A 71,733-nucleotide genomic window follows, 5' to 3' on the forward strand; every position below is an offset into this window, starting at 1 on the left:
ACCAGCAATTCACAGTTGCTAATGCCCTAAACACAAGCGGGGACTTCCACCAGCAGGGACCACTCATAGAACTGATTTGCCTGGCATTCTTATTTCCAGAAGTGCTACACGTAACATACACTGGAGCTGATACTTTCAGCGCAGCAAGGAATAGTTCACTAGTTAACAGGGGTCTTAAAAAAAAAAAAAAGGAAAAGAGGCAGGGCATAGACAAGCCAAGTTTTGATAGGGACTGAGGAGCTGGGAAGGAAATCTGAAAAAACGCAGGCCACCAGCCACATAGGCGGAAGCTCAGGTAGCAGATTTTGACTCAGTACAAGTCAATGTTTAAAAAAATGAACTGAGTGAGCGTATAAGGTAGGAATACTGGAGGTATTCAAGTAGTGTTGGTTTGACCAACACTCAAGGATGTTGTAGAAAGGATTTCTACATAGGTTAGGAGGCTGGGCTAGATCCGGGGTTCTTAAACCTTCTATGGTCAGGTGCCCCCGAGAACCTGAAGAAAGGTAAAGACCTTTGTTTTCCTCTGAAAATTCACATGTCCGTTGAACTGATTATGTACAGCTGCATTATAAATCACTCCCAAGAACTTAGTGGCTTATTATCTCACAGTTTCTGTGGGTCAGGGATTCAGAAGCAGCTCAGCTGGGTGATTCTGGCTCATGAGGTTGAAGTCGAGAGGTCGACCAGAGCTGCAATCATCTAACACAGTAGCTCTCAACTGGGGGTGACTTTGCCCCCCGGGGACATTTGGCAATGCCTGGAGACATCTTTGATTATCATCAAGAGTATGTTGTGTGTGCTGTTGGCATCTAGTGAGTGGAGGTCAGAGATGTTGTTAAACCTCCCATAGCACACGAGAGAGCTCGCCACACAAAAATGATCCCCAAATGTCAATAGTGTTGAAGCTGGGAAGCCCTGGTCCACAGGCCTGACTGGCTTTCGAGGAGCCCCTTCTGAGGTTGCTTGCTCTTGTGGCTGGTGAGGGCTGCGGTGTCCTCACAACATGGCAGCTGGCTTCCCCCAGGCGAACAGAGAGATGTCAAGGAGGGCCGGTATAAAGCACCTCTACGACTGTTTTTCTGGAAGTCTCTGGATACAGCCCACAGGGAAGGGGAGAGTAGTTAACTTTCACTGTTTGAGGGGAGAATTATCAAAGAATTTGTGGGCATATGTTAAAACCAACACACCCACATACAACAAAATTTTACATGTCGAAGTTGACGTTTCACAGATTCCGCAGCCCCTCCATGGAATCCCTAAGTTAAAAACCCCTCAGATTCCTTCCAACTCCAACAGATATAATCTAACAACCGGTGATCAGGAAATCTGCAAGGACAGGTGAAACTGGCAAAACAACAAAACAAAACAACCCTCAGTATTCTACACCCAGCTACAGTTCAAGCTCCTGTTTTCACATTATGCCTTTTCTTACCTCCTTCTGGGTTTTCAGTCCAAAGTCCTTACAATTTACTGTGTTACATTGCATTTCATTCTAAATATACTGTCACTCGATTTCATTCTAAAGCAGAGCAGAGGTGCTGGGCCACTGACATTTACAGATAGGAGAGTTGAGACTCCATTTCAAGAGAAAGCTTGGCTGGGATTTCAAGACCTTCCTCCCATGAGACATAAAACAAGTGGGACTATTAATGTTGCAAGTAAAGGTAGCTCTCATTGTCTATCAGAGAAAATGAAGGACTGCGGGTTAAGTGATACACTCAGGTCCATTCACGGATTTCCTGACACCTTAATTCCAGTCCATTAATTTATTTGCTTTCCCTTAAATACGAGTAACTTCCAAGAGAGTGGTTCCAAGAGAATAAGAAAGATTCCTTCGAATAAGAAAGAACAGAATATATATATATATTTACTAGATGTTTAAAAGATTTTCTGCAAAATCATTTCTGGGTAACAATTTTCTGTTTTCAGAACAGAGAGGCTTACAGGCTTCTGGATATAAAATGGCATTTTCAACCCAGTGCTTTGATAGATCAAAGGGGGGAAAACTCTAATGTACTTGGTTGCCTGCCCTTGAAATACCTCAGCTGAGCCCCTTGGGGCAAAATATCAGTGGAGCAAAGGGGTTTTAACAACAGGGTCCAGGTGTTTTTCCTGGCCTGGAAATGCTGCCGATTTTGCTTCTTGCTGCCCCTTTGATCACCTTCGGAACAAGCAGGGGCTGTGACCAGAACAGTCAGGCTCAGGCACTGCGGTTTCCTCAGAGATCTGAGTTTTAATGGAAGGTGCTGGCAAAACCAGGTCTGTGGGAGGGGGCCTCCCTTTGTTGCAAGAAGGGGACCCCTTCCAGGGCCCGACAGTGGGCTCTTGTCTAACGCTTGGAGATGAATTGTCCAAGGAGACACTCGTGCTGACAAAGCGAGAGGCTTTATTGGGAAGGGGTGCCCGGGGAAGAGAGCAGCAGGGTGAGGGACCGCAGGAGAAGTGCTCTGCCACGTGGCTCGCAGCCTTGGGTTTCATGGTGATGGGATTAGTTTCGGGTTGTCTCTGGCCAATCTCTCTGACTCAGGGTCCTTTCTGGTGGTGTGCACAACGGCTCAGCCAAGATGGATTCCAGTGAGGAGGATTCTGGGAGGCTGGTAAGACATGTGGACAGGTGTCTCCTCTCTCCTTTTGACCTTTCCCGTAGTTTTCTGGTTGGCGGTGGCTTGTTAGTTCCGTGTTCCTAACCAGGACCTCGTGTTGTAAAATAACTCATGCAAATTGTTGCTGTCTTTGCCTGGCCCGGGCGAGCAGTTTCAGTCAGTGTTTCCCCTAACACCTTCACAGGCCCTCTTGGGATGGAAGTGGACAGCGTTTGTGGCATGAAGGCACCATGGAAAATGGACAAGGAGCCCACTCCTTGGGCACCAGATACCACCTGTTGATCTCTTGTACACGGGAAGTTAAGCCTCTGTGTGTCCTCACCACGGGGGCACCCGCTGCTCCCCAACTGAATTGCGGGCACAATTCATCACCAAGCCCTGCAGGGCCCGGCAGGTTAACCGGACACACAGCATGGTAAAGGGGGCGGTCCCCATTGTTTCGTATACTTCCTGAAATCTGTAGGATGATTGATAGATAAGTTGGCAGTGTTCCATGCATGCTGTAAAGAAATGACAACTACAAAGAGCCACTGTCAACCTAGTTGAAAGTACCTGTGGTCTTGAATTTTGTATAAAAGCCAATCAGAAAGAAATGTTTAGTTTTTTCTCTTAAAAATTACAAAAAAAATATGGAGTGAGATTTTTAAAAATTAATTCTTTTCCTCTATTTTTAAATGAAATATTGTTGTTTCAACGTGTTGATTTTTTCTTTGAAGCACTTAGAATAGAACCAGGCAAATAAAACATACTATATCGTGTTAGTTAAATAAATGAGTAAACAATGAAGGCAACATAGACAAACTTAAAAGATGACGTACTAGGAAGAAGTATCTTTGACCTCTAAAAATTCAACAAGTTACTGTCTGGGTTTTAAACCAGCCTTCCTGAGCTTCACTTAGGACGTGGGATTTATAATGTGAAGGGGAGTTTTTCTGGGGACTCCACTCTGGACTTGCCGCTGCGCAGGCCCAGAGTCCTCTGGGTCAGGACCATCTGCCCCCCACCTGGAAGTCTTCCCCCCTCTGCAGGAGGCCTTGACCCGGCTGCCCCCTTCTACCCCTTAGAGGGCTGAGGAGGGCCATCCAGACCTCCCTGCTTCCCTCTTTCTTGCTGCTATCAAAGGCAAGCATGCAGACCCGTTTCCATTTCAAGAGTTTTCCTGCTAATCATTATGGGAGCAGGCAACTGCTAACAGTCAGGGCCGATGTGGGGAAGTTCCCGAGGTTCCAGAACCTTACCAAGGGCTTACCTCCGCTCCACAGTTCCTCTCTCCCTTATCTTTTTTTTTTTTTTAATTTATTTATTTATTTTTGGCTGTGTTGGGTCTTCATTGCTGCGCGCGGGTTTTCTCTAGTTGCGGCGAGCTGGGGCTACTCTTCATTGCGGTGCGTGGACTTCTCATTGCGGTGGCTTCTCTTGTTGCGGATCATGGGCTCTAGATGCGTGGGCTTCAGTAGTTGTGGCACACGGGCTCAGTAGTTGTGGCACATGGGCTCCGTAGCTGTGGCTAACGGGCTCTAGAGCGCAGGCTCAATAGTTGTGGCACACGGGCTTAGTTGCTCCGCGGCACATGGGATCTTCCCGGACCAGGGCTCGAACCCGTGTCCCCTGCATTGGCAGGCGGATTCTTAACCACTGCGCCACCAGGGAAGTCCTCTCCCTTATCCTTAATCAGCCAGCAGACCTCACCAATCCCCTCCCCTTGGAGTCCACCTTTGACCACGTGGACCATTTCCTCTGTAAAACGCAACTTCCCAGTCAGGAAAGTGCAGAAAAAGGAGTGCCCCTTTGTCTCTCCCCAGTAGGCAGTTATAACCCACCCGGGGGGTGAGGCCTGGAAAACGTTTTCTTACCAAAAAAGGCCTGCCGCAGTCCTGTAGGCCTGTGCTCTGGGAGTGAAGGCCTGAGCATCTTGGAGGTGAACAGCCCTGGCTAAGGTGCCTGAGGAGCTGGCCTTGGAGGGGAGGCACCAGAAGGCCACCCACAGGTGCCCACACACCTTAGCCACAGTGCCTGCTGTCTCGGGCTGAGGGCACCCAGGGTCTGTCAAGGGGAAAACGTAGAAAAGACTTAGGGGACCCAGGACCAGTGCTTATCTGTGGTAAAGAGCAGGGATAATGAGAGTGTGACAGGAAGGTTGACTTCCCAACTATATTAAAAAGATTTATTGTTTTTATTACCTGATTATAAAGGCTTATTGTGGGAAAATGTGAAAACTTTTAGCAAAAGAAACTACTTTCAACAATGTTGCCTGAAGAAAATACCCCTTAACTTCCTAATGATTTCACATAAACACTATGCATCTTTTTCACAACAGCCTGTGATTTTTAGGCTAGTCTCCAGTTATAATACTCAGAATTCCTGAAATTATCTGTGGTAAAACTAGTTATAAAAATTATGTAATTCAAGGATAACATTGTTATCTTAACCTTACATAATATTGTAACTTGCTTACAGCCATCCCTGGATTTGGGTCAAAATACTCAATGAACTTGCCATAGAAATAAATGACAGTGGAGAAAAGTTTGTTAGTTGTATAGTGTCCAGTGAAGAACATTACTATCTTAATTTTGCAATATACTGTGTTTGCTGGTGCTATTTTTATACAGTGAAGCAACAGCCTTGCAGAAAAATAAGAAACAGTTTAATAATAAAATATTCAACTTCTTAAAAAAAAAAAGAATTGCATCATGTTGTAGAATATAGCTTTTAAAAATTTAATTTGTGAATTAAATTTTAAATCTAATTTCAATTTTAATGAGATGAATATATGTAGATAGTGTGATAAGCAAGTGAAATGTTTAAAGGCAAGTTTGTTTTAAAGTGAAATGTCTTTAAGCAAGTTGAAATGTTTAAAATTGACAGAGGTGGCTGAGAGGAGGGAGTGCTGGGGGCTGGGGGGATGGGAAGTGCTCAGTGTTGACGCTCAGGGAACTTTCCGAAGCCTTGTGGTCCCTGCTGCTGTGGCTACACAAGTCACAACTATATCAGGCACTGATGTAAGTATGCCACACCTCTAACTCATGGAAACTAAAGAGATAAAAATTACCCCAAGCCCTGAGAACAAGTCCATGAGTAGGTACTGTGATCCCAACCTACAGAGGAGGAATAGCCCAGAGAGGTTTAGTAACCTGTCCGAGGTCACTTCAAGCCCAGGCAGTGTGGCTGGAGAGCGTGCTCTCCTCCCACTGGCTGTGGGCTCACCACTCCAGTCCCCCTGCCCTTCAAGCTACGAGGGTTCAGAACAGTCACAGTAACCTCCTACGTTTGGGCAAATCCAGGGCTTGCTTCATCTCAGGCATCAGTGGCTCCATCCCTCTTGTCCCCTCATGCAGAGAGCAGGCTCAGATGCCCCCTTTGACTAACCTGCTTCATTAGTCTGTATGGCTTCTCTCTGTCTCATTTCTCCAAGCAGGAGCCACACCAGCAGGGAGCAGACTGTGTCTGGCCTCAAACAGTCATCATACATTTCACTGTTCATTGGCCCTCTTCCCAGAGAGGCCCTGGTGGCACTCTGTAGGGTTGTGAGGGTGAGCTTGTCAGATAACAGGGTACCTGGATGAGTACGCAAGCCCCAGAAGGAGAGGGCCAGCCCAGCAGAAACATGACAGTTGGGAACACAGGCAGGGAATTCGGGCCCAAGAGCCTGCACCTGGGTCCTCTTGCTGCACATGCTGGAGTGGGGAACAGTCATCCACCTGTCTGGCTCAAGAAAAGAGGAAGGCTTACGATAAAGTTACAGAGGCCTTGGGAGTCCAAAGGAAGGAAACAGAGGGGATCTGGATCTGTGGGAAACAGGAAGTGGGAAGTAGAAAGTCAGAAGCTGAGGTCTTCTCTTCCCTTTTAGGTGTGGGCCCTGTGACTCCTCTGGAACTCTGCTGGGCACCTCCCTTCCCTTTCATGACTTACTAGCTCTTCATGCAGAGTCCAAGATCGTTCCCAGATCCATGTCTGCATAATGACATCTCAGCTCTAGTTTTCACCACCGAGGGGCAAGAGGTTATTATTATTATTTAATCGACTACTATTTCAAAGTCAACTTCACTGAGGTGTAACTTAATAACAATAAGATACATCTGTTTAAAGTGTGCAACTCAGTGACTTTGACACCGCAGTCAAGATACATAACATTTCCATCACCTGAAAAGGGTTCCGTGGAGGAGCAAAATCATTTTTTCCTTTGTACAAATTACTCAACACATTGGTCATCAGTTGCTGGCCTTGGGTTAGGTGAAGGGGGTTGTCACTTGGTCCACCCATTCAGCAGGATTTGTGTAGGGGTCAGGCAATGAAAGGCATGTGTAGAATAGTCATCTACTAGCTGTATGACCTTGGACAAGTCACTTAGCCTCACTCTGCCTGTTTCCCATCTGTAGACCATGGATAATATCTACCTCACAGGGTTGGTATGAGGATAAAATTAAAGTGTGCAAGAGGATGTTAGGATTAAAGTTCAGGTGGAGATTCCAAAATACAATATGCAAAGGAAACAGTCTGAGAAGACTTTTATGATTCTTAGAACCTTCAGGCAGGTCGGAGATATAAAGGAAATCAGCGTGTGGAAGGGGAAGTCCATCTTAGAAGAAAGCTGTGCTGAGAGCCCATCCACCTCCCCAGGAAGGGGAAGTGGGGGGCTTGTCTCCTCGGAAGGTTTATCTGGAATCCCTCTGCTGCGGGCTTGATGGACTGGGGTCCGTCTCCCACTAGGTAAAGATAGGACAGATTGAGGGCTTTGCAGGAGAGGTTGGGGAGTGCCACTGCAGTGGGATTGGCCAAGCTCCTAGAGACGGTCAGGGCAGGGGATGGTGGGGGACCAGGGGGAGTGCAGCTGGGGGTCCTCTCCGGGGGCCTGTCCAGTGGGGCTGCCTGTGTGCGGGGAGGAGCCTGGCAACAGGAAGCTGGAGGTGAGCGTCTGATTGCTAAGCCCGCCCAGGCGACCACAATAGACACGCACCCGGGGACCCCCTGCAAAGACAAAGAACGCACCCTAAGAAAGAGCCAGGGTCACATACCTGCCAGAGCCAGGTTAAGCAGGTACCAGCGTAGGGGAGACCTTTCCCAGCCCTCAGCCTTTGCTCCCCGTCACCTCCCCGGGGTGCTGAAACTGGCCAGAAACTCAGACAGGAAGAGGAGAGGCCGACAAATAAGAGAACAACTGTGTCCCTTTCCCGCCACAGGCCTCCAGCCTGAAGTAGGCCCAACGGAGCCAAGGAAGGGAGAAATGGTAACGCTAAACCGAGTCCGGAGATTTGATAGTTATCTTGGACTCGGCATTCCAATTGCGGAGTTGAAACGGTTTGAATCTTGGAGTCACCGTGGGGTGTCAAAGACCATCTGTCTTCATAGAGGGAAGCGTCAGAGGGCCTGCCTGCAGAATTTTCTTCTGGTGGCAGCAGAAAGCTTCCTTCACTGAACAATTTTAAAAGGGCAGTGGGAGAAAAAGAAATGGTTCTGATCACAAGCTGTGCTTGTTCAGCGTAACGTAGATAAGGTGTGTTTTGTTTGACAGGGGCGTTAGGTGTGTTTTTGCAGTAGTTGCCACAAGCCAGGGCCTGCCAGGAGAAGGTCCCTGCACTGGGGATAATTTGGGGGTTAACCAAGGAGACCAGGCTGCAGTTCACCAGGTTCAATGCAGCTCTTGGTGCCTGTGACCCACAGGCCCTTGTCCCTAGGGAGTCACTAACCCTGCCCTGGGAGATCTCCTCAGATTGTCACAGCCAGTTGGAGCTGTTTCCAGTGGCTGCCCCACCCCAAGAAGGAATGGAATCACCACTAGTACAATTGAAATCCAGTACGCGCTCAGATGAAGGATTTCAGCTCCAGACAAGCAGGGCAGGACCATCCTCTGGGCAAGGGCACTGGGGTTCACAGCAAAAAAAAAAATAAAGCTAAGGAGGAAAAGAAAAACTTGGTGGTCCCCAGGGGTTTCTAACCGTGACCTCCACAGTGTCACCGAAGCCTGACTTTGTGAGATGGACACTAAGTACTGCCATTTAAACTATTCTGGGCAACTGTTTCTATCGTGATGGTCTGCATCTTTCTTCACGAAAATCACAGAATGTTAGAGCAGCTGAGTGAGCCTTAGTGACTCTCCACAGCTGCAGTTTTGGAAAAGCCTTGCATTCACAGACTGCTGAGGATCTGGTGGGTTCTATGGACCCACCGCCCAGAAAAAAGTGTGCCTGGGCCTCAGCTCCCTTCCCATATACTTCCCAGGGACTGACATGCACTCGGCCACCATTCTTGACCCCCTTGGTCCTTGCTGGTAGAGCCCACTTCCCTCTAAACAGGCTGAAAATACCAGATATTCCGTATCTAACCTCCCTTATAGCTGTGTCCCAACCCTTGCCAATGAGACTGGTCTACTAGGAGCAATGGAGAAAAGTCTGTCTTTCTGGCAAAAAGAGAAGGATAAGGGGGCAACCCTCTCCTTTGGATGTTGATGTTAGGAGTCCAGCTGCCATCCTGCAACCATGAAGGGAAAGCCAAGAGCAATACAGAGCTGAATTACCCAGTCCTGTCACCGACCACTTCTTGACAGAGATTACATATGCCCTTATAGTTGGAGCAGCTGTTACTTGGGCTTTCCTTGTCTTGTCGCTGAAAGCAGCCGTTGACACAGTGGAGTCCCTGATGACCATCCAGCAACTTCTAAGAATTCACAGACCCAGCTTAGGAAGCCATGAACTAGAGTCTGGTCTCATCATTCTAGCGATGTCTTCTCAGGTCCTCAACTTCCTCTCTGTGGGCTGATGACGAAGCATCAGCCCACAGAGAGGCAAAGGCAGGCCGGATCACAGATCTCCAAGCCACACTGGGCTGTCTCTTAATTTTCTGAGGGAATTTGTATGCAAGGCAGTCTTCGTACATGGGGGATGCTGCATAAGAAACATCCTGCCGGAAAATACAGGTTCTCAACCTGCTCGATTCCAACCTTTGTTGGGAACTTGGGACAGTCTCACCTCTCTGACACTGTTTCCACGTCTGCTACTTCATGCTACCTTGTCTTAAGGGACTGTATGTGAAATGGCCAAAGTCGGTTCTTGTTTGCATCTGTGGTTAATTTCTTCCTGATCACAGTCCTTCCATGGCATCAAAATGCAGCCCATCAACCAGAAGTGGTTCCAGAGATGAACCAGGAAGCTAAGGCTTTCTCCTTTCATTTTGACCAAGAGAGCAACCAGGGGTTAAGTGTGCCCAGGGCAGGAGCTGGTGTCATCACCTGCTTCTCACCGTCCTCCTGGCTTGTCCCCAGCACCTCGCAGGCCTGACTGCCTGCTGGCTCTACAGTTTGGGGTCTTGTTGGTTCAGAGAAACAAAATCCTTTAGAAATTACATTTCTGGAATGCCTGTAAAGCGCTAGGCAGACACACAGATCACAACAACTCAAAGCTCTGTTATTGGCTCCAAACCAGAGTTGCACACTAGCTTATTCAAATCTAAAAAGCCTAGCCTGGTCTCTGGGTGAGCACCACATGCCTAAAATTAGCCTGGCCATCTGCTGAGACAGCAGCTGGGCTATTCTGAGCCCCAGCAGGCCTGGCTGGAAGTGGGGCTGGGCCTGGGGGGAACACTGTTGGAGAGTCTGTCCCTTTACAGTTAAGGTGGGTGACGGGGAGGGACGGGAAGATGAAGTCACACTGAGGGGAGGCCAGTGTCACTGCGAGGTTTCACAGGAGATTGAAAATGTGGGCATAAGGTCACATTTATAGTCTTGGGCTCTTCCTCCTGACTGTCCAACGGCTCCCAATGAGCACAGGATTTGTTTTCTTTGTCCTAGTCCCTAGTTTCTCATTTTTTACCTGGAGCTTCCTGTTTTTTTTTTTTTTTTTTTGTGGTACGCAGGCCTCTCACTGTTGTGGCCTCTCCCGTTGCGGAGCACAGGCTCCGGACACGCAGGCTCAGCGGCCATGGCTCACGGGCCCAGCCTCTCTGCAGCATGTGGGATCTTCCCGGACCGGGGCACGAACCCGTGTCCCCTGCATCAGCAGGCGGACTCTCAACCACTGCGCCAGCAGGGAGCTTCCTGTTTTGACTCCTACCCCAGCAACGACATTCTCTAGAATTTCAGCAATAATGGCCAAGATTTACTGAGGGCATATCAAGGGCAGGAACCACGCTAAGTACTTTACAGGAATTAGCACACATTCTTAGAGCAACTCAGAGGTAGGTACCAAAAGATTTCAGGGATTCAGAATGGCTTGATTCATCTTTCTGCGGTGAAGAGAAAGGGCCCTGGCTGAAAGGGCTCAGATGACCCTGGGAATACAGGGGCTCTCTCCTTTGGGCTCTTCCCCCAAGCTGAGCCCATCATCGGTTCTCTAGAGGGGGCAACAGTAACCCTCAGAGTTCAGGATCCACTGAACTACGTACGAGGTGGGGAGCTTGGGGGTACAAATGTAACCTATACTGACATTTATAGCTACTTCATAAACAAGAGTTCAGTTTTATATTTATAGCCATTCTAACCCAACATCTCAAATCCTAGACTCAGGTCAGTTAGGCCAGTTGTCTCCAGCCCCCTATCTGGTTGCTTCAACCATTTCTATACTTGGCCATAAAGCCACAGTTGTTACCTGTAGCTTCCTTCTTCAACTGTCCATTGCCTATTTCTTCTGCCCTCAGCCAGAACTGTAGCTGATCAGTTTTTGACCTGGTGAAGTGCCCAAACCTTCGTTCCTGCGGGTCTGAGTCCTCAAAAGTCCCGCCACTGTCATGAGCTGCTGACTTCCACTGACCCCCCCCTGTGGACACGGTGATGCTGAGAAGCGACTGGGCTGCAGACACCGTCCTCCTGACTCTGCGGTCCAGCATCCCAATTTCCCACTTGATAATCAGTCACTCCAGCCAGTAGAGGAACCCCTTTCTCTGCTTGTGGGGACGGTGGCCTTTCAGGAGCCCCAAACAGCCAGGTAGCAGCCTTATCTTCCAATTCATTGGAACCACTATTGTGGCCCCTAGGGAAGCATGTCTCCCTCAGCACCTTGGACTTCCAAACCAGCAGAGCTCCAGGGGAAGTCTTATGTGCCAAGAACCAGGAGCTACTCCCACTCTACCCCTTGCTTCCCAGACCATAGACTGGTCTCTGATCTTAAGCATATACTGGGATTGGGATTGACACATACACACTACTATATAGAAAATAGGTAACTAAGGACCTACTGTATAGCGCAGGGAACTCTACTCAATATTCTGTAATGGCCTATATGGGAAAAGAATCTAAAAAGAGTGGATATATGTATAACAGAGTCACTGAGCTGTACACGTGAAACTAATAGAGCTTTGTAGATCAACTCTACCCCAATAAAAGTTATAAAGAAGAAAAAAAGCCTATTCTGGGGCCTAGAAGCTCGAGCCCCATCCCCTCAGGGTGCTGCCTCACAGCTGAACCGTCAGAAGCCATTCCGCCTTCAGTCAGGCCACTTCCGAGGGATGGCGACTGTGGCAAAACCCGTGGACTCACGGGCACGAGCCCACCGCTGCACACGCCACCTGTGCTGAGATGAGCCCCTCGCCCAGAAGCAAGGCTGCGCAGACAGCACGGGGGTGGAGCGGGGCTAACGTCCGGGTGTCCCCATCATCAGCACCGTCCACCAGTCGGCAACCTCTAACCTGAGGAAAAAGTTTGCAGGCCCTATTTGCTTTTTACTTTTCAAAACAAGTCTCCCCAAATCTACCTGCTTATAACCTAGATCCTGGCTTGGCTCTGCTCTCTTAAGCCAGAGAAATGGGCAAACTGAGGCTGCTGTCCCATCTTCCAGGCAGAGGTTCAAAACTGGCTATTAACCCCCAGTAAGTCACAATATAAAAGGCCTTGTTTGAAGTGGTAGAAACACTATTCCTTAAAAAAACAACTCCCGGGCTCCCCTGGTGGCGCAGTGGTTGAGAGTCCGCCTGCCGATGCAGGGGACGCGGGTTCGTGCCCCGGTCCGGGAAGATCCCACATGCCACGGAGCAGCTGGGCCCGTGAGCCATGGCCGCTGAGCCTGTGCATCCGGAGCCTGTGCTCCGCAACCGGAGAGGCCACAACAGTGACAGGCCCGTGTACCGCAAAAAACAAAAAAGCTCCCGATCTTTGGGGAGTTGAAACACAGAATTGAAGGGGAAGGAAGTGAGGTCCCTTTGGAAATGTGAACTCCTTAAAGTAGCCGGGTGACAAGGAGCCGCACAGGTTGGAGATAACCGCTCCTGATATTCAGATCTCCGTGGAGAGAAGACACGGTGTCTGCAGCACCTCACACGAGGTGGAAGAGCTTTCAGCGTGAACACTACACACACGGAGCACACACTCTGCACACGCCACGGGCTTCACTCAGGGGACTCCCTAAAAGCACAGTGCTTCGGGGTCCACCCCAGCGTGAAGTTCCAGTCATGTCAGTCAGTACAGCAGCTTCACAGGAGTCCTCTGGGCTGTCGGAGGAGCTGTTCTCCACGAGACAGCGGCAAGAGAGAAGAGCCAACGCCAAACCCATTGGTTAACACATCAGATCAATGGGGGGGGTGCTTCTGCTCAGAAAGTTTCAACCTCGGGCGTGGACTACACTGCGTGGAACGGTGTGGACTGAAACGGGAGCCAAGTGCTGCCTCGGGCAGACGCGGCTGTCACGCAAGGGCATTTCCAGGCAAAGGCAGGAGGGCTGGCAGCTCCCAGGAGAGGCCGAGGGCAGTACCACGTCTCCCCGAGCACCCTGTGCTTCTGTAGGATTTAAATTTTAAACTAACTGTGCACATTTTCGCTGCTACCTGGAATTTTTATAAAGTGAAGAAAGAAAACCAAAATATGAATACTGAATCCTAACATGGCAGGTTCCCTCTTTTACAAGAAAAATGCGGAATCAGAGATGTGAATCTCTCTTTAAGAAAGAGATCAGTTTTGATTACAGAGAACCTATTAAGCAATCACTCCAATCTAAAAATACTGTCTAATCAGGTGGGGGTGATTGCCTTTCTCTGTGCTGATAAAAAAGGCAAAGAATACAGAATATTCAGGATCTGTGGAGCCCGAGAGAATTACTGAATGGCTGGCTGATCAGGGGCCCTCAGGTCAATGGTGCTAAGGATTTTCATCAAAATTTAAAGACACTGAAAAAAACACAAAGACTCTGTTATCAAGTTGATTTGCCCGTATCTGAAATCCGACACCCTAACTTGGGTTTGTGTGGCCCTCAAAGTTTGCTGACTGCAGAAAGTCATGAACGTGCCTATGACGGGACACAGCCACAGCTCATAAACTGCACCTACCACCGTAATCACTAAAATGTAGCTCAGCCCAGAGAAAATGTTTTTCTTCTTTTCTGTCTGGAATGATGTCTGTCCTTTGTTTCCCTGACCAAAGATTCCGGTGCAACTTTGGGTCTGAGACAACAGCTCACTCTGCTGCCTTCTCTTGCCTGTGACTCTACCTTCTAGCCCACACTTCCTGTTCTCCTCTGTAAAAGGTCAAAAGTGTCATCAGATATCATCCTGGCTCTCAGGGAACTTAAATGTAAATATTTGATAAGCACCGCACTCAAATATACAGTGGTAGTATGAGGCGATATAGTATATGTAAAATGGTACTCCATAGACTAGAACGACATGCTGACACGTGTCTCACCACCACTAAGTATCTGACAGACGGAAGAAAAAGAAGAATGCCCTCCTGTGTTTGGTTTTCTGTCACTCAGACACGGCACTCCTACTGGGCACTGCCGTTTGTTGCCTGGCACATTCTGTGGTTTCATGGATACGGGTACAAACAATCCCCCTACAGTCTTTGTGGACCTTGCACTGTGAAGATGAAAAGATCTGCACTCAGAATGAGACCAGACACACAACACACAAGTACAGAAGCCATTTCAATTTTAATTCAGAATCACTATTAGCCCTTTGGTATTCTGGTGATATAGTTCTAAGTTAGAAGACAAAATTGTTGAGAGGAAAGTTGAGAATTTCAAATGCAACTTAAAATTACTACACTACATATTCTGCGAGCTGCCACGTTCCAGTGTCTCTAGAAAAGGAAAGCACTTTTCGTTTCTAAGTATGAGAAATTGTTCATGTTCCTCCCTTTGGTCTCCCCACACTCCTCACCAAACACCACCAACAAAAAGCTAAAAGGATGACAACAAATGCAAAATAAAAAAGGAAATTTAAATAGTATGAAATTAGTTTTTATTTTAACCTCAAAATAAATGCTTAACATTTTTCCAAAACTAAAGATGAACACTTAGAAATAAGGGCGGAAGATTATTTTTTCCTTCCCTGGGGAAACCAGTGAGGCAGACGTTCTAACGTGGCTTGCAAGGTTCTTTCATTGGACTAGTCTAGACACACAGAAATACCCTCCCCAACTTTTCCTCTATTGTTAGGTGTACCTACCAGGGTTATGGCTGGAAGGAGAAAAACCCAAAGCAACCCCCGGCCCCACCCCCGCCCCGCCCCAGCAACACAAACAAGGGATTTGAAAAGTTGGGAGAATCATTTAACATGTGACCTAGCGTTCATATAAAATCCCTTCTAAGGAGGTTTAGTGAAGGTGCTATCCCTCGGCAACTCAGCTGAAGTTTCTGCCTGGTCAGTCGGTACAAAGCACGTCAGGCGGGCGAATTCACACCGCAGTCACTGGGCTGCCACGCCTCACAGCTCACCACAGGGAGGTCTTGAAGTTGAACTTCAGCTTCAGCAGATACTTCAGATTGACCTGAGCAATATCATAGACAATGTACCTGGAGGGGAAGCATGTCAAGGTACAAACGGTTCCACGCGGAGTGCACTTGCTGCGGCTAAGCCAGCCTGCTGGCCACACACTGCAAACCCTCACTGCGGGGGGGGTGGGGGGGGTGGGGGGGTGGGGGTGGGGGAAGGGCGGGGGGCGTTCAGGTCTCTCACCCCGACCAGGGAGACCACTGCGGGGAACGACACACAACAGGATAGTCTCTAGCCAGCCCACCCCAGGTTAACTGGCTGCGTATCAGTGACTCCACAGCCCCAGAACATTCCTTTGGGCTCACACAGCACACTCGTAAAAGGATACTCGTTATACAGTAGACAGGTGTCGTTAACACCAGATGAAATCCCGGTCCCAAGAGGAACCTCTACACCATCCATAGTAATACTAGCTGAAGGGTCAGGGGTAGTTTTGCCTAAACCTGCAAAACAGAAGGCGGAAGTGATATGATTTGTGGCAACAGGTGTTGAAAATGCTCCAGAGAGATGAGATCTATGTGTTCATTTAAAAGACACACAAATCCCATCCCATACTGCATCCTTCTTCCAGACATAAAGCTGTAGGTATATTATCAAGTTCCAGGGTATCAGCCTTAAATGATTTTCATAAGCATAGTAGTGGCCCTGGCCCTCTTTCTGTTGAGCAGAATTCCAAAGCCCTCGCTTCAACTAGTCAGTAGGAGGTCCTAATCATCACGGGCTACAAACTGCATCAATTCAAGAAGCTCCAGGTGCCACCAGAGGTCCCTCAATGCTGAAGCTAAGAGTCAGGTTAACACCCAGAGCCGGTGCGCCTGGGTACTGGAGCTCCAATCAGGACTCTCCTATGGCATTTGCGATACTAGTGGCAGGCATAGAGAATCTTTTTTTTTTTTTTTTTTTTTTTAAAAATGAACCTGTAATAGCTAGCCATAGGAACTGCGGCTTTGGGGGAAAGAAAGCCCCCTCCCTGCGTCATCCAGGGTGCCTGGGGCTGCAGCAGCAAGTTTCTGAAACACATTACCTTTGACACTGTGCTTGCCCTTGGGCAACTTGCTGATATGCGAAGCATGCTTCAGTTCATACCTATTTAAGAGAAGACAGGTTCAGAAGGGCCTCCAAGGTCACTGGGCTCTCAAACCAACAGTATGACTAGCAGAGCAAGGCCGCGGGAGCTGCTGAGATAAACACTCAGAGAACCCAGTCCACCTTCCATGCTAGGAAGTCCCTCCTTCTCTGGTTCTAGAAACTGACGGCGCAGCCCCTTTCGAACAGTTTATGCCCATGATCACTGCCACGGGGCCGCTTTCAGGAAAGGGCCCGTTTAGAGCTGTGGGGTGGCTGGGCATTCTGGAGGTTTCTGTCCAGCTCACGAACCTGGGACCCCTCCTGGTCTGTTACATAACCCTGCTCTCTTTGGGTTACGGTTGATAGGACCAAGGTGGACAATCAATCCAAGCTGGGCCAATCAGACTTCCTCTGCAGGGAATCTGGAACTGGGATTGAGATTCCAGTTCAATCTGAGTTGGTCTCAGACAGAAAATGTACACATCAGCAGGGGGACAGGGGCCATGAGGTGACCATCCTTTGTGCAAGTCAACCTCTCTGTTTCGCAGCCCACAGAAAGAATGGACACTGCCAGTTCCCGAGGCCTGGCTGTATTCCTGTCCTTGGTCTCGTAAGGCGTTCCTGTATCTTGTTTGCTTAACATGCGCTGGCGTCTGATACCCACTGCCTAACTGGTGGGTCCTCTTAATCACGGTGGGGAATTCTCAGGATCAACCCCCAGCCAAGGGAAGCTCTCCTTCCTACAGCTCACCCCACCCACCCCCATCAACTGCCACCAGCCCCAAAGCCAGGGTTACTCACATGTTTCCAAGGGCAACTTCTCCCAACAGGATTAAGCCTATTGGGTCTCCCTGGGATGTGTGGCAGTAGTTGGCACTCTTAGAGACCATGTCGGCGAAATAGATCCCCTTACCAAACATGTAGCCCGTCTGGAGGGATGGAAAAGGGACAGCTGAAGACCTTCTCACGGCAAGTTAGCAGCACCACCTACTACTGACTGCGTGTCCCCACTTCCCACAGCGCCCCCGGCAGGCGGTAGAGGCCCATGCTCCGGAGCAGGCTGTTCAGATCCCAGCTCTGCCGGGTACCCAGGGGCTGGGAGAAGTTACCTAATCTCTCTGGACCCCACTTCCTTCTCCGAACTGGGGGAAAGCACCCCAGGGGGCTGCTGTGAAAATTAAATGAGTTAATAACAGCTTCTTAGACCAGGGCCTGGCATGTGTGAACACCCAGTAAACATGGCTATTATATTTATTCCTTTTGGTAAGTGAAAACGAGGTTCAGAGAGATTAGGGTGTTTGCTACCACGCAGCACTCATGAGTCTGGTCATTAAGCCTCTTTGCTCCCCTCTTTTTACAAGTACAAAACGAGGGGCTTGGAAGACGAGGGGCTTGGAAGACTATTCCTAAGTCCCTGCCTGGTGGGTCACGTCTATAACCCAGCAGGTGACACAGCAATCGCTCAGGTCTGGGTCAGGCTCTACTCATTTATCGGCACATTCCACCGAGGCATGTGCTGAAGCTCAAGGAGGTCCCCCGCTGGGAGGTGGGAGAGGCAGGTCTGAACTCAGCCTGGCCTGCGGCCAAAGTCTGCTCTCTGTCAGTCAACATACCCAATTAGCATTCAAAGCAGGGCCTGGACACTCACTTCCTTTGTTCCAGAAACTCTGCTTGATACGTGTGCAGCTACGCTCTCAATAGTGAGGGTCAGGAGAGGGACATCTGGCAACATTCACCTTATCAACCATGGCTACACCTACATCTTTAAACAAGGCCCCTTATTCACCGGGGCATGTGCACTTCTCACGCAAGTACCCACAAAGCTCTGGTGGAGACAGCAGCAGAAACAGGCACTGCCCCCCCCCGCCCCCACAGCTCCCGGGCCAGGCACGTACCACAGGTGCTTCAGGTGGGGCTATCCGGAGGCCCTGGGACAGGATCCCGGCGAAGTTGGTGGTCCTGGACCCGTGCCACAGCAACCTTCGGTTATGCAGCTGCTTGAACGGCTTGTAACGCTGGCTCTCTCCTTCACGCTCTATCTTAAAGATCTGGTCGGAGCATTGAATAAAGGAGAGAGGCAGGAGGAACCACTTGTCACTCTGGTTAACTGGAGATCTGACTAGACACAGGAGAACCGACCAGCTGTCTGTCCCCAGAGCTGGAACACTTTAAGGCCTTCTGCAGTATGCAAGGTGTTTCAATCAGGCTGGGACGGAGCAACGCTGCTACTCAAGGTCCCATTTAGCAGAGACTAGCTATTAAAATTAATGCTACGTGTAGGTGCACACTTGAGGCACTTTATTTTGGATCTCTGATAACAGTTCTGATTGCAAAACTAGGTTTCGGGGTAGGAAATGTCTTTTAAAAAAACAGAATAAAAAGCCAACCCCAAACCATAGGACTATGAACTTGTGTGTTCCACAAACAACCGAGTCACTTCCTCTGGTGATTTAAAGCAAAGTTAGCTGCTCCTTTCTACCCAGGCCCAGGTCGGAGGAATGAGCAGGGAAGAGCTGGCAGGACACAAAGGGGGCAGAGGGAGGAGAGAGCCTTACATCCACGACTTCCAAGTCATATGCGTTGTGTGTGGTCGCGTGAGTGTTCTTAACATACTTCCTAATGATCTCAGCCTCTTCAGAATCTTTGTCCACCACCTAGAAGGAAGGCGCCTGGAAATTAGAGCAAGGGAGACCCCAAGAGAGCCGCACAGAGGCAGGAAGAACAATCACAGGCTCAGCTGATGCACAGGTAATAAATGGCCCACGTGGAGCCCGGGCGGGACAGAGCCAGCCTGTGTTCCGAGCCCTATCACGCTCGCTCCGGGGCAGGTGCCAGGCCAGTGCCCCCACCTCCCCAGGCATCGGCTTCTTCATCACCTATCTGGATGAGCCCAGTGTGCCTTCTGCCCTAAAACCCTGTGCTTTGGGATATCAGGAAAGCTAGAAACACGGGGCTCACTGTCTGGGAAGAGGGAGCCTCTAGAACAAGGAGCTGGCTCTCAGGTAACACTCCAGCTCACCAAGAGTTAAAACACCGGGGCCAGGAGACACCCTGCAGCCAAGACTTGCAATGAAAAGCAGCAGGGAGCCCACGGACTACAGGGGTTTTGACAATGGGGATGAATGCTCCATCTCTGGATCCTCAGGGCCGCGCACATCACGGCTCAGAGCAAACACCCACCAAATAACCATCAAGTAACGGAATCTCTGCCTAAATAAATGGGTGTGTTATGGGAAATACGACGTGTGTTCTCTTACATTTTCATACTCTTATCCAAAGTTAAGAGAATTCAGGAATTCTGGTCTTCCTCGTTGCCTCTTAATTAAAGGGCTTCAGAATCATAGATGGAGAGAATAACAACCCCTTCACGAAGAACCAGGCCGTTTGGTGTCCTACCCTGCATACACCCACAGACCTGTACTTTGTCCTAAGCACGGAGCAAAGACTCTTTCAGTGACGTAAACACACAACACCAGGCTCAACAGATCCTGGTGCACTTGAACCTCCTAACACTGCAGGGAAGGACACGGGGGCTGAGGAAGAGAGATGTGAGACTGGGCTCAAGGCCAGGGCAAGCTCGGAGCTGAGGCAAAAACTTCTCCTCCGGGTGGCTTAGGCAGGGTGATTGCTGCCCAAGCCTCCAGCACACCCAAGTTCAACGACTATGTGCACCAGTCGAAGAGCCACTTCGACTCCAGAGGACATGAACCCAGGCACCACAGTTTTATTACAGCTGCCGTCAGGCACCTCTACGTCTCAAGTAGGATACCAGTAACAGATCCTGCAGAGTTCACACCTCAACAACCTCCAAAAACAGAGACCCTCTCTAGATGAAGGGGAAAAACAAAACTTTAAGGCCCCACAAAAACAGGTCTTTACACTCAGTTGAGGCCGCGAACTGGAAGTCTGCCTCACAAACAAGGTGCTTCTTTACCGGTGAAACGCTCTGAGGTTCTCAGAGTATCACAAGCAGCAACACCTGGGAACCTGTTAGGACAGTCAATCTTCGGACCCCAGCAATCTGTCCTAACAAGCTCTCCAGGAGATGCTGACGCACATTCAGGTTTGGGGACCACTGCTCTTGGGATGAAGGGTTTGGATGCTTCAGAAAGGGCAGGCCCTGTTACCATAATGTCAGTTCTGAGCTTCTCATAGTTGACATCAATGGGGTCCTTGCTGCTGTCATCAGAACCACCCCTGAGCAGACTGTAGGCCACCTCGATGTCCAGCAGGTTGTCGAGCATTTCCACCTTGGCCTGGAGGAACACAAGAAAAACCCTGAGCTAAGGACCAAGGTGAGGGAGAAAGACTCACCCAGGTAACGTCCAACACAGAGAGTGACGAGGTGCCTCCTAGCTGCTCAGGGACAGCCCGCCATCTGTTCGCAGATGAACACTCCTAAGGATTTCTGGAATGCTAAGGAGGCTGGGAGAAGAGGCAGAAGCCACACGGTGATGGTAAGAACGGTCTTTCCTCTTGCACGCACTGGTTGACAGGTGGGGACTGATCACTGGCTCCCTTATGAAGCAGGGAGGGAAAGCAGGGAGGAAGACGCTCCCTCTCTCCTAAGGCTCCTTTTCCCCAGACTGACGTGGTCCAGGAAGGGCAGGAAAAACCAACCGTTCTACCCTTGGGCAGGCTCCTAATAGGGGTAGAAACCCCACTTCAAAACGAGGGCCCAGTCGTGGGCCTCCAGCACTGGCCGCTGCCCCCAGGGATCGTGACATGGAGGGGCAGTGGCACGGGAGCGACACCCAGCCCTGCAAAGCCCGGGACCCGGGGCTCCCTGCTGGACCTCGGTGCTACCTGCACGCTGTCTGAGTTGCTCAGGAGCGGAGGCTTCTTCATCCCGAAGTCGTGGGGGATCAGGGTGTAGAAGCGATTTGAGAGGTCCAGGATCTGGGAGTCGCTGCTGCCCTGGGACAGTACCTTTAGGAGAGGGGACAGAGGGAACAGACTGAAGCAGCACTGAGTCCCCAGCACCTGGCCGGGCTTTCTCCTCTGGACGCTGGGTGCCGCAGCCGAGTCCTGAGGCAGCCTGCGGTGCACGCGGGCCAGGAAACCTCCTTCCTGGGGTGCCACTCAGCTGGGCGGTGGCAGGATCTCATCCTCAAACTGTGTGGCTTGGCACACACGGGGCTTCTCGTACACAACTTCACTTGTACAGAGAGCTGTGTAGTCACAGACACATAAACCTCCACCACTCCGCAAAACGTCACCTGCGGCATCTAGGTGGTGGGCTCGTAGCTTTCAACTTTTTGTATGTTTGTAAACATTTCATAATAAAATGTTGAAAGGGAGAAAAACCCCCACTGCTACCAAATTCAGTCAGGCCCCTTTGGCCACTGACCTTCATCTTTAAGGTGGGGAATTTGTCCTTGGTGCCCCCAGAGGGCCAGGGCCAGGCACAGAAAGGCGAGCCCCTCCCTATGCTACGATGCCAATTAGCGCTCTATGCAGAAGGTGCTCAGTAAACGCACAAAGAAATGGAGGAGCTGGACTAGTCACTGCAAACTTGGCAGACACCCTCGGGGCCTACAGGATGGCAGGGGGGCAATGACTCGGCACCCTGCGGGCACGAAGCTCCAAGTCTGCTTCTCACCGTGACACGGTCTTGTCCACACCCTAAACCTCTGCCTGTGCTGCAGTTTGCTCTGTGCTATGGGCAAAGGACACCACTCCAGCCCCTCCGCCTGAACATTCTGGAACAGGAAAGAGCCTGGGCTGAGGAAAGCCTTCCAGGTCTCAGGCAGTGGGTAACAAGGAAAGGGGTCACTGCTCAGGACTGGCTGTAACCAGATTTAATGGCTACATTTCAGGGCCTCCTCTCCAGCACCAGCCGGAGCCCACCTCCCTGGTCCTACGTGAGTTTCCTGTTTGCTTTTCTTCTTTCACACGCCACTCCCAAATACAAGTGGAGCCCTCCAGCCCCTTCAGGGCAGAGGCTTAAAACAGGCTCTGGGGACTGGGGGACGTTGGAAATGCTCAGCAAATTGATGTTGAATGAACATAAATGAGAGAAAGACAATATTTAACTTCCTATTTGATGATTTCTTAGTAACTGCAAAATAAACTCAGCTTCTCTTACGGACACACAAAATAAAAATCAGAACATTTCTATGAGGCAGGAGAACGAAATTCCTCATTAGGCGTATAGGGAGTTTACTGCATAGCTGATAACTGAAAACACCGCTAAATCATCAGTACTGTGACCATCTTTTCGCAAGTGGCAGGCACTTGTCATACTTGTTGAACTGAAAACATCTAAATCATCATGAATCAGTATGCCTGTTTCATGTAACCTTGAGTAAATGTACTGCTCTGTGCTCTCCACTGCCCCCCTGCCGTGACAGGGCAGCCAGGAGACCCCCTGGGCAGCTGGAGGAGAGGTCGGTCCCTCGCTTACCTGCTGGACCTCACTAAGGATGGAGTACGCAGCCTGGATCTGCCTTTTGCTCAGCTTCCCCAAGGGCATCTTCTGAAGGTCAATCTGAGGAGACAGGGGTATTTTTCCCTTTGAAAGCACTGTGCAGGGAGATGATGGGAGAGCTGGACCAAGCGGCACCCCAGGCCTCCTGGGCCCTTACAGAAGCAGTCACAAGTCTTTCTGGTCCTCCCGGGGACACCCGGTGACCCAGCTCCATGGGCTTTGCAGCCTCGCCCCCACTGCAGGGGACAGGAGTCTGGGAGGGAAGATTCTGGCTCACTGCCATTTGCGGCAGGGAAAAGCCAAGCAGGGCTCGCCCACCCCTGCACTCAGTCTGAAACAGCCCCACGCTTCTGGAAGAAGGTGACACAGCAGGACTCCCATCTAATTCCAAAGTGAGGACGAAGGTGCACCCTCCCTGGGGTCTCAGAGCCAAGGCCATTCCCACCCGGAAAATAAGAACCATAAAGCGGTGAAAATTATTTTTCAGAGGACACACCCCTGAACATACATGCTTACACCAAATCAACAGTGTGCCCTTCAAATCAGTCACCCCAAAGGTTAAACATCCGTCCCTACGACAGTGCTGCTCACAATACCTTGGGAACCAGCATCCAGGGAGGTGGCAAGCTGGCTGCAGCGGCAGAAGCGTGAACTCTGGGGGCCGAGGCCTGGTCGCCAGCTAGTGGGCGAGGCACCCGCTCCCCGTGGGAGCGACCTGCCCGAAAGCTGCCTCGGCCCCTCTCCCGCCTCAGTGCCGCACGGGGCCCCTCACCCTGAAACCGGAGCCACTGTCTCCAGGGCTGTTCCCAGTGGACCCTCTGAGCTCCCGGCCCCAGCACTGCACCTTGCCCGTCTTGACATCTCCAGCACCTGCAGGGCCTGGAACAAAGACTGGGCTGGATAAGCACTTGAGAGATGAGACCACCACGCCGATTAACTGAAACAGGATGTGAAAGTGCTCACAGCCCATGAGGAACCGATCAGGGGCCAGTGGTGACAGCGTCTAATGATGACAAGCTATGGCACGTCAGCGTCTCTGTACCCTCAGTACTGTCCATCCCCAGGAGAGAGCCGGTTTCTGGGAAGAGTTAAATAGTTGGTGCTCAGTCCGGGGAAGGAGGTGGGTAATGTATTCTGAGCCAAGACCACAGTAAAATAAAAGAACAGAGTGACCTTAGCATGGACTGAGTTGGCTCTAAAGCAATTCTAAAGAAGGAACTCCGGAAGATGCTCTGACCAAGGGCGGTGTGACCAGAGTGAGAGCACATGCTCTGAGGGGAGCGGCTTCCCTGAGCTGTCTCATTTCGGTGTTTATTTAAAAAAAGACCTGGTGTCTCTAACCGACACCCTCAACACACACACACACACAAAGGCCACAAGAACAGGAACAGGGCTCAACCAACACAAGCTGCCTCCCCTCCCGACTGTGGGCTGGGGGCAGGGGCTCCACAGCAGCTGCGTTTAGGGAGAAAGTGAAAAGTGGGGGAGATGCCTTGGGGTCAGGGCACTGAGAGCCACAGCTGCAGCCAGAGGGAGGCTTCGAGAGCTGTAGACAGGACTCTGGATACAGCACACACCCTCCCGACCTCAGCTGGGACTCTGCTCTGGGCTCAGGACGCACCCGCCTTACAGGGAGCGTAAGGGAGCGCTCAGTTCCCCTGGGCACCATGTTTACTCATCTACCTGGCCACCCAGTCCCACGTGGAGCCCATCAGGCTGGGAGCGGGCGCCCCCCTCTCCACATTCTCAACACAGGCTGCCTTCCAGCAGCAGGCCCCTGGCCCTCTGCCTCCTCTTATCAACTAGTTCCCTGCCTTGAGTGTAAAACAAGCTAAAAAAAAAAAAAAAAAAGTCATTTTCACAGAAAGAGACTGGGTCTGATCACAGTTGAGAAATTCTATGAATCACAGATAAGCCAGAGCACAGGAAGCCGGAAATGATACGTGGGACATTTCTTTTGAAACGTTAATGAAATGAAGTTGCCTCCTGCCCTCCTCCCCGCCTCCGCACATCTCGCTGCCAGCATTCCTGGGGAGCCCACCCACAAGCTGTTCAAACTAGTCAGACCTCCCAGACAGAAGTTGGGTTGTTTATCTGTTTGAACAAGACATCCGCACAAGCCCTGGCTATCTTCAAACCCATTAGGGGTTTCCTAGGAGGTGACCCAACACTCAGTTTTCTAACAACAGTGGAGCCTGAGCAGTCCTGCCAGGCTGAGCTCCAGACACGGAGATGCGGGGCTGAGGAAGAGAGGCTGCCAGTGGTTTATACCACTCAGATTCTTTCCGCCCCCCTCCAAGGCTGCCGGGAGCCTCTAGGAAGGCCCTGGGAAGAGGCAGGGAGGGAGCCAGCCGGCGAAGGGGCGTAATGGCCAAGGCCGATCTGCAATTCTTGCTCTCTCGGCTGGTCCCTGCTTGTTTTTCAGAGCAGCCTGAAGCTTCTGGGCTCGGTGGCTGGAGAAGAGGGGAGAGTCTGTTTGCCAGCCAGATACCAGCAGTGCCTGGACGACCTCTGTGGGAATGCCCCTTGGGTGAGCACTCAAGACCTCTGATGCCAGAGGCAGCAAGAAGAAGGGGCCCTTCTGCACTCATTTCCCAGGGAAACAAACTGAAAACGCCTGGCCTTGGCCAGCACCCCGCCACTTTCCCTGGACAAAAACAAATACCATCACCCCCATCCCACCCAGCCCAATTTCTCCTTAAAAACAGCTGGTATGAATTTTATCTGATGAAGCAAGTGTCAGAAGCGCTCTGCATTTCTGTCAATGCTGGTTACAGGAGTTCTTTTACCGTAAGTGGGCTATGTCTTGGACTTCCCATGACAGCCCCAGGTGGCCCGTTTGGTTGGGTCACGAAAGACCATGCCCACGCTCCATCATGGCAACGAGGGGAAAAGCGCAAGTGGGTCTAGGGACCCAGGGGACAACACACCATCTATTTCACAGCAGGCCAACGATCCTCTGCAAAAGAGCACGCACCCCAGGCCTCAGAGCTCCTGCATGTCTCAGGCTGAAGACCAGCCACCAAACTCGTTGCCAACTCGGCACTCAAATCATCAACCCCAGCAAACGCTCACAAATAAAACAGAAAGTGCAGTAACCTCATACTCCACCATGGCTTTCTTCATACTTTCCACATCAAAGATCATCTTAATGAGGTCCTGCACTGGCTTGGGGAGCTTGGACTTGGTGCCAGGGTTTACCGTCAGCTTCTTTACTGCCTCTTCATCCTTTAGGGAAAAAGAAAATCAGGAAGGGACACAATTAAACAACCTAAGCAAAGTGGTGGTGGTATTTGGCAGAGAAAGGACACAGGATGGAGCGTCACCAGCCAAAAAAAAATAGCTGAGTGTTAATCAAAAAGGCTTGGCGTTAGTTGCCAGGAGAAGCATGTATGCGTGTGTACAGGACCAGATACTTGCTGTGCACCCCTCCAGGTCCTCCTGGCTGCTCCAGATTCTCACTCCAGACGCCACTGAAGCATCCAGCTCTGTACAGGCAGACCCGCAGGCACCCACACTCCCCTCACGTCCTCACGTCCTCACCTCCTCCCTCACTGCCTCCCATGCCGGGGGTGCTGGTGCCCTGTGCCTGGGAACCTGCCCGGGGCCCATTCCTGCCCAACCTGGAAGTGCTGGGCAGCTATGAGGGTGATCCTTGGACCCAGGGGACACTGGACTGATGGACAAATCTTGTCTCCTTTCTTCTCTTGCCCTGCCTCCCCAAAGACTGAATCCACACAGCATTCTCTATAGTGCCAGAGGACCACGCTAACAGTCCGGCTTCCCGCCAGGCAGCTAAAGCGCATCCCAGCATCAACCCTCCCAAGTCTGCACCCCTCACCCCAGTTCCCTGGGACTGCTCTTCCCAATATTCTACTAGCACAGGACTTCACCCCTGCCATCCGGGGAATCCAGGCTGAGCCAAGACCCGGCTATGCTGAAAACGCCTTAATCCTTCTCACGTTTGAACCCACAAGGGCAGGGACTATGACCATCACGGTGTCCCCTAACAACTAACGGTGTTTGGTATTTGTTTTGAATGAAGGTAACTGGCATTGGGCCTTGAGCCTGGACTCTGCCTGGCTTAACAAAGCTGCAGAGGAACCTGTGTGCTAGTGTTCAGGGCTGCTGCTGTCAGGGGCACAATACATCTACTCTTGATGCGGAAACACAAGTCTTAGATGCATTCTTATCCTCTAGCTCAGCGGTCCCCAATCTTTTTGGCACCAGGGACCGGTTTTGTGGAAGACAATTTTTCCACGGACTGGGGGTGGGGGAATGGTTTCGGGATGATTCAGGTGCATTACGTTTATTGTGCACTTTATTTCTATTATTAGTACACTGTAATATATAATGAAATAATTATACAACTCACCATAATGCAGAATCAGTGGGAGCCCCGAGCTTGATTTCACTTGCCACTCACTGGTAGGGTTTTGATATGAGTCTGCAAGCAACTGATTTATTATGGTCTCTGTGCAGTCAAACCTCTCTGCTAATGATGATCTGTATTTGCAGCCACTCCCCAGAGCTGGCATCACCGCCTCAGCTCCACCTCGGATCATCGGGCATTAGATTCTCATAAGGAGCACGCAACCTGGATCCCTTGCGCACGCAGTTCACAGTAGGGTTCGCACTCCTATGAGAATCTAACGCCGTCGCTGATCTGACAGGGGCGGAGCTCAGGCGGTAACGGGAGCGCCTGTAAATACAGATGAAGCTTGGCTCGCTCGCCTGCCCCTCACATCCTGCTGTGCGGCCCGGTTCCTAGTAGGTACTGGTCCATGGCCCAGGGATTGGGGACCCCTGCTGTAGCTGTAACTTCACTGAAGGCAAACTATTAGTATGTTAAAAAGCCTTATTTAAACACGTATACTCTGTGACCCGGTAACTCGATCTCTAATGATAACAAGCACAGAGATAAGTATATCAACATCATTATAGCAAATACCTGGGAATAATCTAAGTATCTAATTGGGGCATGGGAGGGTGTTGTTTGGTAAATCACAAATAATGGCCACCCACAGGATGGAATTCTATACAGACTTAAGAAATGATGCTCTAGTTCAGTGCAGTTTAATACAGTAGTCACTGGTTTTGACATGTGGCCACTCTGAATTGAGCGGTGTTGTAAGAGCTAAAAATACACCAGCTCTCAAATATTCAGTTAAAAAAAAAGGTAAAAATATCTCAATGATATTAACATATCAAAATGATAATATTTTGGATATTCTGGGTTAAACACATAACTAGTATTAATTTCACTGTTTCAATTTGCTTTTTAAAATGTAGCTACTAGAATATTTAAAATTGCCTAAGTGGCTGCCTATCTCTCTCTGTTGGACAGCATTGCTCTAGAAGACATGGGGAAATGCTCCGAGAACAGTAAGGCCAAAAGCTGGTGGTGAAAATACAGTACGTAGGGAAAGACTCCAGCGTTACATTGGGGAAAAGTAGCTGTGAAGTAAAAGAAGTATATAAAGACATACACCATGATTTTAATTCTTTGTGCCTCTGTCGTTCTCAAAATTTTCTAAAACAAATACAGTTGACCCTTGAGCAACTCAGGAACTAAGGGCATTAACCTTCTGTGCAGTCGAAAATCCAAGAATAACAGAGTTGGTCCTCCATATTCCTGGTTTCTCCCTATCCTCAGTGCTGCATCCGTGGATTCAACCAACCACGGATTGTGTGGAACTGTAGTATTTACTAATGAAAAAAATTCCACATGTAAGTGGACCCATGCAGTTCAAACCTGTGTTGCTCAACTGTATATATTTTTGAAATGGGAAAAATAAACTCACTAGGGGGCACTGCTGAGTTAGACCAAGTCTGTGCAACTCTAAACTCCCAAGTTCTCCACCTCAACATTATACAAGAGCTAATTTCTATTTTTAATGGTAGAGCTCATGACACTCTCTATAAACTAGAGAATTCTCCCTTTAAGACATGTTAGGCCTCAAAAATTTGGAATTAAATCTGTACCATCTACAAATCTCTTTCTTTCTACAATATAAGCGTGCACCACTCCCCATTATAAAAGCAGTAAGTTTTCATATAAAAACAAGGTGGGACTTCCCTGGTGGCACAGTGGTTAAGAATCTGTCTGCCAATGCAGGGGACACGGGTTTGATCCCTGGTCCGGGAAGATCCCACGGGCTGCGGACCAACTAAGCCCGTGGACCACAACCACGGAGCCTGCGCTCTAGAGCCCGCGAGCCACAACTACCGAAGCCCACGTGCTGCAACTACTGAAGCCCGCCCACCACAACGAAGAGTAGCCCCTGCTCGCTGCAGCTAGAGAAAGCCCACATGCAGCAACGTAGACCCAACACAGCCAAAAATAAAAATAAAATAAAATAAAAACAAGGTAAGCATTTTGTGAAAACCAATGGCCACCAAAGTAGCAACAAATATAAATAATGGGAAATTATTAGGAAATAATTTGGGACTAAAAACTGGGACCTACTGGAGCATGTCAAGTCACTATAATTCTATCTTGATGGTAAAGCAAGTCGCGTGATCTATGATTCAACATAGCTTCAGATAAGAAACCTCACCTGGAATCTGTGAATTACTCCCTGTCATGTTTAGGGAGCAACTTCAAAGACCGTTCCTCCTTGACAGTCTTAAAAATGCTTACACTGCTTGTTCTCATCTAAGCGCCATCTCCTATTTCACGGGGTAGATTCTATTCATGAAAGGGTGCTGGATTTTATGAAATGCTTTTTCTATGTTTATCAGGATGACTATGTGGCTTCTGTCCTTTATTCTATTCACGTTACATTACATGGACTTGACTTCCATGTTGAACCAACCTTGCATTCCTGGGATAAATCCCACTCAGTCATGGTGCATAAATCCTCAAGTGCTGCTAGACTCGGTTTGTTAGTATTTTGTTGAGGATTTTGCATCTATATTTATAAGGATATTGGACTGGAGTTTTCTCGGGATGTCTTTGTTCGTCTTTGGTATCAGGATAATACTGGTCTCACATAATGAGTTGAAGAGTGTTTCCTCCTCTTCTCTCTCTTGGAAAAGTTTATGAAGGACCAGTATTAATTCTTTAACCATTTGATAAGATTCACCAATGATGCCATCTGTTCCATGGCATGTTTTTAAAAGAATAGTGTCCCTTCCTTTTATCAGAACTAGAAGGTGTAAGAGCATTAAGTGATTACCTGGCCATAGTCAATCTCCAGAGGGTAGAACTTTTTGGGGTGTTTTGTGAAGTTTTTGGAGTGCCAGGCATTCCCGGTTTTCTCTTCATATAATTTCGTAAAATGCTCAATGGCCTCCTCCTTGGATGGCATCTGCTCCAGTTTGTTACTACCAATTACCGTGCCCACGCGGCCCCAGGACCTGAATATCCAATACCTGTGGGAGGAGAGGAGGAACACCAGATACAAATTCAAGGGTCAGCCTGTTGTACTTCAGGATGAGTTTCCCTTCCCTGCCATTCCCCTTGAGGGAGAAACAACTGCAAACACCCCAAAATGATGGTGACTGACAAAGAGGAACAAAAGCAACTGGTATTACAATGAAGGACCTTAATTTTACTTTGATTAAACTGAGTGTTGTAAGTTTAGAGTAATTTAAAAATGCCCTTCCAAATCATATTGGCAAATGGGCTATAAAAAGTACCAAAGAACAGGTGTTAACCTTGTATCTGGCAGCCAAACTTGAGGAGTAAATCCTGAGGCCTACAGAACTTTACATAAGAGTATCCAATTCTTCTCCCCAAAGAAACACAGCAAGCAACACTTGGAAGTCATGCGTCCAAGGTGATGCAACCATCAACGACGTGTGTTAAAAATAATGAAGAACCTTTGGCTCAGATCAGAGGCTGAGATGTGATGAAATGGGAGGGGGCGGGCCACTGGCCTGCAGGGTCAGCCACCTACAGACCCAGGCTAGCGTCTTCAGTTTCTATCTCAATCTAGGGCCAAGTCTTGGGTACCCTGTGGGCTGTGCTGCCTAGCTTTGGGCGAGTTCATTTTTTTTAGTGGAAATCATGCATAAGTTAAATTTTACATCACAATAAACACAGATATATTGGAAATCCAGAAAGATGTGGATGCATTTTAAAAATAAAACCAGAGATTTCAAAGAAGATTTGGGGCTTCCTGCTGGCTTTCTGGGCTACTGCCCAGAGAAATACAAATTCATTCTCTGCTGGGTTATTTCCCTCTGGAAATGTTTGGAAGACACTACGCTGACCTATCCTGAAAAAAACCTTCTAGCAGCCCACACTGTCCTTTCCCTCTAAAAACCAATAAATCTAGGCCACCAGAATAACGCCCATGTCCAAAATCACCATTAGAATTTGCTTGCTGGAGGTGGACAGTTCTGTTCTCATTTGCTTGTTGTTTAACACACTCTGGCACTCAGCACATTTCCACAAAAACCCTATCCCTTCTCCTGCACTCCAGTACACATCTAGCTTTTGGAAGGTATGTTTTACAAGCAAGATACCCTACTTCGACCTTCTAATCTCCAGCAAGAGTAGGTAGTAAAGTAAATGACACAGGCTTTTATTTCTTCAGAAATTTTAAGTAGCCACACAGATATTGTGTGCTCTTTTAAGGGTCACTTCTGACATCCACATTTTCAATGAAAGGTTTGGTGAGATGTGAAGAGCCTGAGCCTGCCAGTGCCTACAACCTGCGGCTGGCCAAGATGCACCGGGCGCTGACTGTATCTCCCGGGGGCTGCCACTCTCACAGGGGTTTTGCCTTTCAACAAGGAAAGCTTTTTGGATCTCCTGGAGTTCCAATGTGTAAACTGTTTTCATTTGCTAAAAAGGAAAGGTCAGTTTAATATACGAAAGTGCTCCCCCCACCTTCCCCACTTACATGCAGCTCCTGTTCTGTGCTGGCTGCAATGAGGGCCCATCGACTTGGCAGACAACTGCCCGTACTAGTAAAGTGTGCGTGGCCAAGCCAGCCCAGTCACTCAGCACCCCAGAACTGGCTCTTACCTGCCTCCACTATGTTCAAAATAAAACAGATGCAAACCCAAACGCCTTTAGTAACGGGGGAGCCCGAGGTAACACTGATGAGTGAGGACAGAAAGGCTGTCTGGGGGCGAGGGCCTCTTCCCTCCCTCACTGCAGGTCTCACGACACACCCATGCTCTTCATGAGGCGGCTGGCTTCCCAGGAGCACTGAGAGCCTCTCAGGAGCACAGCTCTGCTGGACACTCCCGCCCTCGGCACACCTGCTCTCTTTGTCATCCTCCAGGAGCTGCAGCTTGTAATAGGAGTTGGTTCCCTTAACGATGTCCACCAGGCCAAGGGTGGCGCTGAAGACCTTCCCGCCTTTCTCCAGGACGTGTGCGCTGTGTTCCAGACCTGTCACGGACAGAGCTCCTGTGATGAGTCTCACAGGGAGAAGGGGGTCTGTGGGCTCCCCACAAGACGTGTGCGTTCTCAGGACCGGGGAGCCTTGAGGCCAGAGGGCGAGGCGCAGCCCTGTCCCACATGGTTTCCCTCATCAACGGGGTGCCCACAGCTCACTCTGCTCACTCCCGTTCCCTTACCAGAATCAGGGTCGACAGCTGCTCCTCCTTTAAGAGTTAATTTCATTCTCTTTTCAGATTTGTTGGTACCTTGGAAGGGGATAGAGAAGTGCAAACATTAAATTAAAAATAAATAAAAAGGAAGGGGAAGGTAGCAGGCAGGGCGAGTGGGTCACCTTCACCTGTGTCAGATGTCAACATGGCATCTGTGTGCTGCCTCGCACCATCCTGCGCCCAGGGAAAACGAATGAGAAAACTGGTGTGGGCAGCGTTCAAAAGACCATTTGGGCGCAAAGGGAGAGGCTGTGCACAGGCGGACCTGGCCAGCCTGGCAGAGGCCACGGCCCCCGGCAGGATGGGGCCACGGCAGGGCGGGGCAGCTCGGGGCCTCACCTTCCTCCTTGACGGGGCCCTTGCTCTTCTTGGAGAGCACAGCCCCCGACTTCCCCTTTGGGGCCACAGCTTCAACAGGCTCTGCCTTCACCTCAGCCCCCCAGGGGGACAAGAGGTGGGTTGAGAGCAACTCCTGAAGGCTCTTGGTCGAGGTGGAGATGTCCTGGAGGAAATCCTCAGACACGACGCGGACGTTAGCTTCTTTTACTTCCTCCATCTTTTTATTCATCTTGTCGACCTCCTCTGTTCAAATCGGAGGGAAAGAACTTTGAAATCTCAAATCACTACACAGTTATTACTTGCTGGGTACTTCCCAACCCTCGTCACCCACAGCTCTCCTCTCCTTCAAAATCTAGTGCTTGGGGCTTCCCTGGTGGCACAGTGGTTGGGAGTCCGCCTGTTGATGCAGGGGACACGGGTTCGTGCCCCGTCCGGGAAGATCCCACATGCCGCGGAGCGGCTGGGCCCGTGAGCCACGGCCGCTGAGCCTGTGCGTCCGGAGCCTGTGCTCCGCAACGCGAGAGGCCACAGCAGTGAGAGGCCCGCGTACCTCAAAAAAAAAAAAAAAAAAAAAAAAAAAAATCTAGTGCTTGGGGCCTTGGTTCATTTCCACAATCGTCTCTCACCAGCAACATCCCCCTTTTTCTAAGGTGCGATGAGTGAGAGCTGCTTTCTCCAAACCCTTCTACAGAACGAGATGTTAATAGGTATTACATACAGAAAGGAGGTCAGATTCCTATGGGAAGAGCGGTGTACTGTTTTCTGGTCTTGGAAACTCACAATGGTCGTCGGCATATTAAGCCTGCAAAGAAGCCTGTTCACCTTCGTTTAACTCTGCATTTTCCAAACTTGCTTAAGCTGTGAACTTTTTGCCTGGAGGCAAGCCAACCAACATCTTGTGAACAAGGTGAGAAGAGTGGGCTGTTACAGTCTTTACTTGGGAGTTTTCGGTACGTGAATATAGACCACAGCATGGAGCAGCAGTGCCAAGTACAAGTGCCCACACCCCTTTCCAGAGGACCTGAACAATGCCAGCCATGATAAGAGACACAGTTTTGGGGTCCCTCTGTGTGTCGGACCCTGCGCTCGGCACTTCACCTCGTTTAATTCTCAACACCACCATGAGAGACAAAGATCCCTCTGGTTCACAGGCAGACTGAACTCACTTTTGCTACTGATGCACAGGGAGGCCTTGTTGACGGTCCCTGTCAACTTCCCCCCGAGTTTCTCGATTGTGGCCTTCACTTCATCCTTGTTCCGGGAGAGTTTCCCAAGAGTCAGGATCTTCATGTTGGATAACGGCTTGTCTGGGATGGGAGAAAAGGATCACTAGGCAGGGCTGCTGCCCAGGGTGGAGGGTGGGAGCAGGAGACCAGGCAGCAGCTCCCAGGGGAAAGCCAGACCGGCTGCAAGGCCCCCGAACGGCCTCAGCACCCTCTCTGATCAGGGAGAAAGGGATCTCCTTGAGGAGAAGTCTACATAAACAGAAGAAAAGAGTAAGAGTAGCAGGAAAGCAGAGGACAGGATAGCAACCTGTACGCAGTCCTCAGCACAGAAAGGACCGGCCAGGGAGAAGCCGTGCACTGACACTGCTCCACAGTAGGCCTCGAGCAGAGGTGGCCGGGGGCGCCCTGGGTCTGCTCCACAGACAGACGAGGAAGACCAGGAGGCCGGCCAGCGGGTGGGACGCCGGGGTCACGTGAACTCCCGATTTCCTTCTGTTATTCTGTTCCCACCCCATGCCTAAAAGCAAACTACAGTTCTCACAGGATGCTTATTAATCAACCCCATTAAAAAAACAAGCCTTGGGGAATTCCCTGGCAGTCCAGTGGTTAGGGCTCCACGCTTCCACTGCAGGGAGCATGGGTTCGATCCCTGGTTGGAGAGCTAAGACTCTGCATGCCGTGCGGCGTGGCCAAAAAAAATTAGAAAAGTAGCCTTGTCCACGGCAGTCACTGAGAGCTTTGGTCAGCATGGCCACACTGAGCAGAGAGAACTGACTCAGGCACCAAGAACGCTGGCATTTTAGGTATTTGGCGCTGATCCCGCCAGAAAGACCTGGGTCAGGGGTGTGCCTTCTGTTTGTTGCAAACGGGAACATACAGAGCTGGTTACACATTTCCACAAGAGATGCTGTGGGGAGGAGTCCTTTAAGCTGTCCCTGTGAGGGAGAACAACTAGGGATACCCGTAGGGTTTAACTGAAAGTTGGCCGAGGTCTCTGCAGGGAACGGAATCACTTAGCTGTGAACTGCAAGTAAGGGGAAAGCAGAAGGGACCCTCAGGGCAGGGCCCGGACGTCGACCCCGCCTGGCCCACCACACCTGCTCTTGGACCCAGGCTGCAAGCAGCAGGTTGAACTCGGGATGACCACCCACACGCCCCCTCCCCAGAGGATGGAGGGAGGTCACTGCTGGGCTCGCGTTCACAGAAGAATCCTCATCCTCCACCCAGCACACGGTGGCCATGACCATTAGACTACGCCACACGTGTCCCTGAGTAAACAGACAGCAGTACCTTCTGCCACAAAAACACAAACTCATCTCACTGCCTTTGTTGGTGTGGAGTACTTCTCGCTGACACTGATCACAACAAGTACGGCAAGTCTCTGCAGGTGACAGAGACCTAGCAGCACATCAGGCTCAGGATGAACGGTGGGGGCAGGGCTGCCCGGAAGCACAAGGCTGAGCCCGGGAATGCTGCTCTGTGGCGCAGTGCAGTCAGGCAGGAGAGCCTGAATGCCCCTTGCAGGTAACTGTCTCCCTGGCCTTTCTCAGAAGCCCCCCTCCCCAACCTACCTCCTCCTGCTGGGGGTGGGATGGGGAGAACAAGGGCAGAGCTTCTCCCCAGGATCAGCCAGCGAAGAACCCAGACGGACGCCCTCTCCACCCTAAGCTCAGGGCCCCAGTCCCCCCACCCTCCCCCGAGGCTGGCCCGGAGCTGCACCTGGGGGAGCGGAGTTCACAGTGGTGGGCGCTGAGGCTGCAGAGGGCAGGGGTGCTGCCGCCAGTGGGGTGCTGGTCTCTGGGGGGAATATACGGTCCTGCTTTCGGATCTTCAATTTCTTGAGGTAAGAGATTTCTCGGAATTCCTAAAGAGTGTAAGTTTTAGTTAAGAAACCAGTTCTCCCTTGAAATAACCACCTGATAAAGAACTTAAGAATCTTTTTCTTCTTATGATAAAGAATAACACAAAATAGGAAAATTTGAGGCTTTTAGTATGAAATACAGTATTACTGCTGCTACGGTGCTTATCTGCAGTACTTCTACATTTATAATACAGCTGGTACCGTGACGCTTGAAGAGAAAAACTATTTTCCTTAAAAAAACAAAAACAAAACCAACAAAAAAACCCAGTTGATAATCTGGTCAGGGAACCACTGCTGGAACCTGATTACAACCCCCAGGTCTCATTCTGGAGTTGTTCCCCTCAAGAATGAAGAGGCCTCTTCCTGGGGTCGTATGTCCATTCCACGACCAAAAGCCCCCCCAGACTCCCCAGAGCATGGGAGAGAGATTATTACCCGAAAGGAAATCAGGGCAATTCCCTTCCCTTCCCAGAAGAAGGGACCGTGAATACAGGGAGCCCATCAACAGTCAGTGTTCAGTATTAACTCTGCCACCAGCACGGTCCACCGGCATTCCGGGCGATTCACAATGGGCTGTGCTCTAAGTGGTCACTCAATAAACATCACATACACCAGGCTCAGGGATCAGGTTCCTACCCTCCTAAGCCTTCTTCCCATCAAGAAACAGCCCTTCCCTGCTAGATCCACGGTCAACGACTGCCTGGTGGATAAAACGTATGCTGGGCATCTAACACAGTGCCACACAACACAGTGAGTTTAGAATGAGTTTCTGCCTTTGAGAAAGAAGCTCAGCCTTGACCGACAGTCAGATATACAAAGGCAACTTCTACATAGGAGCTAGCTTCTAAACCAGAGGCGTGCTGAAGTGATGCAATACTGGGAATGCTGGGAGGGCTCCCTGGAGGCAGTGACCTGCCAAGTCAGGGGCAGGGAGAGGGGGAGAGGGGGAGAGGGGGAGAGGGGGAGAGGGAGAGAGGGAGAGAGGGAGAGAGGGAGAGAGGGAGAGAGGGAGAGAGGGAGAGAGGGAGAGAGGGAGAGAGGGAGAAGGCGAGAGGGAGAGAGGGAGGGAGGGAGGGAGGGAGGGAGGGAGGGAGGGGGAGAGAGAGAGAGAGTGTGTGTGCGTGTAGGGGTGGTGTGAGTGTAATGTGAGGAGAACAAAGGTGGCAGAAAGAGGGGCTGCAGAAGGTAGCTGGAGCCAGATCATGGAGGGCTTTGGGGGAGGGGAGTTCAGGCTAAGGAGATGACTGTGATTCTGTGATCCAAGCCCCTGGGGGCAGCACACTCCCTACCCACGGTCTGTAAATCCATGAACATGCATGAGCAGCAAGCAGTGTCCACCAGACAAAATGTCTTGCACCTGTAGGTACCGTTTTAAAATAACCCTTTAAAAATACACACAGATGCAGTGCAACTGACATATAAAATCCTAAATAGTTCACATCACGATCTTTTTTCCTAACCTAAGATATTAAAAGGGATACAAACACCACAAACGGGCCTGTAACAGTGGCATTCTCAGCAACACTGGGAAAATATTTCTAGAAGAAATGGGGAATCACTGTAAGGTTTTAAGGGTGGGGAAAGGACAAGGTCAGACTTGTAGAGCAACCGAGCAAGCGCAAGTACAGAGACACGTATACAGTAATGATGGCAGTGAACAGAGAAGGCAGGAAAAGAACGAGCGGAAGAGGCAAGCGGGGAAGGGGAATTCAGCTCTGGATGCCGAGGTGCTGGAGCCCCCAGGGCCCACAGGCAACACTCCTGGAGCGCTTACTATGTGCCACTGGGGAGGAGGCACGGGCGGTGAGGGAACTTGATGGACATCAAATCCCAAGCCCAGGGAGCCCACGACAGCCCCAGGTGGTGGGGCGCCAGCTCGCAGCGAGTCCGAGGGCACGGGGGAGTCCACCCAGCAGCCAGCCCCCCAAGACACTGCTGGCTCCCCCAACAGCGCGGCTCCAAACAAGGTCCCCCAACTGAGGTTTTTTACATTCTGAGAATTCAAGGGAGAGAGAGACAGATCAACAGGAGACTTGAACTCTGGACACAACTCCCCGTCTAGCACCAAGGCAAGGAAATGTCTTGCTCTGAGAAACACTCTCCCATCACATAGGCAGGAATTACCATTTGTTCACCACCATGTCCCTTGTGCCCAGGACAGTGCCTGGCAGAGGGTAGGCACTTGATAAACAGAAATAACACTCACAGTCTTTGCAAGCAGGAAGATTTTACACCAGTTGGACAAACCTGTGCTCCAGCTGGAAGTGCTTTGGTACTACATCTGTGTAGTGTGCAAACGTACAGAACCAAGGGCATAGTTCTCTAATCTGATTATGAGGATGGCCCCGATGTAAAGAGGTCTGAGAAACTGCTCTGCAGTTGTGGTGACCTGGAGTGTGGACAAGCCCAGAAGATGGGACCAGGTTTTTCTGCAAATATATCCCAGGATCCACACCCCCACTTACCTTTGGGGTCACCCACTCCTTCCGGTTGGGCGTCTGTGTCTTGACCATACACTTGGTCCAGGCAGTGACATCCCCGGTACAGTAATAGGCATCGCTCTTGAAGACCAGCTGGCCTGAGCATTCCTCGCAGGGAAGGAGGGCACCGAACACCATGCCATCGGCCACTCGGTCCAAGATCTGAAGCCAGTGAAGAAGAGAAGCAAGTCAAGGAGGAAAGAAGCAGCTACAGGAGAGGACATTTACCAAGAATCTGCACGGACTCCACTCGCTAAAAAAGAAGGGAGGGACTGCCCTGAGGTTCCTAACATTCCCCGGAGAAGGTGGTTTACAGTTGGAGCTTGCATTTTTGTGCTTTATGAGACCTTACTTCCACGCATGAGGGGTTCCTGCAGCTCCCCTTTCTCTCAGTGACTTAGAAATAAAGGCAGAACCCAGAACATCCACTGTTTCTGCACCAGAGGGACGGCAGGGCAGGGCCTGCAGGGGAGACAGCCCTCACAGCCCTCGGGGAGTCTGTGAGAAGAAGGCAGCAGAGAGGGCTCCTCGGGCCAAAGTTTGTGGTGTGAACACACGAGGCAGATGTGCAGCCCACCTCGGTCCTTGAGCGCCTGCCCCTTCCTGCCCCCGCAAGCGGCGACCTCGATGGCGATGATCATGCAACACGACTATGGAATTTCACTCCCAATTAATACCAGCAGGTGTTCACCCGGAGGGCCTCCCACACTCCACCGGGGCAGTCACCGTGCACCCCGCATGGCCTGGCCGCTCGGCTCGTGGCGCCCGTAACACAAAGGCAGCTCACCGCAGACTCCCCGGAGGGCACTTGTTGCTTGTTGAATATGAGCAGCTCTTTCAGGTCATTCGTCGAACATGCTTTCTTTAGCTCGTCCTTGATGTTCCAGATCAGGTTGTTCTGGGCCTGTGCACGAGAGCCAGCAGCTGAGAGACCAGCTCCTCTCAAAGAAAGAAACCCAACTGGAGGAAGACTCCACCCTGGCTTGCTTCTGCCTCTAGTCACAGCCCCGCGCTCAGCTGAGCTGCCCCGGGGCTGCCGCATCCCCAGGACTGTGCTCCCAGCTCGCGGCCGCGGTGTCCGCCTGGGGCGCGGGTGCTCAGGGAGGGCCAAGGCAGGTGGGGAGGCTGCGGCCCAGGCGCCGGGGTCCCCGGAACCAGCCCCTCAGGGACAAGTCCCAGGACACACAGGAACACACCCGAAGCACCAGCTTCATCTGCCCCAACACCCGGCCCCTAAGGGAGGAAGGGGTGGCTCCTCAACAGCCTGAAAGCAAGCAGCAGGGGCGATCCCCAAACACCTCCCACCTCCTCAATACTCAGTGGCACGGAGGAACAGACTTAAGCTCTTCTGAAGATAGAACTTTAAACCTCGGTGGTAATACTCATGCAGCGCCTACTCTGCGTGGGACACTTTTCACGCCATCGCACGCACTCTCACGACCACCTTGGCCAGCAAGGCAGTAGTCTCCCGACATCAGAGGCGGGGCAGGGAAGAGCGTCCTCCCGTTTGAGGGTGGTGGGCGAGTTACTCACGTCTCAGCCTCAGACCCCACCACCTCTGCAAAACAGGAAAATGCCAGCCCTCTCTGCACCGAGTGAGGAGTTGTTTAACTCGCTTGTCACGCACACGCACACACGCACGCGCGCGCGCGCCCTTTCCCAGCCTCTGTAAGGGCCTCCCTCGATAACATCCTTGCCTGCAGCGCCACGTGCTGGGCCACTGGTGACGGAGATGAGGGAGCACGAGGCAAAAGTCTAAGGGTATAAGGTTAGATCAGAGAAGCAGAACTTTGTCATCTGCGTGACCAAGGATGGGAGGCCAGCATAAATGGGTGTGCCAGGGTGGGGACCATGCGCAGTGTTCCCAGCTTCTGATTTTCGTTTTACCTCTGACAACACTGGAGACGGGGAAGATGGGCATGAAGGGCAAATGCAGAAGAGCACCCCAGCTCCACTGCAGCTGGGGTTGGCACCAAACTGACACAGTTTTCATTGAAGGACAACAACACCGAATCTGTGATTCTTATCAAGCAGCTGGAACCACACCAGAACTTGCTTCTAATTTTTTACACCACCAGCAAAAACCGGAATAGTCACGGAAGAGTGCAGCAGAGGGCTCATGGAAATCACGTCCCCAAGAAGCGACTGACTGCTCTCCCCTAGTTTCCCCAACACTCACCTTTTCCTGGTTAACAATTTTTACTTCGTTTCGACACACACGTAACCAACACGGCGATGAATTTCTCTGGTCAGTGACCGCTGACCTAACGGGCAGTTTGCTCCTCTTAATACATGCCTTTTATTATTATTTTTTTTAACAAGAGATTTTCATTAAAAAACATGGAACTTCATCTCTTCCAGCCATTGCCTGTGCCAAGAACCTGTGGCATCCTTGAATTTGATACGCAGTTTCCAACATGCTACAGGTCCGGGAGGCACAGTGATGCACAGTGTGGCTGAAGCACGACGTGCCCGTCCCAGCGTGAGGCTGCCGAGCGGGAAGCAACAGCTCAGCTCCTGCCGAGCCCAGCTCCTGCTGCTCTGGCGCCTGGAGCCCACTGTGGGTGCTCTATTAGAACTAAAAGAACTTCTAAAAGAACTACTGCTTTGGGAGGAGGGAGGCAAACCTGGGGGAAAAGCCAGGCTATTTAACAACAGCTATCAAGTTGGGAATTTTTACAGCTCTCATTAAGCAGGACACACGCACCTCCTTGAACTTTCTTCCCAGAATGAGGAACAGAGTTGAGACTGAATGGAGAGAGGAGACGCCCAGCTCGGGACTCACCTTGAGGGCCTTTTCAAGCTTACTCTCCTTGTCTTTTTCTTTTCTAGATTTCTTCTTGGCCACTTCCTCCATTCCATCCACCTCATCGCCTTTTCGCTTTCTGAAAGAGACAAAGGATGTAAGGGAAAGAACCAGAGCCATTAAAGCCCTGAAAGCCAACAGCTCTGGCGACACACCATCCTAAGGCCATTCTCATGCGGCTCAGCCGGGCCCTGCCCGCTGAGCAGCTCGCCCTCTGTTCAGGCAGTGTCTGGGGCTGACGTCATCCACTGCAGGAAGCACAGCTGCCAGGAGGGGCCCGCGGTCCCTCCAGGGCCTCGGAACAACCCGGCGCAGCACAGATGAGAGAGATGGCCTGGAAGGTTCTGGCAGGGACTACGCCAGAGGTAAGACCGTAGCCGAGGGCCGGGACTGCATCAGTGCCAGGCGCTGAGCCTTTCAATCTAAGACACAGGGCTGCTCCTGAGGCCAAGAGGCTGTTCTCAGACCGGGGAGGCTGTGCTGCCACTTCCAGCCCAACAAGAAGCGGTGGTCTGGGCGCTGCCCACCAGTCTGCCTCAGCAAACGCTGCCGACCAAGTCCAGCGGCATCACTCCTGACCTAAGAGGGGGCACGGAGGGTCATCGGTAGGCCCTAGAATCAGGGCAGGTCAGCCACGGAGGTTAATACTCACTTTCAGCCATCACACAGGCCTGAGATCAAACCCTTGCATTTTCCCTCATCCGTAAAAACAAGGGAAAGAATACCGTCTACTCTGTAGGATCGTGGTGACGGTTAAATGAAATATCCTCTGTAAAAGGCTTAGCATGGCACGCCGCAAGTGCTCAACCAATGCTGGTTGTTACAGCATCAATGTGAGCTTGTTCACTCCTACACCTACACCCCACATCAAAGCACCCTGAGGCTTTTTAAATCTGTGGGTCCGACTTTCCAGTTTTCTTTCCCATTCCAGAGCCACGTGTGCGGTGCAATAAACTTGTGCGTTTTGAACTGAAATACTGCGTGAAGGCCGCTTGAAGATGGGGAGGTGGGGTCACCCCGACCCTACACTGTCCAAGGAGCACAGTGTACACCAGCGCCCTGCCACGCCCCCCTCGGTGGGCTCGTCACCAAGAACTAGACTGGGGCCAAGGGACTGGCAGAGGGAACACAGGAAAGAAGTACCACAGGATCAACACAGACCTAAATGTTAGCACCGTATGAAAGCCATTCTGAACTCAACCAGATAACTTATCGACCGCCCACCCCCGCGACTTAAAAAGAGTCAAGACTCTCCCAGCGCCGTTCTCAAGAGAGACCCAGACACACAGGGACACATCCACACACGAGGACATCAGGGGGACGTGAAAGTTGGTCACGCAGGGGTCAGAGGAAAGGTGGCGGTGGTGGACTCCAGCCAGGGGAACGCTCAGACGGAGCAGGGGGAAGTGGGATTTGCTCTCTGCCTGTCCACGGAGGTCAGATGCGGGACAGGGAACAGACCACCAGCAGCGGCAGGAACACGCACTGCAGCTTGCCCAGGCCTTCCCTGCTCTGTCCCCCACTGCCTCAGCTGGGGAAGGGGCGGAGCTCTGCTGCCTCACAGCGCCTGCACCCCCAGCTTTCTGACGGGCAGCAAGGGGAACACAGGAGTGATATGGACTCTGGGCCTGTGTGAAGCCTCCACCCTGCCGGCCCCGGCACCCACCCTTCACTCTTGATGGCCGGGAGCTGCCTCTTCAGGGCTTCCTTGTCCTCTGCGGCGAGGAGGCTGAAGCCCTTGAGCTGGCTCGCGCTGTACTCAGGCCGGAAGCCCAGCTCCTCTCTGTTCTCAACAAAGCAGTTCGGGTGGTACCAGCGGTCGATCATGCCTAGCTGGGGCTTCTCGGGGTCCAGCATCTTCTTGGACAGGCGCACCTGGCCCTGTAGGAGAATCCACATGTGTTACCAAAGACAGACAAGGAAGGATGGTCAAACATCAGGGGGCCAGGGGCGACCAGGTCCACACCGAAGGCAATGGGCGGGCTGCTGGGAGGTTTTGGCTCTTTTATGCCACCAAGGATTGTGTTTCCCTCAAGCCTCAGCACCCCATTTAAGAAGGGGTTAAGTCCAACCAGCTACCAACCAGCTACCCACCTACCTAGCTGCCTGGGCAAGTGAGGAAGTAACAGCATTACCCTGAGGATGTTCTGCTGACCTGGTGCAGACATAAGAACAACACCTGGGCTGCTATATCGCAGGCTCAGAAGGAGCCAGTGCAGGCCCCAATTCTAGCAGGGACTTTCTGCAATCTCCCCACCCAGACTCTTCAGTCTCTTTACACATATGAAGACCCCCTAAGATGCAGTAATAAACTATCTTATGCTAGAATCTAGCCCTGCCATCCTCCCCAGGTTTACAATTCCCAGGCCTGACATTCCTGAGCCCAGATTGGAAACCTTGTAACAAGGAGCACCGGACACTACTCCACTTCAGGCCAAGCAACACTCAGCAGCACACAGCCTCGGGCATTCCCTTAACTTTTGCCTCAAATTCTTGTGGTTGAAGGTAGCTGGAAAAGATCTAGCAATTTCATGGTTTTCCTTTCTAAACACCCACTGACTCACCTCAATTTCCTGTATAATACCAAGGAGGTAGAAACCTTTAATCGATGCCTTGAATTAATCAACCAGCATGTTTACCTAAGATCAGAGCATCTTGGGTGATAAGGCGAAAGGGCACAGGCCGACCCCTCCACCTGTGTCCCTGCTACTCAGGTAGCCGTCATTCTGCCAGACAAGCTGTCATTCTTCAGGGACCAGAGCTGGTGGGGAAGGGTGGTTAATGAAGTTCCTGATTAAGAGGAAGAAACCTGGAGGCTCATACCAGGGAAGAAACACACTCCTTAAACTTAATCCTACCATAAAATACAGCTTTCCCCCAGCCACTGCACAGCCCAGGAGAGAGCCCTTGTGTAAATGTTTTTCAAACTCTGCCAGGTCTCCTAAAAGCAGGTGCAGCGACGTACATGGGCTGGACCATGAATAATCAGGGCCAGACCTGCCTGGAAGAAAAGTCACTGTCATCTCCTGTCTCTACTAAGATCTTCACTTTATTTTTAACCACTGGTGTTGACCCAGCACCTAAAGCCCCTATTTTTTCTTTTCTTTTGAGATATCCGATGACATCCGATGCAAGAAATCCAGAAAGTCAGACAGGTGAAGTCCAAAGCTCTCACTCACCTTTTCTATCTTCTCCATGCAGCCCTTGCATGTGCTTCTGTTGGACTTGGCGTACTCTGCCGCAAAGTCGCCCAGTGTCTTCTCCGTCTTGCTGCCAACTCCATCTTGGCCTTTGCCTGAAGCATGAAACACAGCCACGCTCATTTTAGCAGCCTCCGCGCAGCTCCAAGGAGCCCCTGTCTTCCTCCTCTACCTCTTGGGATTCCTCTACCAGGACACCTTGTGTTCTGGGTGACCACAGCTGGTCCATCTCATCTACACTTGTTTCTTACCATTGTGGTTGGTTAACAGAGCTTCTTTTCTGGCAATAAAATAAAAAAATTTCTCAGACAGCCTCCTGGAAACAGCAGTGTTAGCTGGTGGTGGTCTCGCTGTCCCCCTCTCTCCATTTCCTCTGTAGCCCCCTTCTTCACTTTGGAAAGAACGTAAGTGCTTACTATGAAAACCCTGTAACATACTAAATTCCAACACTGCCTTCTAATTTCCATTACACCTTCACTTATCAGAGTTGAGTGTTGAGTTAAAAGGAGTATCTTGATATAGGAACAGATAAAAGTATATGTAATAATTAAACATGTGGAGCTACAAGGATATATTGTACAACACGGGGAATATAACCAATATTTTATAAATATAAATGTAATATATTACACGAGTCACTCTATTGTACCCCTGTAATTTATATACTATTGTACATCAACTATACTTCAATAAAAAAACAAAAACAAGAGAGCTGACAAACAACAACAAAAAAAACAAAAAAACCTCCATAATCAAGAGAAAAAGAAAATTAAATATGTGGTACGGTGGCATTCCTAATTAGCGGGGAAAGATTGAATCATTCAATAAAGAATCTTGGGGAAAAATGGCCAACCATTTGGGACAAAAACTAGATTCTTTTCTTATATAAAAATAAACTCCAAGACTGAATGTTTCTCTCCTAAGATCAGGAATAAAGCAAGGCTGTCTTCTCTTACCACAGACAACACTGTACTGGAGGCTCTAATATGTGCAGTAGGCAAGAAAAAGAAACAAAATGTGTAAGTGTAGAAAAGAACAAGTAAAGCCATCTCTATTTGTAGATTACATGATTGTAACTGGGATTAGTCTTAAGAATCTACAAAAAAGCTACTAGTACTATTAAGTGAATTTAGCAAAGTTGCAGAGCACAAGGTCAATATAAAACATTTCTATATATTAGCAATAAACATACTGGAAAAAGAAATTAAAGCACACTACTATTTAAACAGCATTAAAATACACAGAATACTTAGAGATAAATTTAATAAGACATACAAGATCTCTCTCTACACTGAATCTACAAGATTTTGCTGAAATTAAAGAAGAAATGAATATCATGTTTATGGACCGAAAGACTCAATTTACTATGATGTCAATAATCCCCAGTTTGATCTACAGATCTGATGCAATGCCAGTCAGAATCCTAGCAAGCTTTTCGAGGGAGAAATTGACAAGTTTACCACAAAATTTGTAAGGAGATGACAAAGGACCTAGAAAGGTCAAAATACTATTGAAAAAGAACAAATTTAGAGGAATTACACTACAAGACTTCATGACTTACTCTAAGGTTACAATCATTAAGACAGTGGAGTAGCATAAATCAGTGGAACCAAATATCGAGACCATATACAGACCTATCATCAGCTGATTTTGATAAGGAAGCCAAAGTCTTTTCAACAAATGGTGCTGGAACAAAATAATAGCCACATGGGGAAAAAAAAACAAAAAACGTGTGCCTCACGCCTAACACAAAAGTTAATTTAAGATAAATAAAATTAAATAATTTAAGATAAGCTAAAGCTACAAAACTCCCAGAAGTTCTGGAGCATATCCTTCAATGACCTTAAACAGTAAGCAAAGATTTCTTAGGAGACAGAAATTACTACCCCAAAAAGGAGAAAAAAACCCACAAAAAAACAACAAATTGGACTTCATCAAAACGAAAAACTAGTCTCTTCAAAAAATGTCAGTAGGGCTTTCCTGGTGGCGTAGTGGTTAAGAATCCGCCTGCCAATGCAGGGGACACGGGTTCGAGCCCCGGTCTGCGAAGATCCCACATGCCGCAGAGCAACTAAGCCCATGCGCCACAACTACTGAGCCTGCGCTCTAGAGCCCAAGAGCCTCAACTACTGAAGCCCGCGCACCCAGAGCCCGGGCTACGCAACAAGAGAAGCCACTGCAATGAGAAGCCTGCGCACCGCAATGAAGAGTAGCCCCCGCTGGCCGCAACTACAGAAAGCCCGTGCGGCAACAAAGACCCAATGCAGCCAAAAATAAATAAATAAAATAAATAAATTTTTTAAAAAGTCAGTAAATAAACGAAAAGACAAACCTCTGAATGGGAGAAGGTATTTGCATTATTTATATCTAATAGAGGACACGCACCTAGAATATTCTAAGAACTCTTACAACTCAATAATAAAGACATGCAAATTAAAACCGTGATATCACTACACACTTATTGTAATGGCTGATATCAAAAAGAGTGACCATACCAAGTGCTGACAAGGATGTGGAGGAACTCTCAAACAGTGCTGGTGGCAATGTAAAATGGTCCAACCGCTTTGGAAACCAGTTTGGCACCTTCTTTAGAAAGCTGAACGTACATCTAATGTATGATCTACCACTCCATTCCCAGCTATATACCCAAGAGAAACGAGAGCACATGTACGTACAGAGCTTGTACACAAGTGTTCGTAGCAGCTGTATTTGTAATGGTCCCAATCTGTCAACAACTTAAAAGTTACCAACTGGAGAATGGATAAACCAAGTGTGATATACTCAAGAGACTACTCCTCAGTAATAAAGAAAAGAACTGACGACACATGAGACAACCTGGATAAGTCTCACAGACATTATGCTGAGCGAAAGCAGCTTACGAGAGAAAAAGATACTATTCCTTTCTCCCTGAAACTCTAAATCACACAAAATTAATCCAAAGGGATAGAAATCAGAACAGTGGTTACCTTGCTGAGGCGGAAGATGACTCGGAAAGGGCATAAGGGACCTTTCTGGGGGTGGCGGGTACAGAAATTTGATGGGGTGAGTATTAGATGTGTGTATGCATTTGTCAAAACTCACTGAACTGTACACGCAAGTTTGTGCATGTAACTGTATGTACGTTATTTTTAAAATTCCGGATGAAAGATTTCAAAATACCAAAAACAGATACTTTATTCAAAATACCCAAAACAGGTACTTCCGGGCTTCCCTGGTGGCGCAGTGGTTGAGAGTCCGCCTGCCAATGCAGGGGACGCGGGTTCGTGCCCCGGTCCAGGAAGATCCCACATGCCGCGGAGCGGCTGGGCCCATGAGCCATGGCCGCTGAGCCTGCGTGTCCGGAGCCTGTGCTCCGCAACGGGAGAGGCCACAACAGTGAGAGGCCCGCGTACCGCAAAAAAAACAAAAAAACAAAAAAAAACCAGGTACTTCAAGTGAGAAAACAGATATGACAAGAACATTTAGTCAAAGATGAAGCTTCAATATGATGAAACAGAAAATAACCTATCTAAAAGAAAAATGTCAAACCAGGAAAAATATTTGCAGAACATGAGACCAAGAATTAGTATCTTTTGTACTTCACTAAGGAAAAGAAAAATACCCCAAGAGAAAAATGAGGAAAAGACACACACAACTATTAAAGTAACACAAATGACTGATCAACACATGACAAAATGTTCCATGTCACTAGGAGCAAAATGAAAAGGAATGAAAATACTTAGGGATGGTGTGGAAGCGGAGAAATGGGTACATCTCATACTGTTGGTACAAGTGGAACTGATACAACCTTTCTGAAAGGCAAGCTGGCACACACACAGAAGGCCTTCAAATACTTTCTCTTTCAGCAGTATTTCCCCCCCCTTGGAATTAAAGAAAAAACTGGACAGGTGCCCAGGATATACCAGAAATCTGCGGCAGCTCTATGTGTAATAGAGCCAAATGGTTTAAAGTCTAGTTTCAAAAGCAAGAGAGTCTAGACTTGAATCTCAGCTCGAACATTTACCACCAGCATGACCTTGGGCCACTTACCTAACCTCTAGGTGTCTCAGCTCCTCAACTGGAAAAACTGGTAAAGGGCTGGGGCAAGGATTCAATGAAATTAATATACGTCAAATACGTGAATGATGCGCAAAACTGAGCAAGACCTCAAGAAGTGAGTACTACGTACCTTTAACAATAACGACGGAAATCTGTAACTTAACATGAAGAGTAAATATTAAGCTGTATAATGCAATAGGTAGGTATGGGGAAGTACAAATCAAGATCACCATGAAATACCACTTCAAATCATTAGGAAGAGTATTACTAAAAAGAAAAAATCCTGAAAAACCAACCTCCCCTCCCCTCCCGCCAAAATCCAGAAAATAAAAGTGTTGATACGGATGTGGAGAAATCAGAACTCCATGTATTGCTGGTGGGGATGTATAATCCCGCAGCTGCTGTGGCAAACAGTACTGCAGTTTACACAAAAAATTGCATATAGAATAACTATAGGATCCAGCAATTCCACTTCTGGGTACATACATAAGAGGACGGAAAGCAGGGTCTGGAACAGATATCTGTATACCAATGTTCACCAATCACCAATCGGCAGAAACAACGCACGTGTCCATCAATGAATGAATGGATAAACAAAATCTAGTATAGCCATGTAACAATATTATTCAGCCTTAAAAAGGAAGGAAATTCTGACACACGCCACATGAATGAATCCTGAAGACATTAGGCGGAGTGAAATAAGTCAGGCACAAATGGACAAATATAGTATAAGCCAAACACAAAAGGACAAATACTGTATGATTCCACCCATATGAGGTACTTAGAAGTAGTCAAATTCATAGAGACAGAAATAAGAGTGGTTGTCAGAGACTGGGGGGAGGTAAATGAGGAATTAGTGCTTAATGGGTATGGAGTATTAGTTTGGGAAGATGGCAAAGTTTTGGAGATGAATGGTGGTGATGACTGCATAACAATGTGAATGCACTTAACACCACTGAAACGTACACTTAAAAATGGTTAAGATGGTAAATATTGTGTTATGTATACTTTATCAGAAGAAAAGGTGACTGAACATTAAAAAAAGTTAATACCTAAGGTAGAATCCCACTTCTGCAGGAATGAAAACACACACGCATCAATATTTGAATAGAGGGCTTCCCTGGTGGCGCAGTGGTTGAGAGTCCGCCTGCCGATGCAGGGGACACGGGTTCGTGCCCCGGTCCGGGAGGATCCCACATGCCGCGGAGCGGCTGGGCCCGTGAGCCATGGCCGCTGAGCCTGCGCATCTGGAGCCTGTGCTCCGCAGCGGGAGAGGCCACAGCAGTGTGAGGCCCGCGTACCGCAAAAAAAAAAAAAAGAAAAAAAGAAAAAAAATTTGAATAGAAAATAATTTTCTAATAAGACACCCGCAACATTAATGATAGTTCTTTCTGAATTACAGGATCTGGGACGATTTAACTTTTTGTTCTCATCAACAGCCTGGAGTCACAACAACAGGTTAAACTGGGTCAGTTCACAGCAAGGCAGAGAAATGAGAATTCAGTCTCAGGAGATCTTCAAAAGGGGACAAAAAAAAAACTGTTTAAAATTTAAAGGCATCTCAGCAAGTCTGCGGATGCTGACAAACTGACCAAGGCTTATATGGAGAGGCAGAGGACCCAGAACAGCCAATACAATATTGAAGAGGAACGAAGTCAGGGGACTGACACTGCCTGACTTCCAGACTTGCTATAAAGCTATATAATCAAGACAGTGTGGTACTGGTGAAATACACAAATTGATAAACATGCCAGAATACAGCCCAGGAGTACACCCACACAGATACAATCAACTGATGTTTGAGGAGCAAAGGCCACACAGTGGAGAACAGCCTTTTCATCAAGTGGTGCGGGGACAACTGGGCATCCGCGTGCAAAAAAATTTAATCTAGACGACAGATTAAACCTGTCGCAAATATTAACTCAAAATGGATCACAGGGGCTTCCCTGGTGGCGCAGTGGTTGAGAATCTGCCTGCCAATGCAGGGGACGCGGGTTCGAGCCCTGGTCTGGGAAGATCCCAAATGCCGCGGAGCAACTTAGGCCCGTGAGCCACAATTGCTGAGCCTGCGCGTCTGGAGCTTGTGCTCCGCAACGAGAGGCCATGACAGTGAGAGGCCCACGCACCGCGATCAAGAGTGGCCCCTGCTCGCTGCAACTAGAGAAAGCCCTCGCACAGAAAGGAAGACCCAACACAAATAAAGAAGCTTTCATGTAAAAACAAACAAACATTGTTTTCAGAATAATACTGTGTATCACTGATTTGTCTAAATAGTACTCCCACACCCAGTCTTTGGGAGAAAAAAAAAATGGATCACAGACTTAAATGTATTGATAGAACACAAAACGATAAAACTCCTAGAAGATAACACAGGAGAAAATCTAGATGACCTTGGGTATGGTGATGACTTTTTAGATACAATACCAGACCTAGTACATGAAAGAAATAATTTGAGAAGCTGGCCTTTATTAAAATCAAAAATGTCTACTTTGTGAAAGACAGTGCCAAGAGAATAAAAAAGACAAGCCACAGACTGGGAGAAAATACTTGCAAAAGACACATCTGATCAAGGACTGTTCTACAAACTATATGAGGAACTCAATAAAACGAACCTGATTAAAATCGGGAGAATATCTGAACAGACCCTTTACCAAAGAACATATACAGATGGCAGACAGACATGTGAGAAGATGCTCAACATCATATGGTACTAAGGAACCGCAAATTAAAATGAGATACCACTACGAACATTTTAGATTGCCAAAATCCAAAACATTGGTTAAAAATGCTGGTAAGAACGTGGAGGAACAGGAACTCTCATTCATTGCTGGTGGTAATGTAAATGGTTTGGCCACTTTAGAAGACAGCTTGCAGTCTAAACAGACTCTTACCATACAATCCAGCAATTGTGTGCCTTGGTATTTACCCACGTGAGTTGAAAACTTAGGTCCACCCAAAACCCTGCACATGGATGTTTATAGTAGTTTTATTCGTAAGTGCTAAAACTTGGAAGCACCCACGGTGTCCTTAAATAGGTGAACGGATAAACTGTGGTACCTCCCAACAATGGAATATTATTCAGTGCCCAAAAGAAGTAAGTTATTGAGCCGTGAAAAGATATGCAGGAACCTTAAATGCATTATTACTAAATGAAATAAGCCAATCTGAAAAGGTTGCACACTGTTTGATTCTAACTATGTGACATTCTAGAAAAGATGAAACTATGGAGATAGGAAAAATGTCAGTGGTTGGCAGAGGGAGGGATTAACAGGTGGAACACAGAGGAATTTTATAAGGGAGTGGAAATACTCTGTACGATGTTATAATGATTGATATATGTCATTATACATTTGCCCAAACCCATGTAAGATGTACATCACCACGAGTGATGACTAATATAAACTATGGACTTTGGGTGATGATGTATCAGTGTAGGTTCAGTGACTGTAACAAATGGACCATCTGCTGGGGGATGCTGATAGTGGCGGAGGTCATGCCTCTGTGGGTACACGGGAACTCTCTGTACTTTCTGCTTAATTTTGCTGTGAACCTAAAACTACTCTAAAAACAAGGTCTATTGAAGATAACAACCGCAACAAATGTAAAGGCTACATTTCAAGCATCTGGAGAAATATCCTGCACCAAACAGAACACTGGGTCCCTGAGGCGCTGCTGAAATAACAGAGGGGTAAGTGAAGGACCTTTTCTTTGCTGCCACAGAAAAGCTCCCCCTCCCCCCACAACCCAGGAAACTTTAGGGGTTGGGGCGACCCCCGCACCTCCCCGGTGTGCACGCACCCGTCACTCCTCCAGCCTCAGCCGTCTTCTTGACCTTCTGCTGGTCATCCCAGCGGAGCTCGGAGAACCCATCCACCTCGACGTCAGGGTGCCGTATGGAGTGGCCGACCTTCCAGAAGCAGGAGAAGTGGTACCAGTGCGGGACTTTTCCGTCGAACATGGGCGACTAGAAGGGCGCAACCAGAGGAGGAGAAAGTGCAGTGAGCCTCAGGCCCGGCCCTCAGCACCTGGCATCCTAGCCCCCCCGTTCGCTTACCTGTAAACCAAGGGCAGCCTCCTCTCCACTCCCCGACGCCGCAGAGGAAAAGCTGCCAACATGGGCAATCAGCACCCACCCCTCAGCTATGAAAGCTGCCTGCCGAGCCCGCCCTGGGGACAGGGACCAGGACATCCCTCGGGACTGACCGCCTTTCTGGCTAAGAGTTCAGCGTATTGTTACCAAAGTCGCCGCCGTGCTTCAGTCACAGGCTCAGCCCAGAGCTCGGTGAGGGCACAGGAGACGCAAGTCCTGCGTCCCGCACGCCCACACGTGGAGAGGCGCCACCGCCAGGCCCAAAGGGCTCTGTGCACTTAGAACAATGCGGAACAAGTCCAAGCTCAGGCGCCAGGCCAAGCAAACGTGTCAGAGAAGCGTCACGCCGGCAGCGAGCCACGCAGATGTGCGTGGGATGAAGGACTTCTACGAGGGAGAGGGAGAGGGACGGGGGGGGGGTGTCACCTCACCCCCAGCAGCTGGGAGGTCCCTCCTGCCCCTCACCAGCCACCAGGGGACACCCTGCAGTTGTCTCTGGGGAACCAGCACCGTTATTTCACAGTTGCATGGGGGTGGGGGTCAGACAGGCAGCAAGTGACTCGGCCTCAACTTGAAACAGTGACCACGGTTCTTTCCACTACGCTGCTCGGCAGGAAGAGGTACTTAAAAATATGCAAACGGTCTGACTGGAGCAAGAGGGGCCCCAAACATCTGCTTTGATAGAACATAAGTCTAAATGTCAAGCAGATGGCATAAAACAGCATTAAAAATAAATACCATGCAGAACTTTCAGGATGGAATTGTGCGGACAGAGGAAGGACTCTGAAAAAGCAGTGACAAGATCTCCAACTGGCCCTCTCCTACTAGGTGAGAGGCCTCTCTCTGGATTTAATATACGGTATTAAATAAAGTGTAGGGTTAATAAGGCTGGGGCACAAGGACTCTTCAGCACCAAGCAGCTTGGGCTTACAGCAGCATCGGCTGTTCCCTGGGCCCAGAACGTGCCCCAACCCTACCTGCGGCGAACAGCACTTCCTCAGGTCCCACGACACCCCTTCCCATGCCCCCCCGAGAGTCAAGAGCCATTTGGGTTATTATTTGATCAACATCTGTGTCCTGCGTCGGGTTAGAAGCTCCCAGAGAGGCACGATGCCTGCCTTGCTAGCAACTGGCAACGCCAGCTCACGGCGGGCACACAGTGTCTGCGGAATGCCCCAAGTCTGGAAGGAAGGGGGAAGAAAGGTGGGATGAGGGAACTCCTGCCGTGGAAAAGACGCTCCCTCCAAACCTGAGACAGCCCTCCCCACCCCCAACCAGACGACAAACGGCATTTCAGAGAGTAGACTTGTGCCCTGGCTCTCAAACTTTCACCAAGGCAGCCGACACCTCGTTAAGCATCTGGACGTCTTGTTACAACGTCTGTGGTGGCCTCGACCTGGGTCTTCCTGCCCTGGGACCCCCGTCTAAGCCTGCTCTAAGAGCAAAGGGGGGCATGTGGCTCAGGGGCTTTGCCCCCGACTGGAACTCATGGCCGTGGCATTTCTTCCTGGCTCTGCTGGGGCCTGACACTTATCCCTTAAACTTCGGTCTGGGTGCCATGCCCCCAACCGCTGGCGCACTGCCAGACACCAGAGAGGAGGCCTGCACAAGGGTGTACTCACGGCACAGGCTTGGGGGACTGTTAGGGCTCCCATCCTCCCCCAAAAGACGAAAGACCCCTTAACCAAGGCAAGGCTTTACTTTAGAACTTAGGACTGAGAATGATACAGCCGGAAGGGAATTGGACCAAGGGCACAAGACTACTGGCTCCGGAAGCAGCCGGTTCCTTCGCTGTATACTCAGCAAACATGAGCGCCTACCACGTACCAGGGTCCTTACCCAGCCACTCAAGTCTGTTTCCAGAGAAACGGGCCATGAAAGGAGGCCATACCAGGGCCCACTACCCTGCAGAGAGCGGAATGACCACTAGCACGAAGAAAGTCACCACGCAGTTTGCTGCAGGTCCTTCCAAGAACACCAACAAGTCAAAAGGCTGGAAGGCCCAGTTCATCCCCTCGAGGCTGCCCCAGAGCATGCCAGCTAAAGTATCAGGTATTTGATACTCAGAGAACAATCCTCCCATACAAAATGTAAAAGAAGGTATTTAAATCCCAGGGAAGTGGGGCGGGGGCGGGCGGGCAAGAATGGCTTCTTTCTTTCTGGCCTTCACCAGCTCAGCCTACAAGACCAATGTTACATTCTGAGTTAAAACCCCACCCCCAGTTACAGTTAGAGAAAACCACACTTAATTTTAATAATAATTTCCTTCACTATCAAGAAGGATCCAGAATGTTAGACTTTCTTACCGCCTGGACTCCGATAGAGAGAGCCAACCCACCTCTTCATTCCTCACCAGTGTCCTTGTCTCCACACACTGGCTGGACTGAGGTTTTCTGTCTTTCCCAATAGAACAGGGTCATCTTTGGCTGTCCGGTGAAGGCTACGGATGTCCCTTTCTCAGACTAACATTTTAAAATGCACGATAAAATACATACGCTCACAAACGAAATCAATTATATTGAAATAATTATCAAAACATTTAAAATGTTTACTGGGATACAGTAATCTACAAGCTTTAAAGTATTAAATAACGAAACATAGTACCCACTTTAATAACTACTGTGATCTTGTAGCGATGAGTGTAAATGGTTATTTTAAGAAATCCCCAACAACTGTAAAGCGATGTGAAAATAACAGTAACTACTACTGATGACAAAAATCACAGGTACTGCTAATGCGCCTTTGCTTTGCAGGTTACATTCATAATTGTAGGAAGTAATGAATTGTAACTTAAGTCTAGTGAAAATAGAGATGCATGTTTTTTCTCACGGAAACTCATGGACCTCTTGAGTTCTATCTGCCATCCCACAGACTCCAGGTTAAGAGCCCCTGCACTAACAGCAACTTCATAGGATCGGCGGCCCAAACATTAGGGTGAAAAGATGCTCTGCAGGAGATACAGCGCCTCAAATGGTAGGCCTTGCCCACTTCTGCATCCTCAACTTCCTGCCACTTCTGTGGTGAGCTCCCATCTTGGACACATCATGCCTAGGGAACAGCTCCATCAGGTGGCACCCACCCCTGTAGAGCAATGTTTACCAGTCATCACCCCTTTAACCAAACTGGAAGCTCCCAGGCGTGGAGTCTCTCCTTGTGCCCCTAGTACCTAACACAGTGCCCGGAACCTAGCAGCTGCTCAGCGAGTGTTGACTGAACGAGTAAGTACTGTGTGCCAGGTACTGAGCTAGGTGGCCCTGAGGCTGATTCCAAGATGACCACCTCAGTCCCTGCCATAGTATGAAATGAGACAGTCTAAGTACACTATGGTACCCACTCCCCTCCAGCCAGTAACTACTGCAAATCCAGCAGTACCATCCCGTCATTCATAAAACACATACTGCCTCACCGCCTGGAAGGAAAATCAAGGTACCTTGACCATGAGCACTAAGCTTGGATAAAGGCTTTCTGTTGGGAGTGGGGGAAGACAGGGCAGGTGGGAACCCTGATTAGGCAGGCAGACAGGAGCTGAAGGAGGCAGGAACCTCCAGACACACTACCTCACTCCAACACCCCTCCCGCCATCGGGCAAGCCTCAGGGACCACCGGAGGGAAATCCCAAATCTGTCAAGAAGCCCAGGTGAGAAACCCCAGGAGCCACTCTTACTCAAACCAGAGAGCTGCAAAGGCATCAGGAGGACGTGTCTGTGAACTTGTAAAGTTTGAGGAAAATGTTAAACCATAAATTAAGCCAAAAGTGAATGCACTGCACTGAAATGACACCAACTTGCATAGTTCTGCATAATTAAAAAAAATGAGAGTGGGTGTTGAAATGATAGCCAAAAATAGATAAAAAAAAAAACAACCCTCACTTGCCAGTCGCCACCATCAATGTAGGACAAAAATCTTCCAGAATAAGGTTAGGTCAAAACCAGACTAGCTTCAAAAGGCCACGCGTACGTTTTCTTCCCAAGGCGAATGGCTATAAAACAAACCCAGAAATAAGGACAGAAGCGGCTGCTTATTTTTACAAAGTAAAAGGCACCACCAGCTCCTGACCGTATTTCCCGGGCTTTTGCTGCAAGATCAGCAAAACCTTCCAGAAGGGTCCACCCGGCGGGCCATACAGGGGACGAGAGAAAGCAGCTGCGCCCGCAGGCCCCGCGCGGGCTCGAAAGGGCCGGCCCGGCCTGCAGCTCCCGACCAGCCCTCCCCCCACCCTCCCCGGACGCGCGGAAGCCCCAGCCTCGCACAAAGCGGCCTCTCCGCCCGTACCTGCACCATGATGGCCATCCGGAGCGAGTCCTTGGGGATGCTCTCACTGCATTTCTTGCAAGAGGCGCGCCCGCTCTTGGCGTACTCGACCCGGTAGAGCTTGTCCGATGACTCCGCCATCCTCCTCTTCGAGCTGCTGCCGCTCCGGGAGCCCGACGCCGCTACCTGGAGACCCGCTGCTGCTACCAACGCCTCGCCCGCCGGTCCGCTCCCCGCTGGCGCACGAGCGTCTAGAGACGCAGCCGCCGCCGCCTCCGAGCAAGCCGCGTAGGCCACCCGCCGCTCTGGATAGATTACTGATGCCTGGCGGCGGGCACGCTCCGGCGTCCGCGCTCACGTGGCGGGGCCGCCGGCACGCGCGCCCCCTGCCGGCAGTGGGGTGGTGTTTCCCCGGCGCCTGAGGCTGCGGGAGCTCGACCCTGGCTGCGGGCCTAGGCCGGGCTTACCCGGCGCCTGTAGCTCTTTGAAGGACGAAGCGCCGCCACACCTTTAACCATTTGTCCCCAGGAAGGCTTACGTGCTCTCACAACTAATTCCAGCCTCTTCTCTTTTTAATACGTGTATACTCTCTCCCCTGAGGGCGGACAGGTCTGGAAGGCGCTGGGCTGGCTCGGGAATGTGGTTGATCTGCCAAAGAGAGGTCAACCTGGGCTGGCCCTCGGCGGACGTTCTAACTGCAGTCCGCAGACCGTTGGGACCCAATACTAACTGAAATCTAGCATCGCCTTCATTATGAATTGTAATGCATGGATACAGATTCTGGGAGTCTTAGCAATACCTGTGACTTTGTCAGCAATAGTTAGCACAGGTGCTTTCCTATCACTTTGCGATTGCTGGAGAGAACTCAGTATTAAGCTCATCACTACTTAAATTGCGGTAGTTAAGAGACCTGCTACTAGATCTTGTTTTTTAATGTAGAACTGTGTTTTTATATAACTGGTTTCTTTTAAAATTCTATGCATTTAATTTTATTCGTTTAAAACCCTGTAACAGAGTGTGCTGTCTTTGAGACTCTTCAGTTCTATAGAGGACAAGAAAAATAAATGGGATGAATGAAACAAAACTTGTTAGAGAGGAGAAGAAAGCTAGTAGCTTTTGAGACATGGATGCTGAGTAAGCAAGAAGGTTGTGGGACATAGGCAAGAAGCTTAAGTAGTGACCTGTTAGATATGTTGCAGATAAATAGAGTTAAGTGGAATATATGATGGAACAAATAAAAGAATTTTGCTTGGAGAGAAACCGAAAGACATCATCATTCGACGTCTGGGTTGACAACTATGTCCTCCCTAATGGCCACTCACTGGTGATAACGCTATGGTCCCATTCTGGCTCCCCTACGCTCTGCCCAAGAATTGCAGATAAAACCCACGTCTGTTCAGCGGCTGATTGGCAAGCTACGGTTGTGGCCAGGCATAGTTGCCCCTGTGTCTTTCTGATACGTGACTGTGAGTTGGCTCCAGATACTCTCTGTTGAGTAGCCTCGAGCATCCTCAGCTCTGGTCTTCATAACCCCACTATCAGTGGGGTTGGATGATGAAGCAGAGAGAAAGAGAGACAGAAAATGAACATTGCATGACCCCAGGTTTAGATGGTGTGGTCCACCTCACCTCTAGCCTGTCCTGGGTATGGCATGCATCCCATGTTGTTCCCTGCTGCAGGAAGTTTCAATCAGGTGTTTCAGATGGATTTAATAAGCCTCACAATTCAAGCATCTTAATTTGGTCTGTGGGGCTTTCTGTTTTGTGACTTAGATAACTTGCCTGATAGTGTATCTAGAAGCTACCATTGCATTTGAGGTCCACAGACTTCATTGGATCGACAAATGGGTCCTGGGTGCACACACAAAGGTTAAGAATTCCTGCCCTACGTATATCCAGACAAAACTATAATTCAAAAAGATACATACATCCCTATGTTCGTAGCAGCACTATTTACAATAGTCAAGATATGGAAACAACCTAAATGTCCATCAACAGATGAATGGATAAAGAAAATGTGTTTTTTATATATATATATATACACACACACACACACACACACACAATGGAATATTACTCAGCCATAAAAATGAATGAAACAATGCCATTTGCAGCCACGTAGATGGACCCAGAGATTATCATACTAAGTGAAGTAAGTCAGAAAGAGAAATACCATATGATATCACTTGTATGTGGAATCTAAATTATGACACAGATGACCTTGTCTACGAAACAGAAACAGACTCACAGACATAGAGAACAGACTTGTGGTTGCCAAAGAGGAGGGTTGGATTGGGAGTTTGGGACGAGCAGATGCAAACTATTATAAATAGAATGGATAAACAACAAGGTCCTATTATATGCCACAGGGAACTATATTCAATTTCCTGTAATAGACCGTAATGGAAAAGAATATGAAGAAGAATATATATATATATATAATATGTATAACTGAATCACTTTGCTGTACAGCAGAAATAACGCAACATTGTAAATCAACTATACTTCAATTAAGAAAGAAAAGAATTCCTGCCATAGAACACTGAGGAGAGCCAGGTATATTCTACTGCCTACTCGATATTTCTGTTTGGATGTCATATATATATCCAGTGATGTCCAAAACCTCCCCTAGTACTTTCCACCTCAGGAAATGGTCCATGGTTCTCCACGTTGCTTAAGCCAAACGCCTTGGAGTCAACTTGACTCCTTTTCTCTTTTGTTCCACATCCAATCCGTCACTGAACCCTGACTTCCATGACCTCAATAGTTTCTCACCACCTTCCCATCAACACAGCACCACTGTCTGGACCGCCATCATCTTTTGTGGTTCCGAGACAGTCCCCTTCCCTGCTGGCCTTCCCGCAGTCTTTTCTCCCCATGAAAGCATGTGAGGTCACTTTAGATCTCAACCTGTGTTACTTCGACATTCAAAACCTTCCAAAGCCTTCTCATCACACTTGGAATAAAAGCCAGAATTCTTCCTGTGGCTGAATCTGAGCCCTGTCTGCTACCCTGACTTCATGGCCTCCGTCTCCTGGGGGCTCCAGCTGCCCCAGCCACACCGGCTTCCTGCCTGTTCCTCAAACGCCACAAATTCACTCCCACCTTGGAGATTTGGAGATTTGCATTTACGTTTCCCGGAACAGTCTTTACCGGTGGGTGCAGGGCTCACTCCCTCTCTTCGTTCAGCTTCTGCTCACACATCACTGTGATGACCCCAGCTAAGATGCTTCATCTGCACGCCATCTTCAACTTCTTGCCCTGCTGTGTTCTTCTTTGCACTTATTACTCCTAAGCATATTTCATACACATGTATATGTTTATTGTCTGTCTCTTTCACCAAAATGTAAGCTCCACCAGGGCAGGGGTTTTTATCAATTTTGCCCGTAGTAATATTCTCAGTGCCTGGAACAGTGCCAAGCACTCAGAATATTTTGTTGAATGAATCCACATTTGGCACTTCCTCTGCACAGCCCACCTGTTTAATAATAAGGTTCCTTCACACTTATATAGATTTTTGTGTTTTACAATGGGCCTTCCCAAACATTATTTTGTTTGCTTCTCATTATAATGCCATAAAATAATTTTCTTTTTTCAAAAAACTAATAAACTATTATATTTACTTAGAAGCATTCAAGCTGTCACAAAACTGTTACAACTCCCCCGACCCCTAATTACAGAGTAGAGTTCAGTAACAGAACAATTATTTCGTATAAGCTGCATGAGAGACAACTGAAAAAACGACAGTGCCCCTATATAATTAATTTGTCTTTTGCATCTACAAGAACCTGCTTTGAATTCCCATGCTGGGTCACAACCCGTATACACCAGGTAAGGTTAGTGGCCTTGGAAAATATCACCAGGACAGGGTTGTATAAAAAATTATTTGGGAATTCTTGTTAACAATAACCCCCCATTCCAAAAAGGGGCAGTTTAAAAGAAAATCTTACCCAGCTTTACATTTCAATTTTTTTTTTAATTTAAAAGGAATGAAAAAAAAATGAATTGTGTCCAGGGAGGTTAAATACTTAATAGACAAGAAAAAAAATGCTGCCCTAGAACCACTTCATTTGTCATCATCATCTTCAACTTTGTTGTCTTTATCTTCCTCTTCCTCATCTTTCTCTCCTTCTTTCTATTTCTCCTCTACCTTTTTTTTTTTTTTTTTGCGGTACATGGGCCTCTCACTGTTGTGGCCTCTCCCGCTGCAGAGCACAGGCTCTGGACGCGCAGGCTCAGCGGCCATGGCTCACGGGCCCAGCCTCTCCGTGGCATGTGGGATCTTCCCGGACCGGGGCACGAACCCGCGTCCCCTGCATCGGCAGGCGGACTCTCAACCACTGCGCCACCAGGGAAGCCCCTCCTCTACCTTTTTCTTCTTGTCTGGATCAGCCTTGACAGCCTCTTTTTTTTTTTGCCACATCAGCTTTCCTTTGCCTCAGGATGCAGCAAGATCCTTTCGGTACTTTTCCTTCCTCTGAACAGACTTCTTTTCAGGCTGCCTGCCATCCACAGCACTGTCACTCACATCTCTCCCAGTTTCTTTGCTTCATTGCCAATAGACAGACCAGGATCTCCTGTGGTTTGGGGGTGGTACTCAGAAGACGAGAAAGAGGCCATAGGAGGCTTTTTGGGTGGTTGAAATCCCTGAACTTCTTTTTGTTTCCATTTTGGGAGGAATAAAAGTTTTCATTTCTGTTTTATAAGGGTCCTTGTCCACTCTTGACATTTCTCCAATTTCCTTTCTCTTTGGCAGACAAGGCTTTCCACCTTTCCGAGCATTTGAAAGAACATCTTGAGAAGTTGACCGAAGCATCTGGATGGTTTTTCCTGAGCTCCTTCCAGCAAGTTTACCCAGAGTGCCTATGATGCCATTTGGCCTCAGGCTTTGTAGGACCTCCTCTGCCCGTGGTTAGTTATTTTTCCTCAGGGAGGCACAGAGTTGCTCAGTGCCCCCTTGCTCTCACTTGCCTCGGCAGTGTCTGTAGGTATTTTTAATACCAGTTTTCATGTAAGAACATGAACCCAACAGGTCTGGAGGCTTGCTCATCCCTTGGTCATTTAAGCCTTGTCTGCTGCCTCTCCTGTTCTTTTCTCTCCCTCCCTCTGCTATTGTCTTCACCACCTCGCCCCGCAGCATTATTCTTCTCACCCTCTTTCAACATGTCCATTGCTTTTTTAAAAACAAGTTTGGTCATGACGTCTATCCTGCTCAAACCTCTCTGTTGAATCCCTGTATTAAAACTTTCTGATTATACGTGACAGAAATCCGGCTTGAAAAAAGATAGGCCAAAAGGGGAATTGGGGGAGGGGGCACTGGGGTATCTACAGAACAGAAGGAAGAATTAACCAGACCATGGGAAGGACTAAATGCAGATGGACAGCAGAGATGGTGGGATCTAGGGACTGAGATGCCTCTGGGACTCTGTCTGCTTCTTGTCTCTGCTTCTCCAGAGCATCTTTCTTATAGGAGACCGGCTTCTGCCACATACGGCAGAGATCAAGGCCACCGATGTCTCTTGACCTCTCTTTTTTATGGCTCCTACCACCAGGAGGAGGGTCTTTTTTCCTCTGTTTTGCATAAGATATTCCGGTTGAGAATTCTGATGAAACCATTGTGGGTCAGATGCCCACCCCTGGACCAGTCAACAGGGACCCAGAGGTACAGTCATGTAAGAAGATGGGGGCTTCCCTACAGCCATCTGGATGGGGTGAGGGATGTCCCCAGAGAAAGAAGGGGCTAGGCAGACAATAGTCACTCCACTTTGCCGAACCGGATCCAGACAGCTGGTGGCCCGAAGGCCACATTTGGCGTACGACATTGTCTTGAATAGGCTTAACATTGTTTTGAACTATCTGTCAACATTTCAAAACCTGGATATTTCTCATAAAAGCCTGGATTTCAACATATTCCTTGAAAATGTTGAAATGTGAGATCACTGGGCCCTTACATTCTCACGTGGCTACAATTGGCTGGAGCTGAATGGAGGTTGCTCATGTAAATGGGGGTATTCAGGGCTTCCCTGGTGGCGCAGTGGTTGAGAGTCCGCCTGCCGATGCAGGGGACACAGGTTCGTGCCCCGGTCCGGGAAGATCCCACATGCCGCGGAGCGGCTGGGCCCGTGAGCCATGGCCGCTGAGCCTGCGCATCCGGAGCCTGTGCTCCGGAACGGGAGGGGCCCCAGCAGTGAGAGGCCTGCGTAGGGCAAAAAATAAATAAATAAATTTAAATGGGGTATTCAATTGTTGCTGTCCTGTGACCTCTTGCTGCTTCCCTGTTGTAGTTATCTATTGCTGCATAATCAACCACTCAAAACTAAGAGGTGAAAAACAATAAAAGTCATTTATGATCATTACCTGTCATGTTTCTGGGGTTCAGCCAGGTGGGGCTCACCCAGGGTCTCAGGTGGTCGCAGTCAGAGGGGGATGAGGCGGAAGTCTGCTCAGAGGCTTCCTTCGGTGGCTGCAGCTGGCTCCTGGCTGAGCTGTCAGCTGGGGCTCTCAGCTCAAACACCTCCACGTGGCCTGGGCTCCCTCGCAGCATAGCAGCTGCCCTCCCCTCTCAGGGCAGACTCAATCCTGTGCTCAGTGCTCTGGGTTCGCTTTTTAAGTTACATGCTTTCATTTTCAGGTAAGAAAACGAGGACACAGAGAGATGAATGGATGTGCTTAAGGTCACCTCGTATTCAAGCCAGGAAGATAACTGAACCTCTGCCTTTTCCCTCTCAGCTTACAGGGTAAGCTGCTGTCTCCTCCATCCTCGTCTCTGTGCTGAAAGCTCTGTTGTCTTAGGCCCTTCCTCCCTACTGCAGCCAGCTGTGGCCAGAGCTGGCCCCTCGCTAGGTTTCAGCTCTTCCTTAGCAGAGACTCTGTTTTGCCCAACTTTTTTTCTCTATGCCAGCTTGATGCCTGACATTTAGCAGCCCTCAGAAGATGTTTATTTAATCAGATCCCTGTTTTTCAAGCACCCTCAATTTTCTCTTAGTTGTCTAGCCAGCTCCAAAGGAACCCCAGTTCCTGGTATGTGGGGGGATGGGCAACAGAGTCGGAGTAAGGAGATGTGTCCCCACCTGCTCACCACCTCTCAGGACCTCCAGAGATGCCTGAGGAGCCCCTGAGGCCGCATATTGTTGTCTTGTGGGGGAAGGGTGTGTGTGTGAGAGACTGAGCTTAAGGGATTTACTGTGGCTTTCCTTTGATAAAACTAAACAAAAACAAACAGCAAATTAACTAATACAGGCATAAATAGAATAAAGAGTAAAAGCTTTTAATCAATCCCTCCCTGTTCCTGTTCCCACACTTTGGAGGTCATCACTGTTTACAGTTCCTCCTATATCCTGCCATATTCTTTCTGTATACATACACACGCACACACACGCACACGCACACGCACACACATGAGATCGTATTATGTACATATTATAATCTACATTTTTTTAATATCCCAGAGATATCATTTCTTTCAATGGCTGCAGGCAAATTTATAATATAGATGAACCATACTTTTGTTGGTCTGTTTGGAGAGATGACAATGTTATTTATATTTATTTTATCTATACGGAGTTTTCATATTTCACACATGGTATACAAACACATCCTTTTTGTAAAATATTTAGACCTGTGTTCAGTACAGCAGCCACTAGCCGCACGTGACTACCGAGCACCTGAAATGCAGTGCGTTGGACTTGAGATGTGTTGTACGTGTAAATGCACATTGGATTTTGGAGACTTAGTATGAAAAAAATAAAGTAAAATATCTCATTAGTAATTGTTTATATTGATTACGTGTTGAAATGATACTATTTTGGAATATTGGGTTAAATAAAATATATTATTAAAATTAATTTTATGTTTCTTTTTCTAAAGTGTGGCTAGTAGTCACAGGGAACTATAGTCAGTGTTCTGTGATAAACCATAATGGAAAAGAAATTTAAAAAAATGTACACAGTATACGTATAGCTGAATCACTTTGCTGTACAGCAGAAATTAACACAACATTTTAAATCAACTATATTTCAATAAAACAATAAAACATGGCTAGTAGAAAATTAAAAATTACATACGTGTCTTGCATTATATTTCTTTTGGGCAGGGTTGATTTAGAGAATACAAACATGTACAGAACAAAAGATGAAAGTTCTGTTTCATCATCAAACCTCCTTCCCTCCCTGAGTTGTCACTTATTTTTATCTTGTTTCCAATGTGTATTTAAGGCTATATACTTTATCCTGAGTTATGTTTTTGCTGTATTTTTCAGATTTTGTATGTATATTGTGCTTTTGTTTGTTTTTGAAAAAGTTTATGCTCTTATTTTCCATAAATACTTTAATTGCAAATAGAGTTGCTTTAAATTAAACAAGTAATACATGACTTTTAAAATAAAGACAGTGAACTCTTCCTGTTTTTCCACAACCCTGATCCTTCTCCAGAATGCATTGTTTTGGGTATTGGCATTGCCACCTACCAAATTAAAGACAGAAATAGAAATGCTAATATCTGAATAATAGGAATCCCAGAAAGAGAAGAATGGAAATGGAGAGAAGGAAATATTTCAAGAAATAATGCAACAAGATCCTACTGTATAGCACAGGGAACTATATTCAATATCCTGTGATAAACCATAATAGAAAAGAATATTTTAAAAAAAAGAATGTCTATATGTGTATAATTGAGTCACTCTGCTGTACAACAGAGATTGGCACAGCATTGTAAATCAACTCTACTTCAATAAAAAAATAAAATTATAAAAAGGAAAAAAGACATAATGAAGGTAATTCCTCAAAATTAAAAAAAAAAAGGAAACAAACATGAAAGACATTAAGATGCACAGAATTCCAGAGAGAAAAGAAAAGGAAAAACCCACCCATAGACTCATACAGAAGTGTAAGAATACCAAAAATAAAGAGAAAATTGTAAAAACCTTTGTAAAGAAAGAGAAGATCACACAAAGAAACAAGAATCAATTTGCCATCAGATTTTCCAACAGCAAAATGGTGTAGTATTGATCAGAGAGAGACTTCAGAGGGAAGGATACCTTTCATAGGAGAAGATACGGACATCAAGATTAACTAGCAAATTAACACATTCACCATAAACTGTAGACATTAGTCAGACCTTATGAGGAAAAAGAGACAAAATAGGGAGAAAACAGGCAAGGCCTCAGAGGGCTTTCCACATTTTGATCACACAGAAAAAGAAGGCAAGAACACAGAGAGAGTTGAGGTGTCAGTGGAAGTGGAAACTGCACATCCTGATGGGCCTGGCAGAGGAACCCTCTTGTGATAATACTATTATACTCAAAAACCCACATGCTAGTGAAAAAAACACAAATTTGAAGGAGCCACCCATGATTTAGAGTGCTTCAACTTGGAGAAACATCTGAGGTAGAGCTTGGGGAGGGTCTGAACACAAAGATATGAGGACATAGAGAAAGAACTTGAGTTATGTTTTAAAAGTATCAGTCTATATGATCAAGAGAGCTTCCGTAAAAGAAAACACTGATAAGTTGTACTTCATCAAAATTTAAAACTTGTGCTTTTCAAATGATACTATTAAGATGCCAAAGAAACAAGTTATAGAATATATTTGCAACAGGTGTATCTGACAAAGAATTTGAATCCAGACTGTATATCAATAAAAAGCTTCTATATGTTAATATTAAACAAGCAAGCAACCTAATACAGATGAGCAAAAGACTTGAATAGACATCTCAGGAAAGCAAATGTATGAATGGGACTTCCCTGGTGGTGCAATGGTTAAGAATCTGACTGCCAATGCAGGGGACACAGGTTCGAGACCTTGTCCGGGAAAACTCCACATGCTGCGGAGCAAATAAGCCCGTGCGCCACAACTACTGAGCCTGCGCTCTAGAGCCGGTGAGCCACAACTATAGAAGGCCACGTGCCTAGAGCCCGTGCTGCGCAACAAGAGAAGCCACTGAAATGAGAAGCTCACGCACCGTAACAAAGAGTAGCCCCCGCTCGCTGTAACTAGAGGAAGCCTGCATGCAGCAACGAAGACCCAATGCAGCCTAAATAAATAAATAAATAAACTTAATTAATTAATTAAAAAAAAGAAAAAATGTGTGGATGTCTTATAAGCACATGTGAGGAGCTCAGGAGCATGAGTCAGCAGGAAGTGCAAATTAAAATCATAATGAGATACTATTTCATACCAACGGAACAGCTACTATTAAAAAGGCTGACAGGGCTTCCCTGGTGGCGCAGTGGTTGAGAGTCCGCCTGCCGATGCAGGGGACACGGGTTCGTGCCCCGGTCGGGGAAGATCCCACATGCCGCGGGGCGGCTGGGCCCGTGAGCCATGGCCAACGAGCCTGTGCGTCCGGAGCCTGTGCTCCACAACAGGAGAGGCCACAACAGTGAGAGGCCCGCGTACAGCAAAAAAAAAAAAAAAAAAAAAAAAGGCTGACAATTCCAAGTGTTGGTGAGGATGTAGAGGAAGTGGAGCTCCTCTACATTGCTGGTGGGATTATAAAGGGAACAACTACTTTGGAGAACTCTTTGATAGTTTCTTATAAATTATATATGTACATCTATGCCATGATCCAGGAATTCCATTCCTATATTCTCAAGAATAATGAAAACATGCTCCTTAAAAAGACTGAAAGAATCATATCAACTTTATTTACAGTAGCCAAACACTAGAAACCACCCAACACCCTTTAATAGGTTAATAGGTAACAAATTATACTATATTCTTACAAAGGACTATGCCTCAGCAGTAAAAAGGAATAAACTACTGATAACAGTAAAGACAAATATTAAAAACATCATATTGAGCAAAAGAAGCCAGCTACAAAGTATTAATACTATATGATTCTGGTGATAGAAATCAGAACAGTAATTGCAGCAGGAGTGGGTGGGCAGGTATTGACTGGAAGGGGCATGTGACATCTTTCTGGGGTGATGGAAATGTTTTGCATCTTGTTTGGGGTTTTAATAACTTGGGGGTTTACAGCTGCTGAAACTCACCAAACTGAACACTTAAGATCTGTGTAGTTTATTGTGTGTAAATTATACCTTGATTTTCAAAATTAATTAATTAATTAATTTGGTCTCATTGGGCCTTAGTTGTGGCAGATGGCTTCTTAGTTGTGGCATGGGAACTCTTAGCTGTGGCATGCATGTGGGATCTAGTTCCCGGACCAGGGATTGAACCTGGGCCCTCTGCATTGGGAGCCCAGAGTCTTAACCACTGCACCACCAGGGAAGTCCCTACCTTGATTTTTTAAAAAATGGTTATTCTTTAAAAAAAAAAAGACTAAATAAAAAATTAAAATGCTCAGAACTGAATGATAGTGAAAACATTTTGTTTCAAAGTTGTGGAATCCAGCAAGATTGACCTTCTAAGGGCAATTTATAGTCTTGAATACTTATATTAGAAAAGAAGAAAGCCTCAAAACGAGTGAGCTAATGTCCATATTTAAGAAGTGATAATAAATATCCATCAACAGATGAATGGATAAAGAAGATGGGGTATATATAACAGTGGAATATTACTCAGCCATAAAAAAGAATGAAAAATGCCATTTGCAGCAACATGGATGGACCTAGAGATTACCACACCAAGTAAAGTAAGTCAGACAGAGAAAGACAAATATATGATATTGCTTATATGTGGAATCTAAAAATGATACAAATGAATTTATTTACAAAACAGAAATAGAGTCACAGAAGTAGAAAACAAACTTATGTTACCAGGGAGGAAAGGGAGGAAGGGATAAATTGGGAGATTGAGATTGACATATACACTCTACTATATATAAAATAGGGAACTAATAAGGACCTACTGTATAGCACAGGGAACTCTACTCAATACTCTAATGACCTATATGGGAAAAGAATCTAAAAGAGTGGATATATGTATGTGTATAACTGATTCACCTTGCTGTACAGCAGAAACTAACACAGCATTGTAAATCAACTATACTCCAATAAAAATTTTTAAAAAGTGATAATAAACAGCAAGGATTTACTGTATAGTACAGGGTGCTAGATTCAATATCTTATAATATCCTGTAATGGAAAAGAATGGAAAAAAATATATGTATATCTGAATTGCTTTGCTGTATACCTGAAACTAACATAATATTGTAAATCAACTGTACTTCAATTAAAAAATAGGTTAAAAAGAGGGAAGTGATAAAAAACAATAGAATAAACTCAAGGTAAGTATAAAGACAGAGTAAAATAAATAAGAGCAGAAATCAGTGATCAGTGAAATAAAAAATGAAGGTAAAATAGAAAATATCAGCTAGCCAAAAGCTGTGTTTTTAATTTATTTTAACTTGATGAAATACACATAACATTTACCATCTTAATCATTTTTAAGGGTATGAACCATTTTTAAGAGAATGTTTTAGATGTGGATGGACCTAGAGAGTATCATACAGCGTGAAGAAAGAAAGAGAAAAGCAAATATCATATAATAATGCATATACGTGGAATCTAGAAAAATGGTATAGATGATCTTATTTGCAAAGCACAAATAGAGACACAGATGTAGAGAATAAATGTATGGATACTAAAGGGAAAGAGGTGGTGGGAGAGGAATTGGGAGACTGGTATTGACACATATATATTATTGATACTATGTATAAAATAGACAACTGATGGGAACATACTGTACGGCACAGGGAACTCTACCTAATGCACTGTGGTAAACTAAATGGGAAGGAGGTCCAAAAGGGAGGGGATATCTGTATGTGTATGGCTGATTCATTTTGTTGTGCAGTGGAGGCTAACACAACATTGTAAAGCAACCATACTCCAATAAAAATTAATAAAAAAGAGAAAGTATTCAGCTGTAGTGTTAAATTCATGTTGTTCTGCAATCAATCTCCAGATCTCTTGCCATCTTGTAAAACTGAAAGTCTATACCCATTAAACAACAACTTCGCGTTCGTTCCTCCCTCTAGCCCCTGGCGACTACCATGCTACTTTCTATCTCTGTGAATTGGAGGAATGTTCTAGGTACCTCATATAAGTGTGGAATCATATAGTATTTGTCCTTTTGTGTCTGGCTTATTTCACTCAGCATAGCGTCCTCAAGGTTCAACCTTGTTGTAATGTAGTATGTGTCAGAATTTCCTTCATTTTTAGGACTGAATAATATACCGTTGTATGTATATACCACATTTTGTTTATCTGTCCATGGACACTTGGGTTGCTTCTTCCTTTTGGCTATTGTGAATAATGCTGCTATGAACATGGGTGTACAAATATCTGTTCGAGGTCCTATGTTCAATTATTTTGGGTATATACCCAGAATATATATTGATATTTTGGGTATGTATGGTAATTCTATTTAAAACAATTTGAGGAACCACCATACTGTTTTTCACAGCAGCTGTACCATTTTACATTCTCATCAACAATGCTTAAGGATTTCAATTTCTCCACATCCTCATCAACACTTGTTATTTTCTGTGGGTTTTTTTTTATAGTAGTCATCCTAAAGGGTGTGAGATGGTAGCTCAATGTGGTTTTGATTTGTATTTCCCTAAATGATCAGTAATGTTGCATCCTTTAATATGCTTGTCAGCATTTGTATGTCTGGAGAAATGTCTATTCAAGTCCTTTGCCCATTTTGTAATTGAGTAGTTTTCTTACTGTTGAGTTGTAAGACTTCTATATTTTGAATATTATCTCCCTTATTAGATATATGATTTGCAAATATTTTCTCCCTTTCTATAGGTTTCCAACTCTGTTGGATGTGTCCTCAATGCACAGAAGTTTTAAATTTTGATGTAGTCTAATTTATCCCTTTTTACTTTTGTTACCTGTGCTTTTGGTCATAGCCAAAAAATCATTCTTAAATCCAGTTTCATGAAGCTTTTCCCCTATGTTTTCTCTGAAGAGCTTTATAGTTTTTGCTCTTATGGTTAGGCCTGTGATCCATTTTGAGTTAATTTTTGTATGTGGTATAAGGTAAGGGTTCAACTTCATTCTTTGCATGTGGATACCCAGCATCACGTGTTGAAGAGACTGTTCTTTTCCCACTGAATGGTCTTGGCATCCTTGTTGAAAATCATTTGGGCCATACATGTGAGGATTTATTTATGGGCTCTATATTCTATTCTTTGCTCTGTATGTCTGCTTTCAAGCTGGTACCACACAGTTTTGATTACTGTAGCTTTGTAATATGTATTGAAATCAAGAAGTGTGAGACCTTCAACTTTAGTCTTCTTTTTCAAAAGTTGTTTTTTAAAAAATCAAACACTCTGTCAGAATTGATCAAGAGATGAAGGAAGACACAAAAAACGCAATTAAAAATTTTTTTAATTTAAATTTTTTATTTTTCTGTTGAAGTATGGTTGATTTATAATGTTTCAGGTGTACAGAAAAGTGATTCAATTATATACATACATATATATATCTATTCTTTTTCAGATTCTTTTCCATTGTAGGTTATTATAAGATACTGAATATAGTTCCCTGTGCTATAATAGGTCCTTGTTGTTTAGATATTTTGTATATAGTGGTGTGGAAGTTTGACCACAAAGGGGGCCCAAAGCCCACGCAGGGATTTCCTATCAAGCAAGCGAGGCAGAGGTTGCACATATGCACTTGGTTCCCATTCCACTAGTCACATGCCATGTTAGGTACAAGGGAGGTGGTGATGCAGTCTAGCCTGGGTCCCAAAAGAAGGCCGGAACAGTGTCTGCCTTCTGTGGACAACCAGCAGTGTCTGCTACAGTTTCGTTCTGAATCATTCTTCTTAGTACGAAGTGGCCACTGCATCTAAAAAGCTGGGTCTTCAGTTCTGGGAAAATATTTTCCCTACCGTCGCTTTGACTATTTACCTTTTTCCATTTTGGAAATATCCTCTCAATTTCAAAACTTTCTGTTTATTTCCTTAACCTGTTGCAGGCTGGTGAGAGATTTTCTCAGCTCAGTTTCCCAGCTCGCTAATGAGTGCTTCAGCTGTGTCCTCTGTGCTCTCCACTCCACCTTTTATTGGCTTTTTTATTTTAGCCATTACATGTCTTACTTTCTAGTATCTCTACTTGGTGTTTTTATGGATATACTCTTGCATTTATTGCTTTTTAAATAGTGTT

General features: G+C 47.8%; 1 protein-coding gene across 2 annotated transcripts; it reads right to left on the reverse strand.

The window, feature by feature from the left end:
* Positions 1–14,429: 14,429 nt before the first annotated feature.
* Positions 14,430–56,981, reverse strand: PARP1 (poly(ADP-ribose) polymerase 1). Of its 2 annotated transcripts, none has more exons than XM_079925675.1 (23): positions 52,369–52,766; positions 52,113–52,278; positions 44,256–44,371; positions 42,743–42,957; positions 41,056–41,155; positions 39,058–39,174; positions 38,256–38,432; positions 35,649–35,793; positions 33,870–34,010; positions 32,704–32,946; positions 32,332–32,400; positions 32,011–32,143; positions 29,973–30,168; positions 25,891–26,019; positions 22,768–22,851; positions 21,168–21,290; positions 20,489–20,617; positions 18,917–19,015; positions 18,257–18,409; positions 17,163–17,290; positions 16,318–16,379; positions 15,622–15,736; positions 14,430–15,313 (listed from the first exon to the last, which is right to left on the reverse strand). In XM_079925675.1, exons 1-23 carry the CDS (start codon positions 52,501–52,503, stop codon positions 15,232–15,234), a joined length of 3,057 nt encoding a protein of 1,018 aa, XP_079781801.1. In that variant the 5' UTR covers positions 52,504–52,766; the 3' UTR covers positions 14,430–15,231. The 2 variants fall into 2 exon arrangements, with proteins under 2 accessions (XP_079781801.1, XP_079781802.1); XM_079925676.1 differs by lacking the exon at positions 52,369–52,766 and adding an exon at positions 56,677–56,981 and having other exon boundaries at positions 14,431–15,313.
* Positions 56,982–71,733: the final 14,752 nt, after the last annotated feature.

This window comes from Stenella coeruleoalba (genome assembly GCF_951394435.1).
Source record: "Stenella coeruleoalba genome assembly, chromosome: 1".
In the NCBI taxonomy this organism is placed as follows: Eukaryota; Metazoa; Chordata; class Mammalia; order Artiodactyla; family Delphinidae; genus Stenella; species Stenella coeruleoalba.

What these genes read in the sequence shown, in the direction of transcription:
- PARP1 (XM_079925675.1), bottom strand. Translation starts at nt 52,503, where the DNA reads ATGTCCTGGTCCCTGTCCCCAGGGCGGGCTCGGCAGGCAGCTTTCATA. An exon ending in GCAACTCAGACAGCGTGCAG is followed by an intron (nt 20,618 to 21,167) that starts GTAGCACCGAGG and finishes GTGTTCCTCCAG; the next exon opens with GCCAAGGTGGAAATGCTCGA. An exon ending in GAAGTTGCCCTTGGAAACAT is followed by an intron (nt 16,380 to 17,162) that starts GTGAGTAACCCT and finishes TCTCTTAAATAG; the next exon opens with GTATGAACTGAAGCATGCTT.